Source organism: Malania oleifera, chromosome 5 (assembly GCF_029873635.1).
Source record: "Malania oleifera isolate guangnan ecotype guangnan chromosome 5, ASM2987363v1, whole genome shotgun sequence".
Classification (NCBI taxonomy): domain Eukaryota; kingdom Viridiplantae; phylum Streptophyta; class Magnoliopsida; order Santalales; family Ximeniaceae; genus Malania; species Malania oleifera.
Genome location: NC_080421.1, coordinates 6,657,818 through 6,729,906, shown reverse-complemented (window position 1 = coordinate 6,729,906; position 72,089 = coordinate 6,657,818). Strand labels below are relative to the sequence as shown.

The following is a 72,089-nucleotide window of genomic DNA, read 5'->3' as shown; positions in this document are numbered from 1 at the left end:
GAAAGTTCTCCCTAAGTCTGCCGGAGCAGATTATCGGTGGGATGAAGTTGGATTTCATCCCAGATTTAGGGTAAGGTCTTTTATTCGAAATTAGTCTTTTCGGCGGTTGTAGGAAGTGTAGAAGACGTAGAAATAATGATGTTTTGTTCTAAGATTTATGGTTTTCAGGTGTTGAGTGGAGAACCCTGCGAGTGTAGGACCCGCTACAGTAGGAGGATTTTAGCAAAATCAAGTAAGGGAAATATGCTATGCTAGGTAATACTAGTATGATTTTAGTATGAATTATATGTTTTTATTAGATTATTATTTCACAGCAGGAATTTATATAGTGTATCAAATACGTTTAAAATGTTTTAAATTACTATATGGCATGAGAATATGGATATAGTATAAAAATATGTTTTTACAGTATTTTCAGGATTTTGTTTTACAGATTATACAGACAAGGAATATGTTTTATAGTATTTTTAGAAAACTATGATTATACAGTTTTCAGTTTCATGATATATAGTTTTACAGTTTATTTCAGAAATACAATTGATTACAGATATAGTTTATCACAGCGTCATGGTTAATATAGATATTACAGAATCATGGTAAAACAGATAGATTGTATATAGTAATGTATTATTTAGTATCAGAACCTGATGGATCAGATTCAGCAGAGCACAGTACCATTACTATATACAGATATTCAGTATAGAGTGCAACCACCTATTCAGATAATACGTGGTATGTAGGTCCATCAAATGCCCAGGAGCGGACAAGCTTTCCATCAGATATGGGTTGAGGAGGGCTGATCAGACTAATGGAGTATAGTGGTTTATTCGTGGTCGACCAGCCAGGGTAGATCCCACCTTCAAGCCGCACAACCCTATCATGAGGGGTTAAATCATGACATACAGCCATCCAGGGAAGTTTTCAGCTATTATATGTATATACAGTTTTTACAGTAACAGAGGGCGTACTTATGTATAATAGAAGTATTATGCATGAAAACCTAAAAATACAGTTATGTTAAGCAACATGGGATGATGGTTTGTTATATTATTTGCACTATATTTTCAGATTCAGTTATATGTGTTTATATAGAAACAGATCTTCTCAGTATTGTAACTCATTTGCCACACACTAGCAATAGTATATTTCGTTTATTGAGCGTTGGCTCATCCCATTACTTTAATATTTTTCAGGTGATCCAGGTAGGCGAGCAGATCGGGCTCACAGATAGAGGGGCCTCAGTACTGTACTATCAGTAGAGTGAGTATTTTTTAGAGTATTAATGTATAACCCTAGCCCAGTTGAGGGTATTTTGGGAAATAGTCCTATATATATATATATATATATATATATATATATATGTATATTTTGGGGACACATTTTAGCACTCTGGTATTATATATTTTCTTGATGATGTTTATATGGATTCCGCTTCTCGTTACTTAGGTTGATGGTTTGGTTTTTTTAGTAGGTATCATAACATTATAAATCTTACAATATAAAAAAAAAAAATCAGAACTGGAAAATAAATAGCAGGTCATTACAATCTGTCTATAAAATATATCTGTCTATATATACACTATAATTCATAATTTTGTAAAATCTAGTAAAACATATTTCTATGCAAAAACACTATAAATCATGATATTCTGAAAAACTGTATAAATCCTGAACTATTCTATTATTAACTCATGTACCCACATGATTAAATAAACAAAAACCCTGTAATAAAATCTGTATTTTCTGATAATAAAAATAATTTAAAAGTTAGGATGTTTGAAAGAGGACTAATGCAGGGGATACGCGCTCCGGTGGTGGCATTGTTGACTCAGAGTTTCTTTGAGTTGGTAGACAGGGCCATGACAGTTGAGGCCAGCATATAGGAAAGTGAGGCAGAAGTGAATCAGAAAAAGAAGAGATTCATACCTTCCAGCTCACATACTGATATCCGACAAGATTCTTGGAGGGGAGATCGAGATGCTGGGTGTCAGAGGTGTAGTGATCCCGAAAAAATAACGATAATAATAAAAATAAAAATAAAAAAATAACAATAAATAATAAATAAATAAAATTAAAAATTTAAATTTAAATTTAAAAAATAAATTAATTAGATTATTATTAATAATTAAATAATATAATATAATAATATATTATATTATAATATAAGATTATTGTTGGCCTTACAAGGCTTAATATTCCTTAATATCCTGTTTTGATGCTAACAAACAAGTATAACTTAACATGTTTTGTTTAAGTGATGTGTTTTCAGGACTCAATGATGAATGCAAGGTTAGAGAATTCATGAAAGCTTGAACTTCAAATAAGGATGATTATATCAAACTTGAGGCATGGATTAAAACTTAAAGATCATGAGAGCATTGACATTAAAGAAAAAACTTCAAGTATAAAAGCTCAAGTGATTAACATGGAAAGCTCAAAGTTCAATGAAGCTCAAAGTCTGAATTAGTGATGAAAGATCAAGAGAGATAAAGAATTGAAAGCTCACATCAAATTCAAGATCCTTGAAGCTCAGCAATAAAGAGAACTCAAAGTAAAGAAGAGTCAAATGAGTCTTTAGGACAAGCTTTGTAAGTACTTCAAGAATGGTTCAAATATGATTTTTTCATTTTAAAGCTCATTAGGCAAAGAGACTTAAAGACCTTAGTTTAAGTCTTGGAACATATTTTTCAAAGTTAAACAAGTCAATATTCCAAGATAAATTAAGAAATGAAGAGAGAGATCAAAAATGTTTTAAACTAAGAAAAACTACTTGGCAGACGACTATCTTTCTATGGATAGATGGCTGACATATTGAAGGAACTTAAAAAAGTAGGCAAAAACATGACAGACGACTGTTAAGTACTTGACAGATGACTTCCAGTGACAACTGAGACGACTGGGTATGTTTTGTCAGACGACTGCCACCCTTCTGAATGTTTTAAAAAACTGAGTTGTTCAATGACAGACGACTGCCACCCTGATGACAGGCAATTGCCACCTTACTGCTTGAGAAATTTATATTTGAAATACTTGGACAGTCGACTGCCAGAGACCATACAGTCGTCTGGCTCGCGGAAAATTTTAAAATACTCAACAGATATATTTTTGAAATTTCAATTACTTGAGGCCCAAATTAATATAAAACTTGGACCCTACTCCAAGTAAACTTGGGGAACAAGCTAGATACCTTTCAACATCTATAAATACCCTCAAGTTACATTGATTTGATAACCAAGAGAAAATCAAAAAATTCAATTCAATAATCAAATTTCTCTCAAGCATTCTAAAATTGCAAAAGCTCTCTATTGCTTACATCTTGCACGAAGTTACTGAAGTCTTGCTAATTTTCTCACTAATATTGTGCTTCAACTTTCAATTCTTTCATTCATAGAAAGAATCATACGGTGAAAAATTTCTAGAGCTTCAATCTAAATTTCATATTGTGAATTTTATTGAAGTTTGAGAAGCGAATTCTTTGTACACAAATATTTGATTTGTATTTTGTAGATTGACGATTCTAAGGATTGTTTGGATCATTGACTAAGCAAGGGGATATTGCTTAGAGAGGCGGCTCTAGCCTAATTGAAGGAGTGACCGAACGAGGGTACATCGTTTGGAGAAGTGGGCTCTAGTCTAATTAAGGAGTGATCAAACGAGGGTACATCGTTTGGAGAGGCGGGCTCTAGCCTATTGAAGGAGTGTGTAAAGGTTTGTTCCGCCTAGTAAAGGAACAGGTTTAGTGAATCCTTTAGTGGTTTGCCAAAGGCGAGGACGTAGGCTAGGTATAAGCCAAACCTCATAAAAATCTCAATCTCACTCTTTCTTCCCTACTCTTTATTTTTCAGCAAAGTTTATGAATTGCGTGGATGCTTTATAAAACTCTAAATTTTGATTGTTTGGTTGTTAAATAGACCGGAAGATAATTTGTTTTGATTTGATCAGTATTGATTACGGAAACCGAAAGGAACTATGCTGGTTGATCATCCTTTACTTATTAAACTGAAAGTTTATTTAAAAGTTTAACATTGAGAAGAAGTGTGTTATCAAAGGGATTGCATTAACAACAAGGCTGCACACAAGCTGAGAATTTTTATTAAGTAGCAACGTATATCTTGATTGAATGTTTTATGATTGTTCGGTTTAAATATTGTGCTTGATTGATTGGTTTGGTTGAATAATTGATTACTTGTTTGGTTAAGAAATAGTGTTGTTGATTGTATAAAAGAAATTAAGTTCTTGTGTGATTGACAAATAAAACAAACAAGTCAAGAATTTTTTTAAAGAAATAAAAGAAGTTTAAGGATTCTTAAAAGGAATTAAAATAAAATTTTAAAATCCAATTCACCCCTCCCCCTCTTGGGACTACACCCTTCTTTTCAATTTTATATATATAGATAAGATTACTTCCTGAAGTAGAGCTTCAGGAAGATTGGAAATTAAAAACGTTCATCTCTCTCTCTCTCTCTCTCTCTCTCTCTCTCTCTCTCTCTCTCTCTCTCTCTCTATCTATCTCTACGTCTCCATCACTCTCTCCATCTCCGTCTCTCTCTCTCTCTCAATTTCTTAACGGATTTGCGGTTGATCAGGAAATAGAAAGTGTCATTGGGTTCCTAGCTCGGCCACTGACATTTCAGCTAGAGCAGATTTGTTGTGGAAGCGGCGTAGGCGCCATTCTTGGGGTAAGGCAACCTTTCCATAATTTCTCAATTTCTCGTTAAATATGTCGTTAAATCGATGATCAGGTACCACCACAGGGTCCTAGTTGTGATCATCATCATTTTGGTGTAAGTAAATTTTCAATTGGGGTTTTCTAGGCCTCACTCCAAAGTGAGAGTGAGATTTGGAAATTTTGGTAAATTGGCTATATTTAAGGGTATAATTATTTATTTAGAATTTATGAGCCTAGAAAATATTAAAATAATATTTTATTTAGGGTTGATTTAATGGAACTAGGATTTTTATTTCAGATTCCAAGTGAGCGCCGCAGGTATTTTTTCGGGGTCCCTATAGGTGTAGTTCAGGAAATCAGTTAAGAGGAAAAATATATATTAAACCAAAATTTTTATGAATTTAATGGAAAATGAATTATGTTATATATACATGTATATGTTTTGGTATGGGTTTAAAATGCCAACCATTTAAATTATGTTTTTTCGAGTTTAGGGTTGTTTATTAGATACATATTTGCGAAAATGAACTAATGAAAGTGGAAAATATTTTCAAGATAATTATGTAAGAAATGAAATGTATTTTCAGTATATAAACATTAAGTGTTGGTTGGCTTATTTTACAAGCAGTGTATAAATTTTATTACTAAATTGTGTGGCATGAGTAAATGTAAGTTCTGTACAAATATATGTTAAATGTATGAGATGCAGGTTAAGTAAGTAATGCATTGAGAATGAAATATGATATGAACTATGTTACTTGTGTGTGTTAATGCAACCATGTAAAAAGTTGAAAGATGTTGGGTAAAACAGTTGAAAGATGCTAAGGAAAACAGATGAAAGTTGCTGGGTAAAACAGCTGAAAGATGCTGGGTAAAATAGCTGAAAAATGCTAGGTAAAACAGCTGAAAGATGTTAGGTAAAACAGCTAAAAGATGCTGGGTATGTAATGAAATGAAATGAAAATGGAAATGATTGAAATGAAAATGAAGTGTGAAATGTGAACAATGTAACATGGGAAAGAGTCACTTAAAGTGAAATGAAATGAAATATTAAAGTTATGAACATGAACATATGTGAATGGTTAAACAATGACAGAAAGAACAATGTATTATCATACTAGAAGTATCTATGCTTGTAGAACAGGGCTTACTGAGAAAGGCGAGTGCGCTAATAACTTTAGATGTGACAGTAGCTGCATAACGTATTAGGGCAAAGGGAACCTACTTGTATGGGTGGGTAGATTTTCCTATCCTTGGGGCCTTCGCTGGTAAACCTTTGTTTGAACTGTGTGAATACGAGATCAATCTAACACTTGAGGGCTTACTGAGTAAGGTGAGTGCCCTGGTATGCTTCTGCGGCAACCCTAGGGTTGCCTAAGTATCAGAACAAAGGGGTGCTACTTGTATGGGCGAGTAATCACCCCTATCATTGGGTAATCTAGTGGGTTAAATCTTTTGCATGTATTTGGTTAGGCTCAGAGAATGATTTCAGAAATTATGTTAACGATTTTTAAATGTTAAATAATACGTTGTTATATAAACTCATGTTAGTCACACACTGTTTTAATATATTGTTTCTTCCCTTACTAAAATGTGTCTTACCCAAATATGAATTTATCTTTTTAGGATTTTCTCGATATCAAGCTTAGAGAGTTCGAGGTTTATAACATTTTTGGGAAATAGAAAGAGAAAAAGGTATTTTTTATGTTAATTTTGAGATGTATAAATTTATGTTTTATGTTCTATGTTTTAAGTTTTCTAAGATATAGATGGTTGTGAATACTGGAAGTGTAGGTTATGTTTTGGAGACATGTACATATGTGATTATAGGTGGTAAATAGTTAATTTGGATTATGGATAGGAAGAGTAAACTCTGGTATTATATTTGTGGAGATTATATTTATATTTTTCGCTGCGTACATGATATTAATATGTGGATTATTAGGTAAATGAATGGATTAGTAGCATTCCGGACCCATGTAGAGGGTCGGGGCGTTACAGATGGTATTAGAGTCATATCAAGCGAAAGTGTGATTAAATTCACATCGCCTGGATATAGAAATGTCAGAGTATTAGGTTAGGAATGATTTATACCAAAGTATAGGATTGAGTTGCGATAAGGATAGGGATGGGTAAATTTAGATACCGTTAGGAATTTTGAATTGTGTTTCATAAGCTTGGGGGCAAAAATCTCTTGATGGTCTTCTGTGTTTTTTCTGAAGAAGTATCCAGTTTCAAAAAATCATGGTAAATCCATCGGTGGTAATGTTTCTGAGCAGAGAAATTAGAACTTGGGATTTGAACTCGATGGTTAGGTTAGTTGATTTAGGGAGAAAAATCTTTGAAGAAGAATAATTTAGGTGTTGTGGTTTAACTGTTTGTGGTCAAGTTGGGTGTTTGATATTTAAATTGGAGGATATGGAAATATATGATATGAGGTTGGTTAGTTGATTTCAGAGGCTATGGTATCGGGGGAAACCAGTAGGTACCTCTAGGTAGAGGTGGATCAGCACGAGTGTACTCGTTGATCCTGACTGAGCCAGATACTGCCGGGGGGGCAAGTATGTGTTTATGATTAAGATAATTATGATTTGATTTAGCTATGGATGATTGGGAAGTTTATATGATGATTTTATTTCATTATGGATAATGTTGGAATTCTTTTGATATAAATATTGAGATATAGTGAGTTATTGATGTCTGAAATGAGGAAATGATTGATTAGTAAAGAAATTTCGAGGACAAAATTCTTTTTAGGATGGGAGAATGTAATGATCCCGAAAAAAAATAAATAATAAATGTAATAACCCTAAAAAGGGCTATAGAAGATTAGTAGGGTGATTCCAAAAAAATAATTAATTAATTAATTAGATTTAAAAATAATAATTAATTTTTTTTATTTTCATTAATAAAATATATTATTATTAACATTAATTAAATATATTATTATTATTATTATTATTATTATTATTATTATTATTATTATTATCCTGAAGCTTCTAGCTTCAAGAGATTCATTTTTACTTTTTGGTTTTCTTTTTTTGTTATTTCTTCTTCTTCTTCTTCTTCTTCTTTTCTCTTCTGTTTCCTGCGCACACAGACTCTCTCTCTCTCCTCTCATTCTCTCTCCCTCTCTCCTCGATTTCGTGGTGGATTTTCGCCCGATCGAAAATCGGAAGATACTGCTGAACTCCATTCTCCGCTGTCGTCATTTATACCGGGAGCGGATCGGTGGTAGGAGCGGTGTAAACATATCTCCTGGGGTAAGTCAATTTCCCCTTTTTCTTTAATTTCTTGCAAATTATAAGACTGATTGACGAACGGACACCACCACGAGAATCTAGGGATGATTCTCTGTGAGTCTAGTAAGACAGAATTCTCGTGGGGTCGTCGTGGGCAAAACCCCAAATTTGGGGTACGGGAGTTATTAAGGAGTTTATTTTTAATTAATTAAGATTAATTTAAAAATACTAAAATGTTGAGCATCTGGGGTTAAAGTAGGATTTCTGAAATTTAGGGTCTGGGTGAACGCCGAGGGTGTAATTTTGGGACCCGCAGGTAAATTTTAAAAAATTAAGTGGGGGTGTTAAATAATAGTTTAAATATTAATTTGAGGTATATGGAACCTAGGGAAGGTTAGATGGGTATTATTTTGGAGAAATAGATTGATTAATCTAGGGAATATGCAAATTGTAGAAGTTGAATTTCGGGCGCCAAAGGCGTAGGATTTGGGGCTCTAGCGAGACTCTTAGTAGGCCAGGTAAGGGGAATAAATTATAACAGTATTTTTTGAATTACTGTTTAAATTAATATTTGAAAATGAGCATATGGTATTTTCCCTGAAAATGATTATGATATAAATATTAGATAAATTATGTAGCATGTGAGTAATATTAAATTGTGAATATTAAATGAAAACTGTGTGGTATGTGACTTATATTGAAAAATGTGAAATATAACGATGTGTATTTTCTGAGAAAATATTGAAACGAGAATGATTGATGTGATTAGTGAAAAATAATGAAATGTGTTATTTATGCGTGAGTAGAGATTATTTTCATGAAAAATAAGTTTGTACAAATTACTGATATGAGTATTTTGGAAAATGTGGAAATACATGAAATATGATATATATTATTATGAGATGATGAAATGTGTACAGAAAATGATGAGAATATTTATATTGAACTGAATTGTGATTTACTGAAACATGATTGATGATATGCCAATACCACACAATAATTGCATGTGTGTGTGAAGTTCCTACTGATGTCATTAGGGAAGTATGCTCAGTATGGAGATTGTGTGTGTGTGTGTGTGTGTGTGTGTGTGAAGTTTCTATTGATGCCGTTGGGGAGGTATGCTCAGTATGGAGACAGTGTGTGTGTGTGTGTGTGTGTGTGTGTGTGTGTGTGTGAAGTTCCTATTGATGTCGTTGGGGAGGTATGCTCAGTATGGAGACCGTGTGTGTGTGTGAAGTTCCTACTGATGTCGTTGGGGAGGTATGCTCAGTATGGAGACTGGATGTGTGTGTGACGTTCTTACTGATGTCGTTGGGGAGGTATGCTCAATAGAAAGATTGTGTGTATGAAGTTTCTACTGATGTCGTTGGGGAGGTATGCTCAGTATGGAAATTGTATTATGAAGTTCCTACTGATGTCGTTAGGGAGGTATGCTCAATATGAAAATTGTGTTGTGAGATTCCTACTGATGTCGTTGGGGAGGTATGCTCAGTATGGAAATCGTGAATGTATTGAGAATTGGAATTATGTGATCTAATGTATTATGTAAAGTACATAAATGTGAATTTATGTATACATAAATATGTAATGAGTTAAAATGGGAAATGATTATAATAAATGAAAGAGTGTGTGTTTTATAAAATAAATAATTGAGGCGAAGTGAAACTCTCCGCCTAAGGGTGAGTAAGGTGAATGCTCTGATAGGTATCAAATGTGGCCATACCATACTGCATAACGTGTTAGGGCAGAGGGAAGCTACCTATATGGGTAGGTAATCTTCCCTATTCTCAGGAACTTCGCAGATAATTATGTGTTGGAAATCATTGAATTTGAGAAATGGTTTTAAAGTTTATAAAAGCTTGTGTTGTATATCTATATGATTATAAGAATGTGAATATCAGTGTATTTTCTCATATGAAATGTTGTTTTGAAAAGTAAAGTATGTTATAACTGAACTCATATGGCCACACACTGTAAATAATTTATTCCTTCTTACTGAGATGTATCTCACCAAATTTATCTAAATTTTTCAGGGAACAGAGACCGACCGGGTGATAGAGCTCCATGATAGTAAGGAGCGGAACCTTGATATACAGGGTGAGTTTGGACTAGGGAGGTGTGATTCCCTAGGGTTGTATCGTTTTTGGGTATGAGATAGTATTGTGTAAATATGTATGTTAGTACTCTGGATATTATATTTTGGATGATATGAATATACTATCTTCCGCTGTTAGGTTTTATAGATAAAATAACTTTTTACCCAGTACCCAGTGTGGGTCGGGTCATATGAATGGTAGTAGGGTTGTTGACGTGGCCAATTTATGAATGTTATAGATGAAGAGTGAACATAAATTAATTCATTTAATATTGGGAAAAAAATTTGTACGAAAAATCGGGGTGTTACAATAAATAAATAAAATAAATAAATAAAATTAAAATTAAAAATGTTTTTAAAAAAGTTAAATTAATTAAATTATTATTATTATTATAAATTAAATGATAAAATATAATATAATAATATTATATATTATATTTTAATATAAGATTTTATATATAAATATATATATATATATATATATATATATATATATATATATATATATAGATAGATAAGATTACTTCCTGAAGCAGAGCTTCAGGAAGATTGGAAATTAAAAGCGTTCATCTCTCTGTTCTCTCTTTGCGTCAACGTCACTCCTTCCATCTCCATCTCTCTCACTTTCTTGAGGGATTTGCGGCTGATCGGGAAACAAAAGGTGTCGTTGGGTTCTTAACTTTGGCACCGACATTTCTACTGGAGCGAATTTGTCGTGAGAGCAACGTAGGCACCATTCCTGTGGTAAGGCAACATTTTTTCTAATTTCTCAATTTTTCGTTAAATCTGCCGTTAAATCGACGATCATGCACCACCATGGGGTCCTAATCGTGATCGTCGTCATTTTGGCATAAGTAAATTTTCAATTGGGGTTTTCTAGACCCCACTCCAAAGCGAGAGTGGGATTTAAAAATTTTGGTAAATTGGCTGTATTTAAGGGTATAATTATTTATTTAGGGTTGATTTAATGGAATTAGGATTTTTATTTCAGGGTCCGGGTGAGCACCGCAGGTATCTTTTTGGGGTCCCTGTAAGTGTAGTTCAAGAAACCAAGTAAGGGAAAAAATATATATTAAACCAGAATTTTTATGAATTTAATGAAAAAAATTTATGTTATATATACGTGTATATGTTTCGGTATGGGTTTAAAATGTCAACCATTTAAATTATATTTTTCGAGTTTAGGGCTTATTAGATACGTATATACGAAAATGAACTAATGAAAGTGGAAAATATTTTCAGGATAATTATGTAAGAAATGAAAGGTATTTTCAGTATATAAACATTAAATGTTGGTTGACTTATTTTATAGGCAATGTGAATTTTATTGCTAAATTGTGTGACATGAGTAAATGTAAGTTATGTGCAAATATATATTAAATGTATGAGATGCAAGTTAAGTAAGTAATGCATTAAGAATGAAATATGATATGAACTATGCTACTTGTGTGTGTTAATGCAACCATGTAAACAGCTAAAAGATGTTGGGTAAAACAGCTGAAAGATGTAGGGTAAAATAACTGAAAGGTACTAAGTAAAACAGTTGAAAGATACTAGGTAAAACAGCTGAAAGATGCTAGGTAAAACAGCTGAAATATGTTTGGTATGTAATGAAATGAAATGAAAATAGAAATGAATGAAACGAAAATGAATTGTGAAATGTGAACAATGTAAAATGGGAAAAAGTCACTTAAAGTGAAATGAAATGAAATGTTAAAGTTATGAACATGAACATATGTGAATGGTTAAATAATGACAGAAAAAACAATATATTATGATGCTAGAAGTATCTATGCTTGTAGAGCATGTTACGATTGGGCGGGGCATACTCCTCGCCTGAGGGCTTACTGAGAAAGGCGAGTGTACTAGTAACTTCAGATGTGGCAGTAGCTGCATAACGTACTAAGGCAAAAGGAACCTACTTGTATGAGCGGGTAGATTTCCCTATCCTTAGGGCCTTCGCTGGTAAACCTTTGTTTGAACTGTGTGAGTACGAGATCAATCTAACACTTGAGGGCTTACTGAGTAAGGTGAGTACCCTGGTATGCTTCAACAGCGACCCTAGGGTTGCCTAAGTATCAGAGCAAAGGGGTGCTACTTGTATGGGAGGGTAATCACTTATATCCTTGGGTAATCTTGTGGGTCAAATCTTTTGCATGTGTTTGGTTAGGCTCAGAGAATGATTTCAAAAATTATGTTAATGATTTTTAAAAGTTAAATAATATGTTGTTATATAAACTCATGTTAGCCACGCATTGTTTTAATATATTATTTCTTCTCTTACTGAGATGTGTCTCACCCGAATATGAATTTATCTTTTCAGGATTTCCTTGAGATCGAACTTAGAGAGCTCGAGGTTTTATAAGATTTTTGGAAAATAGAAAGAGAAAAGGGTTTTTTTTTTATGTTAATTTTGAGATGTATAAATTTATGTTTTATGTTCTATGTTTTAAGTTTTCTGAGATATAGATGGTTGTGAATACTAGAAGTGTAGGTTATGTTTTGGAGACATGTACACATGTGATTACAGGTGGTGCATAGTTAATTTGGATTAATGATAGGAATAGTAAACTCTGGTGTAACGACCCGGTCCTTTATACGGACCCAGGTGTCACTCTTTCATTACATAATATCTATATCTATTCAAGATATGGAAACAACCCGCCCTAAATAGGGACATACGGGTGTAAATAATACATAATCATGATGTAAATGTCGTGAAAAAACATAAACATCCATTGGGATTACTACTAGCCTTATACCAGAGTTCACTAATACATCCATAATTTACATACATTCGAACTTAGAGTAATCGTCATATTACAGCCCTCCAAAATGGACTTTCATCAAGTTTAGTACAAAATTTAGATGCTTACGTAAGCTAACCAAAATAACCACCCCAGTCCCTTTATCTACTAGGACCGACGCACGGACGGACCTGAAAACAAAGGTTGTAAGATAGGGTGAGACACCTCTCAGTAAGGAAGAAGGAGTTACAACAGTGTGTGACTGCATACATGCATATTTTCATTCAACATCTGGAATATAAATCAAATATTTTCAATACAGTAATGCATAAGGTATATCATCATTCATATTACAAAATTCCCACATCTGTCTTTCGACCATTTAATGATCTATCAGATAACCAACAGCAAAATATCCCTATAACCAGTTTTACCTCGTGGCTCGGGTTGTGCACTGGTACTCGTCCAATGCCCTGTTCGTGCAGACACTTCCGAGTACCTACATACGATCCGACTGCCTCCATTGGCCCAATATCAGCCAATGGTTTCACCCTACTAGCCGACCATCTTGGTACCCACATCGTTTAGTACGTGTGGTTGCACGTGTACATCTAGCTACGATATCATGCCGTATCATATAACAGTGGTTTCATTTCACCCTGCAAAGAAAGTATTTTTCAACCCTCCCGAGACTCTCAAGCTGTGGTTCTGTGTAGCATAAATTCAATTTATACAAATATGATTTTATCTCCCATAATCTATATCAATAGTATAGAAATAATTCCAGCGGGTTCAAACCGGCGTCTTTCCACCTGGTTTACCCCTCTTTGTTTACTAATGCGGCTCAATGTATCACCAGCCTCTGTTTATCACATTGTCAGTATTACAAATTGGAATTTCATTCCCACATTCTATATCGGTAGTATAGAAAATACATTCATTTTCATTTCAACATATATCACACAAGTTTAATACAAAAACCCGCTAAATGATAGAAATTCAATATACATAGTTTAACTAAATAAATAAAGGAATCGAGTCTCTCTTACTATAGTATAAACACAAATAAAGATGTTTGTAAAATTTGGAGATCATACGTTGAAATCCTCGTTTTTACCAAAAATCGTAAAATCGTCAAACCGGCATCTCTGTTCGGTAGAATTTCACAAATAAGCAGTTAAATCATAAATAATAACATAAACTAGCTTTTTAGCGGTTTAGTTTTCCAAATATGCTGTTGTAATCAAATTCCCCTTACCTTATATTCAAAATGAAACTTCGTACGAAAACAGTCCAAAACGACAACCCGAAATCTCAAAAACCTAAAACCACAGAACAGAACCTTACTATGTTTTCTACTGCTATCCAAATATCCAATCAAAATTAAGATCAGATTCCTACCTCGATTCTTGGGAAAACCTGAAACTCTCCGAAACGACGATCTGATCCACTAAAAGTGTAGAGTTTCCTCTTCTGATCCACGCAGTACCCTCCGTTTTTAGAAACGGACGACAAACGGCGAAGGGTCTTAGAGAGAGAGAGAGAAAATGAGAGAATGAGAGAGAATAAGAGAATTTATAGAATAAATCCTAACTTAACCCTTAAGTAATCTAAATAAATATCTCCTCCAAGATATTTATATATAAATATCTCAAAATATCTCTTTTCAAAATATCTTCTCCAAATTTATTTTTTTTTTTTCGGGGTCGGGTTACTACAATCTCCCCTCCTTATAAGAATTTCGTCCTCGAAATTCACCAACTGATACCAAACATACTCTACCTTATGTCGGAGACCTACAGAAGAGTCGACAGCCACCCTCAAAGCAGCTCCGACGCGAAGTTATTATCTACCCTTGCTTATGGCAGAGGAATATCGTACTTACAATGTGATGCTTCGGAAGATTACACACACAAAACTCTCCTGAAGACCATACCACCTATATTACTATACATAATTACGTACCATCCGAAAATAACTGTGGGTACTTCTAGCGTATTTCTGACTCTAACTCCCATGAAGCTTCCTCCACTGTATGGTTACGCCATAATACATTCACTAGCGGTATTTTCCTAGTCCGTAACTGCTGAACTTTCTGATCTAATATCAGTACTCATATGATAAAGTCTCACTGATCTCTAGAGGTTCGTAACTCAGTACATGCGATGGATCTGGTATGTACTTCCTCAATACAGACACGTGAAATACATCATGAACTCGAGATAATGCTGGAGGTAAAGCCACTCGATAAGCAACCGAACCTATCCTTTCAAGGATTTCAAAAGGCCCGACATACCGAGGACTTAGCTTCCCCTTCTTCTCGAATCTCATCATCCCTTTCATCGGAGTGATTCTCAAGAATACCATATCTCCTACTTCAAATTCCAACTCTCGCCGACGAGTATCAGCATAACTCTTTTGTCGACTCTGAGCTGCTTTAATTCTTTCCCTGATCAATGCGACCTTTGCAGAGGTCTGCTAAATCAGTTCTGGACCTAGTATCTGCCGCTCACCTACTTGATCCCAGTACAACAGAAATCGACACCAACGACCGTACAAAGCCTCATAAGGTGCCATCTCTATGCTCACCTGGTAACTGTTGTTATATGCAAATTCAACAAGCGGTAGATATCGTATCCAAATATTACCAAAATCTAGTATGCAAGCCCGCAACATATCTTCTAACGTCTGAATAGTTCTCTCTGACTGTCCATCCGTTTGTGGGTGAAAAGATGTACTGAACATCAATCGCGATCCCAAGGCATCCTGTAAACTTTTCTAGAAACGAGATGTAAAACGCGGATCTCAATCTGAAACAATAGATATAGGAACACCACGGAGTCATACCACCTCCTGCACATAAAGTTCTGTCAGCCTATTTAGAGAGTAGCTGACTCTGATTGGAATGAAGTGTGCAGTCTTCGTCAACCGATCTACTATAACCCATATGGCATTCTGCTCATGCATCACCGCACGTAAACCTGTCACAAAATCCATCGAGACATTTTCCCACTTCCACTCAGGGACGTCGAGTGGTTGAAGTGGTCCTGCCGGCTTCTGATGTTCTGCTTTAATCTGCTGACATGTTAGGCACTGTTCTACAAATCGGGCGATCTCTCTTTTCATATTAGACCACCAGAAAGATTCCCTCAAATCCCGGTACATTTTCGTACTACCAGGATGTACAATGTAGAGCGAACGGTGTGCCTCCTCTAGAATAACCCGTTTAATCACGGCATCATTCGGAACGCAAACCCTGCTGCGGAATCTCAGTATCCCATCACCAGAAATACTGAAGTCTAGCTTTAAACCATTCTGAACTCCTTCTATAACCTCAACTAACTCTGGATCCCCTTTTTGCGCTACACGGATCCTCTCTTGTAAGGTCGGTTGCACCACCAAGCTGGCAAGGACAGCCTGATAATTTCCTTCTACCACTTCCAAGTCCAACCTTTCCAAGTCCATACAAATTTAGTGCTGAACTCTAATCGCTGAAACAGACGCATCAACAGACTTCCGACTCAGAGCATCAGCTACCACATTAGCCTTTTCTGGGTGATAGCTAATAACACAGTCGTAGTCTTTAATCAACTATAGCCACCTGCGTTGTCTCATGTTCAGCTCCTTCTGGGTGAAAAAGTACTTAAGACTTTTATGGTCAGTAAAAATCTCGCACTTTTCACCATACAAGTAATGCCTCCAAATTTTTAATGCAAATACTACCGCTGCTAATTCCATATCATGTGTCGGGTAGTTCTTCTCGTACTCTTTAAGTTTCCAAGAAGCGTAAGCAATTACTCTGCTCTGCTGCATTAGAACACAACCAAGACCCTTCTTATAGGTGTCACTATAAATAAGGAATCTACCATCCCCTGAAGGAATGGTCAGGATTGGAGCAGTAACCAGTCGCCGTTTCAGCTCCTGGAAACTCAACTCACACTCCTCAGTCCAAATGTACCTCACGTTCTTCCTCGTGAGTCACGTCAAAGGACCTGCTAAACTGGAGAACCCTTCCACAAAACGACGGTAGTAACCTGTAAGACCTAAAAAGTTTCTGACTTCCTGAACATTCTTTGGTCTCGCCCAGTCCACTACTGCTTCAATCTTACTCGGGTCCACGGATACACCTTCCTTGGACACGACGTGACCAAGAAACGCAATCTGTTCTAGCCAGAACTCACACTTCTTCAATTTAGCATACAATTTCTTATTCCTAAGCATTTGCAAGACAAGCCCCCTCATGCTCTACAGCGCTCCTAGAATACACTAGGATGTCATCGATAAATACCACGACGAACCGATCAAAATATTCGTGAAAGACCCTGTTCATCAAATCCATAAACGCTGCAGGTGCATTAGTCAAACCAAAAGGCATAACTATAAATTCATAATGGCCATATTGAGTTCGAAATGCCGTCTTAGGAATGTCTTCCACTTTCACCTTCAGCTGGTGATACCCAGATAGTAGATCAATCTTAGAGTAGATTTGCGTGCCCTGAAGCTGGTCAAACAGATCATCGATTCGAGGTAGCGGATATTTATTCTTTACTGTCACCTTGTTCAGTTCTCTGTAGTCGATACACATCCTCATCGACCCATCCTTCTTCTTAACAAACAAAACGGGCGCTCCCCAAGGAGAAACACTAGGACGAATGTACCCCTTGTCTAGGAGCTCCTGAAGTTGTTCCTTCAGTTCTTTCAATTCAGCTGGAGCCATACGATACGAGACTTTTGATATCGGTGCCGTACTTGGAACTAGCTCTATCGCGAATTCCACTTCCCTGTCCGGAGGTAACCCTGGCAAGTCCTCTGGAAACACGTCAAGGAACTCGCACACTACAGCAATTGTTTCCAACTTATTTTCTTCAACCGGCGTATCTTTCACAAACGCCAGATACCCTTGGCAGCCATCTAAGAGTAGCCTCCTAGCTTGCAAAGCTGAAAGGATTCGTGGTGTAGAACACACACACACGACCCCTGGAATTTGAATTCCTGCTCCCCTGGTGGTTTAAACAACACCTCTCGCCTGCAGTAATCAATACTAGCATAATTGGCCGACAACCAGTCCATCCCAAGGATGATATCAAAACCATGCATGTCATAGACCACCAGGTTAACTGGTAGTATTCTTCCCTGAATTTCCATAGGGAAGTTACGGACTAACTTACTACACCCGACTGCAGACCCAGACGGCGTAGTCACTACCAGTTCATAATCCAACAGTTGCACCTCCAAACCACATAGTTTAACAAAATTACGGGAAATAAAAGAATGCGTAGCTCCAGAATCAAAAAGTACTACAGCTTCATGAAAAAACACATAAATAGTACCTGTGACCACGTCACCAGCGTTCTCAGCATCACCAGGAGTCAGAGAATATACCCTAACCTAGGCAGTACCCCCCTACTGACCGCCACGTTGTGTCGGAGCATTCCCTCGGTATTGCTGCTATGTGACTCCATCATTCCTCTGCCTCGGACAGTCTCTCATCTGATGTCCTTGTCTACCACACCGCATACAGGCTCTCGTAGACAACCAACACTGCCCCTGGTGTTTCTTACCACATAAAGAGCAACGTGGAACACTTGCGGCATTCTGGGACATGCCACCACTATTTTTCTTCCACTTACTCTGTCTTGTCCCAGATGAATAATTAGGAGGCGCTGGTCTCTTCTTCGTAACCTGAACTTCTGCATCCTCTAGTAAACACTCCTCTGCTACCGTGGCTTTGTCAACCAACGTAGCAAAATCCTACAACTGCAGAATCGCCGTCTGCTTACGGATCTCGTTCCTCAGACCCCTCTGAAACTTCCAAGCCTTCTTTGCTTCATCAGGAATCATGAATGGAGCAAATCGAGACAGCTCCTGGAACTTGGCAGCGTACTGCTGCACTGTCAGTGAACCCTGCGTCAAATTCATAAATTCCTCCATTTTCGCGTTTCTAATAGTAGCTGGAAAATAACGTTCAAAGAAGAGCTCTTTGAATCGGGCCCATGTCAACACTATCGGTATCGGTCGGTGCACCTCCATCTGCTTTACCGACCCCCACCATCTCTCAGCCTCCCCTGCCAACTTGAACGTGGCAAAGGTGACTTTCTGCTTTTCAGTGCAGTTTAACACACCTAAGATCTTCTCGATCTCCTGGATCCAATTCTCAGCACAAACTGGATCTGTACCGCCCACAAAAGCAGAGGGCTTCATTCTGGTGAACTGCTCAATGGAGCAACCCAACTCAATCATAGGACGATCCTGCCCTCTATTTGTACGCACTACCTCAACCATAAGCTGCTATGCGAATTCACGTAACACACTAGTAGAGTCGTTACCAGCCTCGGGGCCGGCACCCTCACTACTACTGCCACCTATATTGGCAGTGATATCCCTGGATTCCATCCTAAAAACATTTACAAGAATCCATTAGAATGTAATAGCCTAAGCATCAACTAACACTATCATACTATAGACTCAGTTCCTTAAATCCACATCCTGAATACCGATGTACTCCATTAATTTAACATCATCATTCTAACTCAAGTTCTGCCCTTCCACTTGGAAACAACACCATCAATAGATTGCCATGATTTTCTGAACCCTTCAAATGAACGAGAAAAACACAGAAGTCTGCCAATTGTTTTCGTCTCTAGGTATACAAAACAAAACTCAAGGTCATATCCATGTCCTATACTCTGGTATATTCTAGACTGTAACAACTAGCAACTTCTTAGTTTAGCACATATCCCGAACCAGGCAGCATGAATCAAATCATACTTCCGACTGGCTATGGGCTCTCATACCAAATGTAACGACCCGGTCCTTTATACAGACCCAGGTGTCACTCTTTCATTACATAATATCTATATCTATTCAAGATATGGAAACAACCCGCCCTAAACAAGGACATACGGGTGTAAATAATACATAATCATGATGTAAATGTCGCGGAAAAACATAAACATCCATTGGGATTACTACTAGCCTTATACCAGAATTCACTAATACATCCATAATTTACATACATTCGAACTTAGAGTAATCGTCATATTATAGCCCTCCAAAAAGGACTTTCATCAAGTTTAGTACAAAATTTAGATGCTTACGTAAGCTAACCAAAATAACCACCCCAGTCCCTTTATCTACTAGGACCGACGCACGGACGGACCTGAAAACAAAGGTTGTAAGATAGGGTGAGACACCTCTCAGTAAGGAAGAAGGAGTTACAACAGTGTGTGACTGCATACATGCATATTTTCATTCAACATCTAGAATATAAATCAAATATTTTCAATACAGTAATGCATAAGGTATATCATCATTCATATTACAAAATTCCCACATCTGTCTTTCGACCATTTAATGATTTATCAGATGACCAACAGCAAAATATCCCTATAACCAGTTTTACCCCGTGGCTCGGGTTGTGCACTGGTACTCGTCCAATGCCCTGTTCGTGCAGACACTTCCGAGTACCTACATACGATCCGACTGCCTCCATTGGCCCAATATCAGCCAATGGTTTCACCCTACTAGCGAGTACGTGTGGTTGCACGTGTACATCTAGCTACGATATCGTGCCGTATCATATAACAGTGGTTTCATTTCACCCTGCAAAGAAAGTATTTTTCAACCCTCCCAGGACTCTCAAGTTGTGGTTCTGTGTATCATAAATTTAATTTATACAAATATGATTTTATCTCCCATAATCTATATCAATAGTATAGAAATAATTCCAGCGGGTTCAAACCGGCGTCTTTCCACCTGGTTTACCCCTCTTTGTTTACTGATGCAGCTCGGTGTATCACCAGCCTCTGTTTATCACATTGTCAGTATAACAAATTGGAATTTCATTCCCACATTCTATATCGGTAGTATAGAAAATACATTCATTTTCATTTCAACATATATCACACAAGTTTAATACAAAAACCTGCTAAATGATAGAAATTCAATATACATAGTTTAACTAAATAAATAAAGTCATCGAGTCTCTCCTACTATAGTATAAACACAAATAAAGATGTTTGTAAAATTTGGAGATCATACGTCGAAATCCTCGTTTTACCAAAAACCATAAAATCGTCAAACCGGCATCTCTGTTCGGTAGAATTTCACAAATAAGCAGTTAAATCATAAATAATAACATAAACTAGCTTTTTAGCGGTTTAGTTTTCTAAATATGCTGTTGTAATCAAATTCCCCTTACCTTATATTCGAAATGAAACTTCGTACGAAAACGATCCAAAACGACAACCCAAGATCCCGAAAACCTAAAATCACAGAACATAACCTTACTATGTTTTCTACTGCTATCCAAATATCCAATCAAAATTAGGATCGGATTCCTACCTCGATTCTTGGGAAAACTCGAAACTCTCCGAAACGACGATCCGATCCACTAAAAGTGTAGAGTTTCCTCTTCTGATCCACACAGTACCCTCCGTTTTTGGAAATGGATGACGAACGGCGAAGGATCTTAGAGAGAGAGAGAGAGAGAGAGAGAGAGAGAGAGAAAGAGAGAGAGAATGAGAGAATGAGAGAGAATAAGAGAATTTATAGAATAAATCCTAACTTAGCCCTTAAGTAATCTAAATAAATATCTCCTCCAAGATATTTATATATAAATATCTCAAAATATCTCTTTTCAAAATATCTTCTCCAAAATTTTTTTTTTTTTTTTCGGGGTCAGGTTACTACACTGGTATTGTATTTGTTGAGATTATATTTATGTTTTTCGCTACGTACATGATATTAGTATGTGAATTATCAAGTAAATGAATGGATTAATAATACTCTGAACCCATGTTGAGGGTTGGGACGTTACAAGAGGTTAGATAGGGTCGATCAAGACTACCGAGAAAATTCATTCTGTAACCGGAGGCTTTAAGGGGAATGCTGGGGTAGCAATACCATGTGCTATAGGTGTGGCAGCCATGGCCACATAACTCGTGATTGTCGTGCTCCACCGAACAATGCACCCGCTCCTGATCAGAATAGGAGAAACAACCCGGCACCTTGTGGCAGCGGCCCGGCGCATGTTTATATGCTTGGTACAACTGAGGGGGACAATGTTAGAGGTGTAGGTAATATGTTTATGTTTGAATAAGCGATAATTTTGTTTGATTTTAAGTGATTCGATGATTTGGGTGTTAGAATTGATTGAACATTGTGAATGTAGTTAGTTAGTTTTTAAGTTGTGAAAAAATGATGGATTAACAAATTTTGAGGACGAAATTCTATAAGGGGGGGAAATGTAGTAACCCGAAACTGAAAAATAAAATATAAAAAAAATGAATAAATGAAAAATAGAGAATAAAATAAAGGGAAAAGAAAAATTGAAAAGGGCATCAAGAAGGGACTCGTCAACGAAGTAGTTCTACTCATCGACGAACGTCCTTCTGGTTCCCATCGACGAGTATGCGTGTCTCGTTGACGAAGAATTACCGAGAGAGGTTTCAGATATTTTTGAATTTTTTTGACGAACTCTCGACTTCATTAACGAATGGTCTTCTTGGGCTCGTCAACGAATCCACGTGTCTCGTCGACAAAGCCCTACTTATAAAAAGGCTTGCTTTCATTCTAAGCGATATTTTCTCTCTCCTCACAATTTTCTTTCTCTACCCTACGATTTCATCACCTTCTTTCTTCGATTTTGGACCCAATTCAACCCTGTATCTACGAGCTAGATTTTCGTCCACGAGCGTTGTTCTTGGGCTCGTCGATGAGTCCAAACGTCTCATCCACGAGGCCACGTTGCAGGTTGCTTATAAATAGGCAAAAATCATATTTCAATAGTGGAATTTTATTTTCTTTTGTTTCTCTCTCTAAACCACGGCTTCTCTGCCTTCTCTCTTCGATTCCGAGCTGGATTTGACCCGATTTGACGATCCGGTACCACCACGAGCTTCGTAGGATCGTTCTCTGCAAAATTGCAGGAGTTGATCGTTGATTTGAGGTTTTAGGAAAACATCCCAAAATCAGGATAAGTGAGTTATTTTAGAGTTTTCTTAACAAATATTGGTATTTGGAGCCTAGGAAGTATTAAATGGGTATTTTTCTGAGATTTGAGAATGTTGGGATTTTTGGAATACAGAGTCTCGTTTTATTTGGTTTAGGCAGGAATCTCGAGGAGCAGGTAAATACTTTATAATAGCTTTTTAATAATTTTTAAAACAGTTAGAGTTGGATATAAAATTATATATATTTTGGTATAAATATCTGAACAATGCAGGAAATGAAAATGTTGTTTTTGATTATATATTATATTGGGGAAAACGTGTGGTTTGAAACCATTTTTGTTAATTAAATGATTGTGAGTACTGTGGAATGTCGAATCATTGTGATTGCAAATATTGTTGGGTTGCGAATTCTGCTTGGTTGAAAATACTGCTTGGTTGAAAATATTGGTTGCTTGTGTAAACCGTGATAATTGTGTGGATATGTTGAATGATTGGATTTGCTATTGGTGGTGTGTGGTTCATGTAAATTGTGATATAGCATTGGCAGTGGTATGAGGAGGTCATTACATCATACCTGATATAACCGTCATATAACGTTGGCAGTGGTATGAGGAGGTCGTTATATGGGCATTTATATTAAGAGGTAAACATTGGCAGTGGCATGAGGAGGTTGTTTACTTATTTACCATGAACAGGGTGGTTTGTGGTGTCTTGTGTGGACCAGTCCTATGTGGACATGTATATTTTATGAGTCCTGTGTGGACGTGTATGATAGGTGTACTAGAGTCCTGTGTGGACGATTATATTTTGTGTGGATATTGACCCTGTGTGGATATGATTGAAGACTATGTGGATAGTCCTATGTGGATTGTTTGTGATATGTGTTTACATGTGGAACTTGTGAAATGATTAATATTGATTGCGGGTGATTTTAAGAGTCGTATAAACCAGATGGTTCTGAACGACGAGAGGATATTGGAGGGTGCGGAAGCAATTCACAATGAAGCAGCTGTTTTTTTCCATAATTTTCTTTCAGAGTCTTTAGAGGTTGAACCGTGTGATCTTTCCAAGTTAATTCAAAGGCAAATTTCATATGTTGATAATAATTTCCTTTATGCCGAACCGACAGAAGAAGAGGTTAAAAGAGCAGTGTTCTCTATTCCTAAAGAAAGCAGCCCAAGACCGGATAGATTTGGTTCTGAATTTTATAAATCTTGCTGGAACATTGTAAAAAAAGATCTCTTGGATGCAGCTATGAATTTTTTTCAAGGCACTTCTCTTTCCAAGTTTTTTTCCTCTTCGTTTATTATTTTAATTCCGAATATGAATAATCCTTCTAGCTTTGATAAATTTTGGCCTATTAGTTTATGCTAAGTGGCTTATAAGATTCTTTCCAAGATTATTCTTCTTAGACTAATCGAGGTTGTTGATAAATTGGTCTCGCATGAACAAGGCATCTTTATTCTTGGGTGTAGTATTTTTGAAAATATTACACTTGCTCAAGAAATGGTGCAGTCTTTGCACAAAAAAAATAGCTGGCGGCAATGTGATTGTAAAACTCAATATGGCTAAGGCTTATGACATAATGAATTGGAATTTTCTTCTTGAGGTTTTTAAGGCTTTTGGTTTCTTTGAGAGGTTTTGCAAGCTCATAAAAAATTGTGTGGAGTCCCCATGGTTTTCTGTTTTGATGAACGGAACCTTTAAAGGGTTTTTTCAATCTATGGGAGGCTTGCGGCAAGGGGATCCACTCTCTCCTTATTTATTCATCATAATGGAGGAGGTTTTGACAAGGTTGCTTAGGAAAAACAATGAGACTGGCCGGATTGGTCAATTTAATCATCCGATTGGGGCCTCATTAGTTTCGCATTTGTTATATGCGGATGATATTATTCTTTTTGCCAATGGTGGGAAGAGGTCTGTTAGAAATTTAGTTTACGCTCTGGAAATGTATGAGAAGTGGTCAAGTCAAAAAATCAGTAAGACGAAGTCAGCATTATTCCTTTCAAAATACATCACTCCTACTTGGAAGCGTGGTTTATTGAGAATCACAGGTTTCATGGAAGGTAAATTTCTAGTTACATATTTGGGTGCGCCTTTGATGTCTGGAAAATTGTCTTCCAGGACATTGGAGCCTCTTGTGGAGAAGATTAGAAAGAAAACTGCAGGGTGGAAATCTAAGTTGCTCTAGCAAGGTGGAAGATTGATTTTATTAAGACATGTGTTGTCTAGCATGCCTATTCATTTGATGTTTGTTACTAAGGTTTCGCACGTCACATATTCTCGCATTAACTCTCTCCTTTCTAATTTTTTATGGGGAGAGATGAAAGATAAAAGGAATATTTTTTGTTGCTCTTGGGGGAAAATTTGTAAACCTACCTCGGAAGGGGGTCTGGGCCTGAGAGATCTTAAGGAAGTTCAGAAATCTCTTCTCATGAAATTTGCCTTCAGATTGCTCACCTCTAACAATCTGTGGGCAGATTTTTTTCAAGACTAAATATTGCAGAAATGATTATTTATTAATAAGGAAGGGGAGATCAAATGACTCTCAGTTCTGGAAATCAATTATGGCCACAATTCCAGAAGTTATGGATAATGTTAAGATTTTGGTGAGAGGTGGGAACTCTTCTTTTTGTTTCGACAGGTGGCTGTCTTCAGGCCCGTTATCTGTGAGCACTGAGGATGTTTTGAACAAGAAACTGTGTATTAAAGATTGCTGGCTGAATAATAATTGGAACTCTAATTTAGTTATGGATTTGATTGGTGTCGATAAAACAATGGAAATTTTGCACCAGGTGCTGGCGAGTAAAAGTGGGTAGGATATTTTTGTATGGAAGCCTGCTCTTGACGGTAATTTTCTACAAAAACGGCTTGGGAGGCAGTGAAGATCAGAAGTGATAATTTTGTGTGGAATGACTAGTTTTGGCATTCTTTATTGCCCAGAAGAATCTCAACGTGTTTATGGAGAGCCTGGTTTAGATGCTTGGCTGCAGATGATAGAATTCAGACCAAAGGAATATCAATGGTTTCGACTTGTGATTGTTGTATTCGAGATGCTAGGAAAATATTGATCATATTCTTTCTTTAGGTGAGGTGGCTTTAGAGGTCTGGCGTCGGGCTAGTGTGGTGTTGGGGATTCCTTCGAACGATCCCTTCCCTAGAAACATAAAATGGCAAACTGGTTCCACTATGCTCAAAAGTCGTCTATTAAAGGTATTTTAATTGGACTGATTCTGTGTTTGATTACGTGGTGCCTCTGGAATCAAAGATGTAAAGTGAGAATGGAAGGAGTTTACCAAAGTGCAGATGAGATGTGGAGAAGTGTTCGATTTTGGGTTAGTTTTATTGTTGAGAGTACCAATTCTTTTCAAAAATTGAAGAAGTTGGACATTAAGATTTTGAATGAGTTTCAAATTAAGCATCAGAGAGGTTGCGATAGGCCTAGAAAAATTATTTCGTGGCTTAAACCTCCAGTAGGGTGGATAAAACTTAATTATGATGGGAGCTGTAGGGGCAATCTAAGTACTTCAGGAGGTGGAGGAATTATTCGGGATTGTCATGGCATAGTAAAAGCAGCTTTTTCAAGTTATTTTGGTAATGGTACGAATAATAGTGCAGAATTAAAAGCAATCAGGAAAGGAATTCGTTTGTACAAATGTTTGCATTATTTTAATGTGATTATTGAAAGTGACTCACGAATTGTAGTTAATTGGTTGCGGAAAGGTAGATGAATTTTGTGGTATCTTTGGGAATTTTGGGAGGAGCTTGTGGTAGAGTTAGAAGGAGTGAACGTCATGGTGATGCATCAATATAGGGAAGGCAATAGTGTAGTAACCCGAAGAATAATAGTATTTAAATAATAAAGAGGGAGGGAAATGGAAACAGTAACAGAAGGAGGCAGCCGACTTCGTCTTCTAAGAAAATTTTTCAGGCTTTGTCGATGAACACAGGGATTTCATCGATGAGGGTACTTCAAGATCTCGTCGACGAGGTCCCATCTCATCGACGAGAAGATACCAAGAGGGATTTTTTAGAAGTCTGAAATTTGTCGACGAAGGTGTAGGTTCGTCGACGAACTTTCTACAAGACTCGTCGACGAGGTGACTTGGCTCGTCGACGAATCCTGTAGTATAAATAGTGCTTAAACTCAATTTTTACGCAGAATTTCAGCGCAGACTCACTCTCTTTTCTCTCCTACGGCCTCTCCCTCTTCTCTCTTCAATTCCAGCCCTGTCGTTCACCGAATCGACGATCTAAGGCCACCACGATGATCCTGACGGAGTTCTCTTCAAGTTTGCTGGGACGGATCGTCGGTGGGATCGAGTCGAATGTCTTCCTAGAATCAGGGTAAGGCCTTTTAGTCAAATTTTGGCCTTCTGTCAATTGTAGGAAATGATGTAGGTAAAGAAATATTGATATTCTGTTCTAACGAATGTTATTTTCAGGGTGTTGAGTGGAGAACCCTGCGCGTGTAGGACCCGCTATAGTTGGGGGATTTTAGTAGAAATCAGGTAAGGGAAATATGTTATGCTAGGTTATTCGAGTATGATTTCAGTATAAAATTTTATATATTCTATCAAAGTATTATTCACAGCAGAGAATTATACAGTTTATCAAGTATGATTAATATGTTTTAAAATTATTGTATGGCTTGAGAATATAGATATAGTATAGAAACATGTTTTACAGTATTTTTTAGAGATGTGTTTTACAGAATATACAGACAGTGAATGTATTTTACAGCAATTACAGAAATACCATAATTATATAGTTTTACAGTATCATGACATACAGATTTACAGTTAATTACAGAAATACAGTTGATATAGATACAGTTTTCTACAGCGTCATGGTTTATACAGTTATTACAAAATCATGGTAAAACATATAGTTGTATATAGAGATGTATTATATAGTATCAGACCCTGTTGGACCATATAGTTACAGAACACGGTACCGTAGCTACATACAGTATATAGAGTGAAACCACCTATTCAGATAATACGTGGTATAAAGGTCGATCGCATAGAGCCCACGAGTGGACAGGCTCCCTATTAGATATAGGTAGAGGAGGGCTGATCAGACCTATGGAGTATAGTGATCTATTCTTGGTTGGCCAGCCAGGGTAGATCCCACCTACGGACCGCACAACCCTGTCATGAGGGGTTAAATCATGACACACAGTTATCCACAGGGAAGATTTCAGTTACTACTATGTTTATATAGATTTACAAAGACATAAAATATATATATTTATTAGAAGTATTTTGAGTAGAAACCTAAAGTATAGAAATGTTGAGCAACAAATAAAAGATGATGATTTATATTACTGGTATTATACTTTACATATTCAGTGATACATGATTATATAGTAGTGGATTTTCACAGTATTGTAACTCATTTGCTACACACTAACAATAGCATATTTCGTCTTACTGAGCGTTGGCTCATCCCAATTAATTTAACATTTTTCAAGTGATCCAGGTAGGCAAGCATATCAAGCTCGCAGGTAGAGGAGCTTCAGTACTGCCTTGTCAGTAGAGAGTGAGTAATTGTTTTAGAGTATTTTTGTATAGCCCTAGCCAGTCGTGGGTATTTTGGGGAACAGTCATATATGTATATATTGGGAAACATTTTAGCACTCTGGTATTGTATATAATTACATATGGTTACGTTTATTTGATTTCTGCTTCTCGTTGCTTAGGTTGATGATTGGGTTTAATCCAGTGTGGTATCAGAGCATTTTAAATGTTATAGTGTAAAATAAAATATATAAAAAAGTAAAAAAAATAATTAAAAAAAAAACCTCAGTTAAATAGCAAGTCGTTACAAATAGTGCATCGGATTTTCTTGCTAAAGAATGAGAAATGGGAAATAATGTAATTTACGAAAAACAACAGCTTCTACCACGTTATCTGAAAGGTATTCTTCTAATTGATAGGTAGGGTCTCGTTTCTGTTCGTCGTTAGCTCAACTCTAGAGTTTCGTCGAGTATATTTTGATTTGATTTTGGTTGTGTTTATATTTTTGTCTTCTTTGTTAGTTATGTTTAGTTTTTGTTGCCCTAGTTTGGTTTGTTTGCTGGTGTTGGTTTTTTTTTTAGAGGGTTTCTCTATACTCTCCCTTTTGTTTTATCTTATAACCACAGTATTCCTCCACCATAAGTGAGGGTATATTAATAAATAAATGGAGGTGCCGCCCTCTTTTTAAAAAAAAAAAAAGTATTTATGGTAAAGTAGATCATTCCACCCGATGGCTTGTTGAGGAAGGCGAGTACTCTAATAATTATTTGTAGATACCAGAGTAGAGGGAAACCACTTGTATGGGCGGGTAACCTTCCCTATTCTCGGAGACTTTACCTGAGTACATAACCCGAGGGCTTGCTGAGAAAGGTGAGTGTCCTAGTATTAGCACTAGAGTAGATGGAATCTACTTGTATGGGCGGGTAGACTTCCTTATTCTCGGGAATTATCGGTAAAAATAATCACATATGTGGGCATGTGGTTGGGTGACAGAAAAGTTGACATTGGTGTGACTATGAACGTGTTATCTTGGCTGCTATGGGAATATGAATGTGTTTATATGGATATTTTAATTATGTATTAAACACTTCAGTCACACACTATTATAAATTATTTCTACCTTACTGAGAGGTGTCTCACTTCGTTGAATTATTAATCTTTTCAGGTTTTCCTGGTGATCGAGCTTAATTAGATAGCCCCAAGGTGGGGTTAGTTTCTTTATGAGTGGACATTAAAATGGATATGTATTTAGTTTCATGTTTTATATATATTATTCAGGTTTTGTAATATGGAGAATGTGGTTATATTTTATAAAGTTGTGGATGTGAATATAGAACTCTGGTATTATGTCTTAGGTTATTTAAATTATTTCCAATGTATTAATGGCATCAGAGGCACGTGTTGGTCTGCTAGCTCTCCGGGCCCCATGTGGCGAGTACGGGCGTTACATAAATCCAAGGGCTTTTCATAAGTTTCATTGGTTTAGGTCCTATTCCCTTTTATCTAACCTCAGATTGGGAAGAATTCCATTGTATCCTCTCTGACCTCCCCTTTCTCTTTTGCAGGTTGGAAGGCTTGGGCTCATTTTCTGCTTTTGTTTTGCAACTCTCCTTAAGGCTTTTTGGGGCTTTGATTTAGTGCAGATGATGGCACTTGGCAGGCAGGAGATGGTAAGGCCATTTGAGTTTGGGTTGTTTGGTTGGCTCTATTGGGATGCAGAATCAATTCTTGAGAGGTTCTGTCTTCCTCAACAGATAAATCCTGGGGCTTTTCAGAAGTTTCTGATGGAAAATGGGCAGGTTGCTCTTGCAATAAGTAGTAGCAAGCTCTGCTGTCTCCCGTTTGGCCAGGAATGATGCTGGGTGTTTCTGTTGGAGTAAGCGTCAATGCTCAATTGTCGGAGGAAGTAGCAACTGTAGGCTGAAGACAACATCTGCAGTAGGTGGAGGAAGTTTGGCATCAGCTCATTCTCGAACAGCATCAAGTTCTCAGTGGTCGTCATCAGCTGCTTTGGCAGTTTCTTGTGTTGGTGTTTCCTTCAGCTCTCTGATGTTTTGTTGGTCGCTCTCTGTTTTTTGCCTAGATGTGCAGTTTGTTCCCTCAAGTCTCTTGTTTGTGGTTGTCCCACTCCCAAGGGATTTTCCAAGTTTTTGGTTTTGGCTTCCGGGAGCAACTGGAGGCTGAAGTTGGCATTTTCTATTGGAAGAGCTGGCATGCTGCTTGTGCAAATAGGAGAGGTAGGCCCTGAAGGTGAGGCTGAAGTCATCGGCATAGTTCAGGTGCTGGAGAAAGAAGCTATTTCAGGTTGAATATGTTTGCTAGCTACAGCTGGTAGAGGAAGTTAGACACCAAATGCTTTTGATTAGCTTCAAATTCTCAAAGGCTGCTTTCTTGTTTTGGCAGCTCAAGTGCCCCTCAATTCTCTAATCTTACTTTAGCAGCCCTTAGTTTTAAACTTTTAGCGTTAATTGGTCTTGATTTACCTTTTTTTTTTCTTTAATTAATTTACCAAGGACAGTTTGGATCAAAGATTTTATTTAAAAAAATGAAATAAAAGAAAAAAAGAAAAAAAACTCATTTTTTATTCTATTTTTTTGTATATGAAATAATATTAAAAATAAAATTTTATTTTAATACGATTAAAAATTAAGAAAATTCAAATACTAATGACTTGTAAGAGGGAAATACTGTCATGAATATATTTGGGGAAGGAATGTATTATTTGGGGGAAATACTGTCATTTCCTTTAATAAAGTTTAGTTTGGATCAAAAAATTTTATTTGGGGAAGGAATGTATTAAGGAAATGAGGGAAATTATTTTTCTTTTCTTTTTAAATACTTCAATCACATGTGAATAAATAACATACAATTTCTTTCACCATTATAACAATTTAAGACGTAGAATTTGGTAAGGGGCCGCGCGGACGCAGGCCCCCACTATCACAAATTATGACGTACACTCTCCCACTTGGGGAGATGTTAGGCGAGCACCCCTCCCGAGTGCAATGGAGGACACCCGCCTAGGCCATGAACCTTCATGATCGTTCATAGACCCCGTCCAGGTAAGTATGGTGTCTTTGTATCTCTCCTTTCGCTTTATACTCCAATCCCTTTTCTCTTCTCTTCTGCTCTTTCGATGTGGGACAACTGTACCTCTCAACGTCATGTTTCTCTCATCTCACCTCCCCTGTCCCTTCGATAATCCAAACCAACCCGGCAAGAGAACTCTCTCTCTCTCTCTATTATCCGTTGATCGTGTTTTATGTGAACGTTAGCGGTGCTGTGTGATGGTTAAGCGAGACACTCTGGGAGGTAGGTGCAGTCGATCTGGATTCGCGATCCCCTGGCTGAGATTTTTCTTTTCGTTGTTTAAGTTCTGGGCAGCTTTGCATATGCATTTGTATTTTTAATTGAATCCTTTATGTGTTAAAGGGTTTCGTTTTTTGTCACCAGTTTTTGTCATTGCAGTTGTTGTCTCTTTCCATTAAGCTACCTGAATGCTTGTGCCAGGAGTTGATTGAAGTGTCCTTTTTCCTGTTTGCAATTATATGTTGCTATTTGCCTTAAATATCCATTGAAGAGTGTGTACGCGCGTGCGTGTGTGTAGAGAGAAAGAGAGAGAGAGAGAGTAAGTGAGAGAGAGCACGCGTCCACGTAAGGCACACCAAATGTTCGAGGCAATGCCTCTTTGGTAATCCTGCTCTAGCAGTAGCCAGAAGCCATGTATGATCACTACTAGTTTGTTGTAATGTTGAGGATATGGCTCCCTTACTTGAGGTAATTAAGAGCTCCTCAAGGAAATTTATCTCCCAATCTACTATCTGTGGGGCATATTGTAGACTACCCAGATGCTTTTTTTTTGGAAGGCAATGGGCCTTTAAAAGAGACCCATTATTTTAGTTTTGGAGTATTGTTGTAGCTTGTTGCTTGCAAAAGTGGGGAATTGGTGTTCCCCTGTGGGGCGTGGGCACTGTCTTTAATTACTTCAGGCTTTCTGCTATGGACAAAGTGACAAACCTACGATCTTAATTGGATTCTTTGTTGTCTTTGTTGAACCTTAGCTCTCATGTGCATTGAGCAAAATTAATGTGTTTCTAATGCAGTAAAGAAGAGAGAAACCAGGAAACTCATGATAGGTGAGACATAAGAAAGGGAACCTACGAAATGGGTTCAGAAGTCCCCAAAAGTAACTAAGGTTTATTGGCAAGGTGGACAACAGAGGCATTTCAAAGATTTTTTATAATTCAAAAATTCCAGAAAAACTGCGAACCATTGGACTTGTCATCTGGACAACAGGAACTGAAGCTTGCTCTTGATTACACTTTTCTTCTTAACAGTGTGCACCATTAGAGCTCTTTCTTCTTAAATAAAGATTCCAATGCATATATAAATTGATATTTTGTATGTTTGAAGAAACCTATCTCTGTGCATTATGAAAAGCATTTAGATCTTCTACAATAAAGATTGCAGTGCGTATATATGTTGTCTACAGCATCTTGGATCATTGATGTGTATCAAATTACAAATTGTTTGAGAAAAAATGCATTTCAACTCTGATAATACAAAGTACTTGACTATATTTATACAAGGCAAGAAAGCTTAACTAACTATAACTATAATAACTAACTTGTCTTCTCCTCTTCCAGTTTAACATGTTAACTCCATTTGTTCAATGTGTGAGGCAATATTCCAACACCCCCCCCTCAAGATGAACATGGATATTGAGAATGTTCATCTTGCAGAGATTATGATGAAACTGAAGAGAGCCGAGAGGCTTTGTGAAAATATCTATCAATTGTAATCGTGAAGGAACATGGAAGAACTTGATGATGTGTTGTTGCAGCTTTTCTCTGATAAGATGACAGTCTATCTATATGTGTTTTGTTCTCTCGTGTTGAACTAGATTGGTTACAATAGACAAGGCTGATTTATTGTCTGTGTAAACTAAAGCTGGTTGCTGATGATTGATGTTGAGGTCCTATAATGCATAAAGGAGCTATTGAATTTCACAAGCTGTTGAAGCAATGGCCCTATATTCTGCCTCAGCAGAAGATCTACTAACAGTAGCTTGCGTTTTACTCTTCCAAGAAATTAATGAATCACCCGAGAAGATGGCAAGTCCAGTTACACTCCTTCGAGTATCAATACACCCAGCCCAATCACTGTCTGAGAAATCCTTGAGCTGCAAATCTGATGAAGCTGGAAAAAATAAGCCTTGGCTAGGGGTTGCTTTTAGATACCTGAGAACTCGAATGGCTGCTTGGTAATGACTAATAGCTAGTTTGGCTAAAAACTAAGAACTTGGACTGAATAGGCAAGATCAGGTCGAGTTAATGTTAAATATAACAACCTCCCAACTAATCTTCTATAGGCCGAAGGATCTTCATACAAATCAGAAACTGAAGCAGTGAGCTTTAAATTCGAATCCATGGGAAAAGCTGCAGGTCTGGCACAAAGAACTCCAGCTTGTTCAAGTATGTCTAGAACAAACTTCGGCTGACAAATTGATATACCAGTTTTAGATCTTGCTACCTCCAAACCGAGAAAATATTTGAGTTCCCCCAAATCTTTAATTGTAAACTTATCATGTAAAAAGGTTTTAAGCAATTGTATTTCAAGCAAGCTGTCATTGGCTAAAAGAATGTCATCTACATAGATTAATAAAGCTATGAAGGATGATTCAAATTTCTTGATAAACAAAGAACAATCGGAGCTATCTTGAGTAAAACCATAAGCAAGCAATGTTGTGGATAGTTTAGCAAACCATTGCCTAGATGCTTGTTTCAAACTATATAGACTCTTCAAAAGTTTACAAACTTTATTTTCTCTTTTGACAACCAAACCAGGGGGTAACTCCATATAAACCTCTTCATGTAATGTAAGTCACCATGTAAAAATGCATTATTGACATCCATTGGTGAAGATGCCAATTTTAATAGCAGCTACAGTAAGTAGTAGCCGAATGGAAGTAATCTTTACTACGGTAGAAAAAGTGTCAAAGAAATCCAATCCTTCTTGTTGAGTGTAGCCTTTAGCTACCAATCTAGCTTTGTATCTTTCTATAGTTCCATTTGCCTTATACTTGATTCAAAAAACCCATTTACAACCTATGGTTTGTTTATTAGGAGGAAGAGTAACAAGTTCCCAAGTCTTATTTAACTCCAAGGCATTTATTTCATTTTGCATTGTAGCTTGCCTTTCAGGAATTTTAGCAGCCAATTTGTAACTTTTGGGTTCAGTGGAAGCTAAAAGGGATACTAGAAAAGCTTTATGAGAAGTAGACAATTGATTTGCAGAAAGAAAATCAGATATGGGATATAAAATACCTTTATTAGGAGAGCAATCAGCAATAGCAGATGAGGGAGTTGCATATGGAACCTGTGAAGCAGTACCACAATAATAATCTTGCAAGTAATTTGGCATTCATTTAATTCTTGAAGATTTTCTAAGTTGTGGTGAGGCAATATTTGGAATAGGGTAAGTGTTCGAAGATGGTTGATTGTTTATGAGATTCTGATCTGAGACGATGTGCTGGTTTGATGGTGAATGTTGATCAGAAATATAATCAGAAGAATGAAAATAGAAATCTGAATTAGAATTTGTTGGAGGAAATAGGAAGGTGTGTGTTTCAGGATTGAATGGAAAAGCCTTGAAAGGAAAGACATTTTCAGAAAAGACTACATTTCTTGAGATGAATACCTTATTTGTATTAAGGTCCATTAATTTGTAGCCTTTTATGTCAGAAGGGTAACCCAAGAATAGACATTTGGTGCTCTCAGAGCAAATTTATGTCTATGATTAGTGAGTGTTGATGCAAAACAAAGACAACCAAACACTTTGAGGTGAGAAAGATTAGGTGGTTTTTCAAATAGCATTTCGAATGGTGTTTTGTTGTTGAGAAGAGGAGTAGGAATTTTGTTGATAATGTGTGCTGCAGATAACACACAATCACTCCAAAAAGTTAAAGGCAAGTTTGCTTGAAACATTAAGGCCCTGGCAGTGTTTAATAAATGTTGATGTTTCCTTTCCACAACTCCATTTTGTTGTGGAGTTTCCACACAACTTCTTTGATGTATAATGCCATTGTCATTATAGAATTGGGTCAAAAGGAATTCGGGGCCATTATATGACCTTACTGTTTTGATAGAAACATTAAACTGAGTTCCTACCATTGTGCAAAAATTTTTAAGGATAAAAGGAACTTCAGATTTCATCTTGAGCATGTATACCCAAGTACAACGTGTATAGTCATCAACTATAGTAAGGAAGTATTTGAAACCAGAATAGGAAATAACATTGAAGGGACCCCATATATCACAATGGATCAAGTCAAACTTTTTATTTGAACTGGTTTGAGATATAGGAAGTGAAATCCTTCTTTGCTTTGCTAAATGACATACATCACAAAAATTTGTAGAATTGAAAGATATAGATGACTCTAGCTGTCTAAGAAAAGGTAATCTTGAGTTAGAAACATGGCCTAATCTGTAATGCCAAGTATCTAATTGATTTTGAGTAATAGCTAAGGCCAAGGAGGAAGAATGAAACTTGGGTTGGTTGCAAGTAGCAGCTTTTGAAGTAGCTTGAGATAGGTGGTACAGTCCATGTTTCTCAAATTCAATCCCAATCTTCTTCTTTGTTCATTGTTCCTGTAAAAGGCAGTAGGAGTCAAAGAAAGAAGCACAAATATTAGACTGCTTTGTTAGTTTAGAAACAGACAGTAAATTGAATGAGAAACTAGGAACACATAACACATCATTCAAAGATAATGTGTTTAAGAGACAAATATTGCCAATATGTGAGGCAGGAACAGAGTTCCCGTTTGGCAAATTAACAGAAGTATTGATTGATTTAGGTGGAGAGGAATATAATAGTGGTGAACATATCATATGATCTATTGCACCTGTATCTAGAATCCATGAGGATATATCTTATAAAGGTGAAGAAACCGAATAACAAAGGTTTGAAGGTTTACCAGAAAATTGAGAAGTAACAATGTTTACAGCTGGTGAAGTTGTTTGGGTGGATATTGGAGATGAAGTAGAATTTGCAAGTGCTAGCAATTTATTAAATTCCTCAAGAGTAAAAGAAAACTTTTAATCCTCGTTACTGTGTTGAATGGAGACCTCAAAGGTTGACATAGCAGTAGGAGCAGTGGGTGGTTTGCATTTCCCTTTTGGTCCAGTCCAGCCAGGAGGGTAACCATGAAGGTGAAACCATTTTTCTACTGTATGTCCATTACTCCATTGTATCCACAATGAATGCAATGTAGAGAAGATCTCTTCTGTTTGTCTTTGGAAAACTTCGATGGAACAAATGGCTGAATACTCTGTTTGGCAATCAAAGCATGAGTTTGATTGCTGACAGAATTATTTAGTTGTCTTTGACTTTCCTCTTGAAGTAGTAAAGAGAATACTTTTGCCATACTTGGTAATGGTGAAACCATAAGCAATTGGCTTCGAATTGAGGCGTAGGAGTCATTTAAGCCAACCAAAAATTTCAATACATAATCAGATTGTTGTCTAACCAGCAAAAAATCAAACAGGTTACAGGAACATGTTGCCATCTTTCCACGGCTACAGGTTGGGAATGGTCTGTAATTAACGTACTCATCCCATAATGTCTTGAAAGAATTAAAATACTCAGTAACTGATAAAGAACCCTGATTAATAGAACTTAGAGATTTTTCAAGATGAAAAACTCTCGGACCATCACTTTGTAAGTATCTTGTTTGCAATTCTTTTCAAAGATCAACAGCAGATGTAACATAAAGAAGACCGTTCCTTATTTCTTTGGAAATAGAATTCATTAACCACGAGAGAACCAGATTATTGGCACGCAGCCAAGCAGTATAAAGAGTACATTGATTAACAGGAGGAGCAAGAATCGAACCATCAATGAACGCTGCTTTATTCTTGACTGTTAGTGCAATGGTGATTGATCCACTCCATGCGATATAGTTATCACTAGTAAAGATTTCAGAAACAAGTAATGCACCAGGATTGTCACTTGGATGCAAGTAGTATGAACTGGAAGAATCATCCGAAGGATTGATCATGTGATGAGAAGTATGAGAACTGCTGAAATTTTCGTCAATAGAAGTCATTTCTGGAATTTCTCCAAGAAATGCAAGAAATATGTAGAAGAAAAATACAAGAAAGATTTCAGATCAAAATCTTTCCTTACAAAAAACAAAAACAAACTCAATATACACTTGGGAACAATGCTTGCAGCTCAAGACAAGGCCAATGTCAAGCAACTGTATCTTTTCACTTGCAGAAAAAAAACTTGAACTACGAAATCATCATCATCTTCTCTGCTTTTCTTCAGATTTCTATGAGTATTTGCATCAACAGAATCTGCAGTGGGAAGAGATTCGAACCCTGTGAGAGAGGAATGGCAAGCAGAATTCTTCAAGTTTTCTTGAAACAAGAAGAGAGAGCAGAAGACAGTTGCTCTGATACCATGTCAAATAACAGATTGTTTGATAAAAAATGCATCTCAACTCTGATAATACAAAGTACTTGACTATATTTATACAAGGCAAGAAAGCTTAACTAACTATAACTATAATAACTAACTTATCTTCTCCTCTTCCAGTTTAACATGTGTGGCCTTCGATTTTAACTCCATTTTTTCAATGTGTGAGGCAATATTCCAACAATGTGAGATGTCCGTACTCCCTAGACCCCAAAATGATCCCTCAGATGTCATAGGATTGGTCATTTGGACTGTAGTTCAGCATGGATTGCCATTCAGCAATTTACTTTGCTATATGATTGTATTTTCTTTCCATACAATTTGCCATATTTTCTTTTTGAATTTGTTGAATATATCTTCTCATCTTTCTTTGTCATATTTACTATAGTATTATTTTGGCTCACTCTGGTACTTATTGGTAATCCACTGGTTATTTTTATCACTGTTGCATAGGTGTTCATTTTCATGACAGTGACGAGTTGCAAACATCAAATGTCGACCTGCAATTATTTTTTGGGATTGGACTTGATCTAAAACCATTAATATTTTTCTAGCAGGAAGGATAATTCCTTGGTTGATTCACAGCACTTTAAAGAGATGCATTAACAAACAGTTTGATACGAACACTAATTTTTTAGGATTGCTATGAGTTTATTATTATTTTTTTCTCTTTTTTTTGGGTACATAGGGCTCTTGTATCCTATATGGATACTCTTGTGTAATACCCATTTGCTCTCAAAATATATAATTTGAAATTTCTGAATGTCTATCTTGATGATATTCTGTCAAGGAAGAAAAAAAATATATTGTCTCTATTCTATTGCATCTCTCATACCAGATGTGGTTTGCAGTTGCAGCAAAAGCAACTTCTTTATCAAACTTTGATATTTTCTTGTTTTGCTTCAACATTCTTTTGTTTTATTTATTGTAGTTGGGAACTATGCTGCAGATTTGGCAATAGGTTTAATATTATATTTCAATATTACCATATTAGCCAATTCAGTCAAAGTACTTGAGGATGATGAAGTGTGTTTATGTTCTCTATTTTTTGTCTAGGCTATCTCAAATGCTTCAAGAAGAGAGCAACTAGTTTCAGGAAAAGGAATTTTGTTTTTCTCATTTCACGGGTATCTTAACCTTGGAGAGCATGTAGCCATTGTTTCACTTTGTTTGCCATCCTCCTAGTATCGCAAAGTTGTTCTTTGTTGTATATGCGGATTTTTTATAACATTCTTAGTACCTCAGTAGCTCCATATTAAATTCTAATTTAGATTTTGGATGACCCTGCTAGTGAATTGGCTTGGAATAGATTGATTCCTGTTGTCTTCTCCTAAATTTACTACTTGAAAATGATGTCTTAGTCTTCAAGGTAGTGGTGGCAATTACTACCCATACCCATTAACTCACCCATACCCATCATAAATAAAATGACTAGGGTACACCTATGTAGTAATACGGGTTATAAATGGGTAAATGGATTATAAATGATCTTACTCATTTTTTACCCCACTCATCTTAACCCATACCCACCCATTTAACATGTGTACTTTAATGCTATGTTTGGTTCGATAGAATGGAATGGAATGGAATGCCCATTCCAACATTTTATTTCCATTCCCATGTTTGATTATGTATTTCAAAGTGGGAATACTCATTCCCTTGGAATGCTCACTCTCACTAAAAGTGAGAATAAGGATTCTGTTATAAGATGGGAGAAATACTGGTTCTAACCTAAAGTAGTAATCACCCCCAACTCCCTCCCTGACTCTCCCCGATACTCCCCTCATATTCTCTCATCTCGACTCTTCTTGATACTTCCTTCTCTCTCTCTGTCTCTCTCTCTCTCTCTCAACTCTGTCTGCACTTTCTCCCATCCCTTCCTCCTCTCTTTCAGCTTCTCTTCACGGAGACGAGCTTCTAGGAAATCTGGTTGGAAGTGGTGCATTTTAGGTGCAGTGAGAAATTAGGGCTTTTCTTCGCTGTTTTGAGCTCTATTTCGCTGCATAAGTCCATCCATTTGAGTGATTTGGCCACTGATTTGTAGGGTTTTGGGACTTGAAAGTTTTGGGGCTTTGTTCCAAGAACATTCTCCTAGCGGTGGTTTCTTCAGTTCAGTGCCGTCTGGGTGCTGCAAGTCATGTATGCTGATTATCAGGTTAAGTTTGGAATTGTAGCTTAATTCTGGGAAATACTTTCATTCTGGGTATGGTTTTGAGATTTAGTTTACTTACATTTTTAAAATAGCATTTTTTTTTTCGGATGTGTTTTGGGTTCTTTAGCTTAGTAGGTTTTGATTGCAAGGTTTTTATCTTATTTATTTATCTATTTGCAATTATCTTTGTTTCTGATATTAAGCTACAAGTGTGAGCATGGGTGTGCTTCTGATATTAGCATTTACCTTTGTTTCTGACATTAAGCTACCGGTGTGTCTACTACAGTCTATCTGTTTACAAAGTGTTTAAAAACTCCTTTTAGGTCTTATAATCTAGAATTTGTTTTAATAAGTGGATCATTAACTTAGTCAGTAGTTTTTCTGTATTTATTCTTCAGCCTGTTAAAAATTTTCAAACCAAAGAAATTAAAGATTATTCATCATCATCCTTTTCTAAGTTACTTGAGATTTACCTTGCATGGATTATTCAAAGAAAATTTGCATTCATGCATGTGAAGAGCACTGTGAAAGGGCTTCACTGTCTGAACTGGAGATGGGTTTGCTGTGGTGAGTGGGGGAATTGGGAAGATGACTGAAAAAGGGCGAAGCCAATTGTATTTCTGTGTATATTAAATAGCATTAAGCCATTAAGAATGAGGTTTTGTTCAAATCTTACTGGAAAAATCCAAAGTTAGTTGGAAGACTATTGAGCCACAGTAATTAACAGTCTAAGGATAGTCAAAGAATACCTTTCTGTTTTGTCTTTCTGTCATCTTGTTTTTTTTTTTTTCTCTTCTATTTAAAATGCTCAAATTTAAGCACCATCGAAATATCTAATTTGTCCGCAAATAAGTTTCTCCTTGAACTCTTCCAGTTTAAATACTCTCTTGAGAGTTGAAAACAATCATGTCAATCCCCAACTCAATGTATGTAATATCAATTTAACGTTGAATTCTCAGTTTCTAAGCAGTTAAACTAAAAATTCAAGTCATGGATTTAGATTTGTAAAAATTTGAACAAATTTCAATATATGTATTACCATTTATTTAAATTTTGATGTGAAAGCTCCATCCTAAGCCATTCAAGGCCTGGTTAGAGCAAACTTCTTCTTTTGAATTCTCAGTTTCTAAGCCTTAGTGCAAGTGAATTTCATACAGAGAGTTCATGGCGAAAGCAGAAGCTTGGTCTGCCATTCTATTTGAGAAATAAATCTCACATAAGCATGGGGGCCCACCTTGACCGGGTTTAAATATGGGGCAAATAGTTTAGTGCTAGGTCCTTTCACGGGTGGTTCCATGAACCCGGCCCGATCCTTTGGTCCTGCTATTGTCACAGGGAATTTTAGGGATTGCTGGGTGTATTGTGTGGGGCCCCTAATGAGAGGAGGCCTTGCCGGGTTGGTGTATGAAAATTTCTGCCCCTGGCTCATGACCAATCTCCTACTGATGATGCGGCAGTCTAGGTTGATTGATTGTGTATTTATTTCTTTTCTTTTACTTTAGATTTGCTATGGTCTATGGAATGTTCCTTACATACATATATGGTTATTATGTGAAAACCCCAAAATACGTTATTTAATAATATAAAAATATTACACTTGACTCAATTAGGTTAATTACATTTGAAAATACAAAATTGAGCAATTCATTATAGGAGTTTGAGAGTATAATTACGTCGTGTTTGGGAGCATGAAGTTGGACTTTGGATTTCGTTTTGGGAAAATATGGATAAATTTTAATACATCTTTATATTTCATCTTATCTAAATCTAATACAAATTCAAGATTAAGATCTCTCCAACTATAAGGTACTGTAATTTGATCAATTAAATTTAATCTCGTGGAATGTAACTTCAAATCTAAGGTCATGTTACATAATTAATGTAATACATGACCTTTGCGATGATATATGAAGTTGAGTAGAAAACATACGAATCATAAAATGGATAATTTGAGTGTAAAAAATTTTAATGCACTGATGTGAACTTGGAAAAAATTGATGAGTTCACTTTTTTATTGCAATTAATTCAATTTTTTAAAACAATTTTCATTTTTTAATAGTTACATAAAAAAGTTACCTAATTTTTCACTTGTGCAATATTTTTATAAAAAAATATGGCACTATTTGCTTGTGGAAATATTTTTTATTTTTTATTTTATATTTTATTTTTCAAATAATTATGAAAATGCAATCTTATTTGAATATTTTTAAAATTTATATAGAAAAAAGTTTTAAAATATTTTATTATTTTCTAAATGTAGGTTTTCTTACATTGGGTTAAAGATTATGTAATTTGGATATTGGATTAGATTTCTGAAAATTTAGATAAAATCTAATAAAAAACTGTATTGAATTTCTTCTAAATTTGCACAAAATATAATCCAAGCACTAAAAAATCTATGCTCCAAAATACCACATTGCATAATTTTTGGAAATTTTTTTTAAAATGATCCCTTTTATAGTTATTTTAAAATCTATAAATAAAAAAATAAGAAAATAATATTTCACACAACTAAACAAAATCCTTTATTTAATATGAACCTTAGAAAATTAAAAAAATATGAATTTTTATAATAGTTTTAGAAAATAAAAATACAAAGTAAAAATCATTTTTCGCAACTAAAAATCATAATTAATGTAGTAATTTTCATTACTATTCTAAGATTTTTTATCTTCAAAGTGAGATCAATTAGATACTAACTACATGTTTGGTGCGTAGAAATAGAATAGAATTGCAGAAAATGGAATCAAATTTATCATTAAATTTGGTCAATGTCTCCATTCAAATTTTTATTACATTTCTTTTCTACCTTCAGTTTGCAAATCAAATATGTCATAAATACTGTCAATTCACTGGAGCAATGTTGTGCAAATTTTCATATGGGAATAATTCCTATTTTGATCCAAACGTGAAGAAGACTTCATGGTAGTCCAAAAAATAGGATGTACTTTTTGCCCATTCAACCTGATTCTCTCCTTTGGTGTTAAGATACATACGTACCATACATACATACATACATATATATATATATATATATATATATATATATTCTTGCATGGCTTATGAAGTTTGTATATTCTTGTATGTCTTGTGGGCTTTGCTTTGGTATATAAGTGCCTTGCTGTGAGGATGGAGCATGGATTCTATACTATATATATGGGTTTATTTTCTATGATCATATGCTTTGTTTATTTCTAAGAAATGGATTATCTTCCACTGCTTGAGAAAACTCTTGTACTTGGGGTTTGTTTCTCTTTGTCTACGTTGATCATTAGATACGTATGGAGTTTTTTGAATGTAAAGGAACCTCTTAGAGTGCTGGTTACTGGAGCTGTAGGTAAGCTTCTGCTAAATTTTTTACTCATTACTAGGCTTGTCGAAAATTTTTAATCACCTGGCTTTTTTGTGTTCACTTTGTTATACAGGGCACATAGGTTATGCTCTTGTTCCAATGATTGCTAGAGGACTAATGCTTGGTCCAGACCAGCCTATAATACTCCACATTCTCGATATTCAATCTGCGAGGGAGCCCTTGAATGGGGTGAAAATGGAATTGACCGATGCTGCCTTCCCACTTCTTAAAGGTTGTATGTATGCTTAACCCTTAATTTTTGCTTCATATTGCACTTGATCCGAACTCTGTTAATCATGTTAAGCATATGGTTGAATAGGCATTGTGGCAACTACTGATGTTGTCGAAGCCTGTAAAGGCGTCAACATCGCAATTATGCTTGGCGGATTTCCTCGAGAGCAAGGAATGGAAAGGAAGGATGTAATGTCTAAGAACATTTTGATTTACAAGACCCAAGCTTCAGCCTTGGAGCATGCTGCTGAAAATTGCAAGGTGAAGTTGCCCTTGCAGAGTCTTGTGAATTGCTTGAATTATACAGTACATCCTAATTTATTTCCTGTTCTCTGTAGTTTCTCATTAATATGAGAAGGGTGAAATGTCAATTACAGTATTCATTACTTGTTTCATTTTAATTCCTTCATCCTTGTTCCCTTCCATGGTATTTTTCAATCTTGATTATTTTCCCAAGAATCCATTAGATATGTTTTGCACCAATTAGCCCATATATCTCTCGTCTCCAAACATATACATCCACTACTTGTTTCATTTTAATTCCTTCATCCTTGTTTGCTTCCATGGTATTTTTCAGTCTTGATTATTTTCCCAAGAATCCACTAGATTTATTCTGCACTAGTTAGCCCATATTTGCCCTCTCCGAACATGTACATTCACTACTACTAAATTTGAAACTGTATGGAATTGGAAAATGCTTGGTACAATATTTTCTTCCCCATAGAAACTTATTTCCTTTTGTCATGTTGCTTGAGAGCACTCTACTATTTCTTTTTGTAGGTGCTAGTGGTTGCTAATCCTGCAAACACCAACGCCCTCATCTTGAAGGAATTTGCTCCTTCAATCCCAAAGAAAAACATAACTTGTCTTACGAGACTCGATCACAATAGAGCGCTTGGCCAAATTGCCCGAAGGCTAAATATTCATGTCAGTGATGTGAAAAATGTCATCATATGGGGCAATCACTCTTCAACTCAATATCCAGACGTTAACCATGCTACTGTCACAACCAGCCTTGGTCAGCAACCCGTTCGAGAACTTATCGCTGATGATAATTGGTAGCTTTTAACTCTCCAAGTTTCTTTTTTGCAACAACTACATTCTTCAATTTGTCTCACCAATGAGTTCCAATTTGCTCATGTTTCCTAGGCTAAATGGCGAGTTCATTACAACAGTACAACAAAGAGGTGCAACCATCATCAAAGCCCGAAAACGATCGAGTGCACTATCTGCTGCTAGTGCTGCTTGTGATCACATACATGATTGGGTCCTTGGCACTCCCAAGGTTGAACATCTTTGTCTAAAAGTAGTTGTCATTTTTTGTCTTTGCATGATTGGTTCCAATATCCTTCGAGGCTTTTTTGCAGGGAACATGGGTATCAATGGGAGTGTACTCTGATGGGTCTTACGGGATCGATCCTGGCCTTGTGTACTCTTTTCCTGTTACTTGTGACAAAGGAGAATGGAAAATTGTGCAGGGTAAGTTTTTTGTTTTTGTCCTATATGTTGTGAGATATGAAATTTGGGAAGGTTTATGAAATTTGGGTAGTTTTTTTGTTTTTGTCCTATATGTTGAGACTTATGAAATTGGGGAAGGTTTTATACTTTGTGATTATATAAATACATGATATATGATTCATAAATTGGTTTATTTGTATGCCAAACTTACACATTGCAATGGCAGGGCTCAAGATTGATGAGTTTTCAAGGGCAAAGATGGATGCCACCGCGAAAGAGCTCTATGAGGAAAAAGAATTGGCCTATTCATGCCTCGATCCACAACAAACTCAAGCTTTATAGACAAAATTGAAAGAAGAGATGACAAAATAAGAATATTGAATTTATAACATTTGTGAGTTTATGTTGTTGATTTGTTGTGGAGACATTTTATCAATATTATTGAAAAAATAAAGTAGTGATTTGGGAACTATGAGAAGTTGACTTACAATATTCATCATCCAGAACTTACAAAATTACATAGAACACCAAACTAGCTGAAAATATACAATCTCCACTAGTTAATATTGAAAAATTACAAAACTAATCAAACCAGTAATTGAAAAGCTACCTTTTAATATATTTTTTTCCAAAAAGTACAATAGAAATGTTCCCAATGTTCCACAAATACAAATAAAAATGCATCGAGTTCACGTCCAATAACCAAAATTACAAGAAATCCAATCCTAAGAAATGAAAATACACCTACTAATTTATCATTATTACTTGAAATCCATGTGCTGAGAACTCGTCATCAAAACTTAATGAGTTTTGCTAGAATGCTAGTGGTCTTTACTAAGTACATTATTCAAAAATATAATATTAAACGACATTAACATAGACAACATAACTTATACCCATGATTAAAATAAAATAAAATAAAGAATGGCCACTTGAATCCACACAAAAAATTGGCATAATTTGAAAAATTAGATGGATAATGATGTTGGTGGTACAGGGTTTGAATTGGGTTCTTATTTAGTAATAGGGAATTAATAGAATTCTTCTTCGCCCTACGGATTAATAATGGAAGGGTTAGAATAGCATGCTTCAGAAAAATATTAATACTCATTTTTATCTTGACTAAGAAATACGTCATAATACAGTATACCAACTAAAATTAACATTCTATTATTTAATTCTGATAAAAGTATACGAGGATAGAAATTAAATTTATGTCAAAAGAAAATGTTCAACCTACTAAAAGCATACTACTGCCGAAAAAATCGTGCACAAGCTAGAGTATTGTAATCATTCAAAATAAATGACAAAATTATAGATCAAGAACCATTCAATTGTTAGGTTGAATTCAAATTTCATCAAGTTTAAGTCTTAAGATAAATAAACTGGGTACAGGAAAAATGTGTATGGGATGAGTGATTTTGTTATATAGCCTAGGCTAATTAACCAAAAAAAAAAAATCATTCAATTGTACAATCCAATACCAATTCAGAATAAAATAAATTTACATAAAATTCAATTTTTGTTGAATTATATTTCAACCAGTGTAAATATCTTATTTTGACAAGCTAGTTTAAGGTACGTCACACCTTTGGTCTTGCTTGAGCTAGTTTACTCGGACAATTGAATTGATTTCAACATAATTCGACAATGTAGTTGGACAAGAATAAGAACAAAATTAATAAGTTAAAAAATTCCCGATTTAGTGTCCACTCTTCAAAATCTAAAATAGTGCTATACAAATATTATTAAAAGGTAATTATAATATAATGTCAAAAAAAAATACAGACAGAGCAACTAAGAACTAACACAAAAATATGTTGCATATACCCCCAAGGTGTGGTTCAGGTGGTAGTGCGGGCTGCGAGAGTGCCTCTTACGAGGTCAGGTGTTCAAACTCTCCCGAGCTCGTTTCCGCCCCTGGACTCCTAAATTTATCCCCCCTTTAGAGTTGTGGGGTCAACTTCAAGGGGCGCATGATTAGTCACGTGGACCGTAAAACAGACACGTGGATACTCGGTGCGTATTCTAAAAAAAAATATATGTTGCATATGACTAATTCATGACTACACTTTTTTTATAAAATAAAATATTTTAATAAAATTTTAATTTTAACAAAAATCTACTTGACTCCCTGAGATTTAGCAAATTGACAGAGACTTCCCTTAAGGTTTCAAAAATATCACAAACATTTTTCTAGAGATTTCAAAAATGTTATATATCTGCCTAAGGTTTACCATAAAGACACAGACATGTTCTTAAAAAAATTATTTTTTTTTTTGCAAAATATAAAGAAGGTTTGTGTCTTTTTGACAAATCTCAGGATAAGTCCTTAGAATTTTTGAATCCTCAAAGATAGTTATTGTCTTTTTATCAAACCTTAGGAGAGATTAGTGTCTTTTGTCTTAATATAATAAAAAATATATAATATATCAAACATTGTGATTTGTTTTATGATAATAATATTATTTTTTTTGTGTAAACGACCAAATTCTTTTGTTATAATCACTTTAATCCTAGTAGTAAACATCTTGTGAGCCAAATATGATCTTAATCTTGAGCAAGAAGAAGAAGAAAAAATGCATGAATAGAATTAGCCTATTGGGGCGTACTTGATTCCTATTCTTAGCGTTTGATTTATAGAACTCTCATTTCAGTTTCCATTTGATGCAGAATGAGATTTCCTATTTAGTTCACTTTTTTATTCATGTATTTTATCTATAATCAAATTTTGATTCCTAAAAACACAACACATACTACCATATTCGTCACAATGCATTTGCAAAATATTAAGTAATAGAATACTAAGTATAATTTGTAGGATTTATATCCCAAAGGATATGTCCCACATGAATGATATGGATCCTACATGTAGGGTATGTGTCACATATGATAAGGATATGAATTAATGGTTATATGGGTTAACTAAAGGATTAGCTTATTTAATAAGAGAAATTAATGGTAGAAGTTTGAAAAGATTCCTATATATATATATATATATATTAGCTACTATTATGGGGAGTAGCTATAAGGACATGCTATACATTAAGTTAAGCTTTAAGGGTAGGAAAAAAGAGCTAAAGAAGAGAAAGGAAAAGTTAAGCTCGTAAGCTCTAAGGGATTAGCTACATGGTGATGTCAGCTGCAAAGAAAAAATAGGAAGTAAGAAATTGTTCTCTCTCTGCCTCTACTTCTCTAATCATTAGGAGATCTCATAAATCTAGTAAAGGAAGAAAAGAGAAAGAGGAAAAGTGGGAGAAATGATTTTTTCAGATTCTCTGGGTGTTCTTCTCGATAGGTTCGATATGGCCGATTCTGGTATATAAAGTTTATAAATTTTGCCACATAAAGGTTATTGATGTGAAGTTCATGATAATTGAAAATCCTTAGTTGCAGTATATTTATGAAAATTATCCTAAAAATAATAATAGCATCTGAAATTTTCCTTACATAATTAGGTTATGATTATTGATGCATTATCGATTATTTATAATCTCAAGATAGCAGAAAATATTAATTTTTAACATTATTGCTTGTAAATATATATAATAATATAATTAATAGGGATATAATATACAAATGAATATACAATTTTATTTTATACGTATCAAGAAAACATAAGATAAAATGTAATATATATTTGAAAAATAGTTAAAACAAAATATATAATATGTAAAGTATAATGTGATGGTGATATTATTATAAATATCAATTGTTACATAATTAAATATAATAAATACTATATAATAATTATAGATAAGTTAATTGGCATCATTGATAAATTGTATTCATTCTAATTCCCATGTCTTTATTACCGAATACTATTACACAATTTAAATTTCGATTCTGTGTTGAACCAAATGTGAGATGAGAATTTGACATTTAATTTTCAATTTCATTGTATTTAAACTCCGATTCTAACTCTATACCAAATACTACTTAGAGGTTAAACAGAGAGAAATCCTTAACTAATTGTTTGGTTTATAGAATTTTCTAGGATTATTGAATATAAATTGATAATCATTTACATTCATGTTGAAAATATTACTTGACGGTTGGAATCCATTACTCTCACAAAGCATTATCATCTATTTGTCGGAAATTTGATTTCCATAAAAACGACGTTATTTTCCTTAAGTATTCCTCAAACCAGACACATAGGGAGTGTCTCCTTTCAAAATGGATCATCCAAATTTTTTCGTCTCCTATTTGATCCGCACAAAATAGAGAAAAGATTAAAAAATATATTAAAGGAAGACAAAATATTTTTTTTCCTCAACATGGGATATTTTTATAAATAAATATTAAATTTTGTATTTTGATATATTTAAAATACATAGCATCATTGTTTTGGATATTGTTGATGCGGATTCAAGTCGAGCTGAATTAGTATAATAGGATATTTTAATTAGACTCAACTTGAGATTTTAAAATTTAAAACATGATTTAAAATTAATTAATTTTTTTTAATTGTTGAATTGAAATGATTCACTTTAAAGGCAAGACAAATTATTAACTTTAATGAGATATATTAATTTTTAAAATACTATTATCTTATTTAAAATTATTTAGAATAAAAGGCATTTAAGTTTTTTTTTTTTGCTTGGCAAATTGTCGCAACCGAGTCGAGTTACTGAGTTCAGGGAACGGGTTGACTCACTAACACTGAGAAGTAACAAGTAGTAACGGTAGTCGGAAAAGGGAAGTACAGCGCAGCTCCATGTTTGGTCTTCTACTCCTCCACTGAGCTCCTGCAAGTTGCCTCTCAGTGTTTTTTTCTCTCTCTCTCCTCCTCCGGCGAAGAATTTCTCAGGCGATGCGGTTTGCTTCCACTTTACCCCGTGAGTTCTCTTTTTTCCTTCTCTGAATTCTATCATCTTCTCTTCTTTCACTTTTATCGCCATCCATATCCCTCTTTTCACGCTCTCTGTTCGATCTTCCGTTTCTTTTTTATTTGATTGAGGCCTCCAACATTGTATGCTACTCCTTAGTGTTCCTTAATTTCGGTAATTACAGCTGCGAAAACCCTAGCTCCAGTGATTTTGAGCTTGTTGTCAAAAAGCTATTCTATTAATTATATGTCGGCTGTTATTTTTGGATGTGCTTCTTTAATTAGCTGAGTTATTTTGCTAATCTTTGGCTTGCTGGATCAGCGTTGCGGCCTGCATTTTGAGGTTTTTTTCGTTATGCATAGATTGAAGATTTGTTGCGTCCAATGTTTTAGTTAGATTGCGTTTTAGGCTTCGTTCTGTTGCTAAGGAAGTGTTCGAAAAGAAATGATTTTGATTTTTGCGAGGCTTTGTCTGGTTGGATCGAGAACTTTGTACGGGAAAAGGAAAGGAAAACAATTTTTTATTGCAACTTTTTCTCTACTAGACACTGAGAAGAGTGTTTTTTTCCCCCTTTACAGATGATTGTAAATTAAGAGAAGTGATAAGTTAATGGCATGAAAATAAAATTTGTATTCGTTTCCTATTCCTTTCTTATTATCTAAACTAGAAAATGTGAATTCCCTTGTAGTTTCCCTTGATTTTCTTTTATGTTTTTGTTAAAAATGAATGAAAGTATTTCAATCTTATTTCATATCTCCAGAAGATTACAAGTATATATATTTATATACAATGATTTAACAACTGAAGAAACAACCAAAGAATCAAATAACAACTTAACTAAACAACTAACTTAACTAACTACAATGCTAATCAACTAATACAACTGATTGTTGTTACACAAGAATTAACTGATTAGCTGAGTGAGAGATGATCTGTTGCTGCTTCTATATTGCAGCATTTGTCACTGCAGATTCTGATGAAGCTTGAGCTAACTAAGATCAACACTCCCCCTCAAGTCACAATCCTTGACCTCTGTGACTTGCACTGAAGAACTCATTTTGCTTTGCCTTGGAACAAAAATGTCCTTTAATCCCAGCCTTTCCGATAGCCTTGAAAAGGAAGAGAATCCTAATGCCTTGGTGAAAATATCAGCTACCTGAGAATTTGTGCAATATGAAGAGTCTTTATCATGCCTTCCATAATCTTGTCTCTCACTAAATGACAGTCCACTTCAATGTGTTTTGTCCTCTCGTGAAATACAGGATTTGCAGCTATGTATAAAGCTGCTTGATTGTCACAAAATAGCATGGCTGGCTTAGGATGTTCAATCTGTAAGTCTTTAAGTAATTGTAAAACCCATGTGATCTCACAAACTGCACTTGCCATAGCCTTGTACTCAACTTCAGCAGAGGACCTTGAAACCACTCCTTGCTTCTTTGATTTCCAAGATATCAATGATTCACCCAAGTAAACAGCATAACCAATGATCTTCTTGTATCTAGGCAACCGGCCCAGTCTGCATCACAAAAGGATTTAATATGCAGCTCTAAATTGCTTGGAAAGAAAAGTCGTTTGCCTAGTGAGCCTTTAAGATACCGAAGTATTCTATTAGCTGCAAGTTGATGAGGCTCCCTAGGTTGTGATACAAATTGGCTTAACCTATTTACATCATAGGTAATATTTGGCCTGGTTAGAGTTAAGTATAACAATCCACCAATTAACCTTCTATACTGAGTTGGATCATCAAGTGGTTTACCTTCATGCTTGGACAACCTCAAGTTTTGTTTTATAGGAAATTTAACAAGTTTATTGCCAATAAAACCTGTATCTTTCAAAATCTCTAATGCATACTTTCTCTAGTTTAAGCTGATCCCTTTATCAGTTCTAGCCACTTCAAGTCCTAAAAAATATCTTAGTGATCCCAGATCTTTCAAACCAAACTTGGCATCAAGTACTTGCTTCAAATTGTCAACGCAAGAAGGATCATTACCAGTAATCAAGATATCATCTACATAAACCAGTAGTACTGTGAAAGAACAACCTGATGTGTGAGTGAACAATGAATAGTCAGACCTTGATTGGACAAATCCCATCTGCAAAATTGTGGTAGAGAATTTTTCAAACCACTGCCTAGAGGCCTGCTTAAGTCCATAAAGACTTTTATTCAATTTACAAACAAGATGCTCCCCCTTGCTATGAAAGCCTGGTGGAAGAGACATGTACACATCCTCAACTATCTCCCCATGAAGAAAAGCATTATTAACATCAAGTTGATGTAAATACCACCATTTCACAGTAGCTAAAGCAAGCACTATCCTCACTGAAACAGACTTGGCAGCAGGTGAAAAAGTGTCTGAGTAATCTAAGCCAAGTAAGTGAAACCCTTGGCAACCAAACGAGCCTTGTACCTTTCAATGGAACCATCAGGGTGTTACTTAATATGTACACCCATTTGCAACCAATAGGAGATTTACCAGGAGGTAGTGTAATGAGAGTCCATGTGTCATTGAGTTCTAAAGCAGCAATTTCTTTGTCCATGGCTTCTCTCCACTCAGAATATTGCACTACTTGATGAAAGGAAACAGGTTCTGAGGGAACAGAAGTAACAGCCATGACAAAAGAGTAAGAGGGACCAAGGTGAGAGTAGTTTAAGCCTTCAGAAACATCATATGGCAAACCAGGGGCAGGTTTGGTACTGACAAGCTTACAAGAATAATTTGATAAGTAAGAAGGAGGATGATGAGATCGAGTAGACCTTCGTAAAGGAGGAAGAGGAATTATGGAAGGAGAGGGGACAATAGGCACTAGAGCATCTGTAGAATCAAAGTTAGAAGAATCATTTGCTGAAGAACTAGGAATTTTAGAATCATGATTAGAAGAATAATGTTCTGCAAAAGTAGGTAAAGGTGGACTAGATTGTGGAGAAGTATCAAAATGTGGAGAATGTGAAGAAAATTGAGGAGATAAAGACACAGGAACAGAGTGAAAATCAGAAGAACTAGAAGTACAATGAGGAAAATCAAAATTATCTAGATAAGAAATAGAAGGATTAACAGAATTTTCAAAAGGAAAAATGTGCTCATAGAATTGAACATCTCTGGATATGAAAATAGAATTAGTCTTAATATCCAAAAGCTTATATCCTTTAATGCCATGAGGGTAGCCTAGAAACACACATTTTCTAGCCCTAGGTGCAAACTTGTGCCTATTGTGAGGGAGAGTAGAAGCAAAGCATAAACAACCAAAACATTTTAAATGAGAATAAGAAGGAGACTTGTTAAAAAGAAGCTCAAAAGGACTCTTATTTCCTAAAGACTTGGAAGGAATCCTATTGAGTAAGTAAACAGCAGTCAATATGCAATCACCCCAGTAGTTCAATGATACCTTTAATTGAAATAATAATGCTCTTGCAATATTTAGGATGTGTTGATGCTTCCTCTCAACAATGGCATTTTGTTGAGGAGTATCAACATGGCTCAACTGATGCAAGATGCCATTATTATGGAAAAAATCTTTAAGAAAAAATTCAGTGTCATTGTCACTCCTGATGGTCTGAATCATGGCATTAAATTGAGTTTTAACTAAAGCAACAAATTGAGGAAGAAGAAACTGAGTATCAGATTTTTGTTTAACAAGGTAAACCCAAGTACATCTAGTGAAATCATCCACAATTGTTAGAAAATATCTAAAACCTTCAAGAGTACAAGTAGCAAAAGGACCCCAGAGGTCACAATGTATTAACTCAAAAGGTTTATTTGAAACATTACTACTACAAGCAAAGGGTAGTCTTTTCTGCTTAGAAAAATGACAAACATCACAACAATCTGGTTTGTTACAAGTATTTATGTCAAGAACTTCTTTAAGCAAAGAAAACTTGGAATAAGAAGGATGACCCAGCCTAGTGTGCCACAACTCTTAAGAAGAATGACCAACATGAACAGTATTGACGGCAAGAGCAGTGTGCACAGTAGAATCTTGCAGCAAATACAGTCCATTATGTTCTTTACCCAGACCAATCGTGCTCCATAGAACAAAGTCCTGAATAAAACAGCAATTACCAAGAATTATAAGGCAAAGAGAAAGATTTTTGGTAAGCTTACTAGCTGAAATTAAATTGAAACTGAAGGTAGGAACACACAAAACATCAGTGAGAGTGAGAGTAGAAGAAAGTTGCACTGTGCCTATGTGTGTGACTAAGGCCTTTTTCCCATTTGGCAAGTAGACATAAGATTGTACAATGGAAGTAATAGAAGTTAGTTGAGAGATAGAATGGACCATATGGTCAGTGGCTCTAGTATCAATGATCCAATCATTGGATTTAAAGTCATGTGTATGAACAGATTGGGCAGAAAAAATGGAATGAGATAAATTTGGCTGAAACCAAAAGGGGTTACCTGAAAAATTGGAAGAACAAGAGGGAGTAGAAGATGCAACAGGTGCCGTGACAGGTGTAGCCTGATGAGAAACTTGAGTACCAATTCCTGATCTAGATGCTAAATGATTTTTCAAAAAAGCAAGCAACTGCTCACATTGAGCCTGAGTAATTTGACATTGTGTCAAGGAAGGTTGTTGTGAAAAATTTGACTGCATAGAAGCTACTCCAAAAGAACCACCAAAATTATTTGATGCAGGCATGATCTCTGAGTGAAGACCAAGATGCGACAAAGAACCATTAATTTGAGAATTAGTGCCCTAAGAATTGGTCAAAGCAGTAGTGAGATCAAAATTCCTAAAACCACCAATCACTTGGTTAGCCATAATCTTGTTTCCTCCTTTGGGTTTTTATCGTGGAGGATAACCATGAAGCTTATAGCATTTATCAGCTATATGACCTGTTAGACCACAATAGGTACATATTGGCCTTTCTTTCTTAGAATACCCTCCTCCTTTGCCGCCATTATGATTCTGAAATTGCCCTTTGTTGTGGTTAACAAACATGGCAGCAGCTTCGAGATTATAGCCCATGGTACCATGACCAATGTTCCTTCTCTTTTCTTCTTGTAGAACCAAAAAACAAACTTTGCTTAATGAAGGAAATGGTTCTATTAATAATATTTGACCAATAAGATTGCTATAACTATCATTTAGGCCCATCAGAAACCTGAAAACATGTTCCTTGTGCTGGGCATCCAATTGAGAAGCCTTGGATCCACAGGTACAAGCACAAGAACAAACAGTAAAAGGCCAATACCTGATAAACTCATCCCATAAAGTCTTGAATTTTGTAAAATAGGAACTCACCGAGAGTGAACCTTGTGAAAGATGAGAGATTCCTTTCTCAAGTTCAAAAAATCGTGGTGTGTTACCCTGTGATAGCCTATCCATAAGGTCAATCCACAAATCCTTTGCATTATTGTTGTACATCACACTAGCTTTCAATTCCATACTCAAAGAATTGGTTAGCCAAGAAAATATTGTAGTATTGCATCGATTCCAGGAATTGAATAATGGAGAAGAAGAATCTGGTTCTGTGATTGAGCCATTTACAAATCCAAACATGTTTCTGGAACTCAAAGCCAAGAACACTGATCTAGCCCAACTCATGTAATTTTCTGGACGTGTGAGAGGTTGAGAAGTAAGAACAAAACCTGGATTTTCATTCGCAGGAAGAAAATAAGGATTGTTAGCATATTCGTCTGCCATTGCTGTGCTTGAATTGGACACAACTTGCGAAGAACTGGAAGTAGATGTTGTTTGCAATGAACCAGCAGCGGAAGCCATTGAGATATTCGAAGAAAAAAAAACTTGAAATCAAGAATTCAAAAATTGAAAACAGAGAGTAAAATGCTCTGATACCATGTTAAAAATGAATGAAAGTATTTCAATCTTATTCCAGATCTCCAGAAGATTACGAGGATATATATTTATATACAATGATTTAACAACTGAAGAAACAACCAAAGAATCAAATAACAACTTAACTAAACAACTAACTTAACTAACTACAATGCTAATCAGCTAATAGAACTGATTGCTGTTACACAAGAATTAACTGATTAGCTGAGTGATAGATGATCTGCTGCTGCTTCTGTATTGCAGCATTTGTTACTGCAGATTTTGATGAAGCTTGAGCTTACTGAGATCAACAGTTTTTCAAGTTTGAAAGGAAGCACTAGCCTTCTACACTTCTCATTTTAATAAATTTATTTATGGATAAGAAAAGAGACTTTTTTCATTTTCTGAAAACGTCGCGGATAGGGGTAGTTGTGAATTTTTAGTTAATTTGTGTTTACTGTTTAAGTTTTGTTCTGATGCATTGTGAGGACCAATTGTGATTTCTTCCCCCCCCCCCCCCCCAGGCGGGGTAAAGCATGGTTGAGTTGAGTTGTCAATCTATGCATAAAGCCAAAAGCGACATGATATTCAAAACTCAAAACTGTATTGTAATATCTATTCCTTTCTTTTCTTTTCTTTTCTTTTTTCCCTGCAGGAATTAAATGGATACCTAGTCTGATTTTCAAGTTTTGATTGATTATTTTTACATTGGCCGGTGACTTGCTGTTAATTTAACCGCTCAGCAGTAAGTAGGAGTTGCTTTGGAATTTACAAATGTATGTGATGCATATTAAAAAAAAGAACAACCAGCTAGCTTCAGCCTCTTACATGCTTGCCTGCATAACACACTACACAGATAAGGAAAAATTAGCATACACAAATGCACCTGCACACAAAGAGGAGATGTGGGTGTTTTTAGAGCATACAGAGGGATCTTTACGACAGAGGAAGATGTGGAGCTAAGTCGGAAAAAAAAAATTTATTAAACAATTTTTTTAATGCTTAGACAGAATTTGTTTATTTATTTATTTATTTGACTTTTTTTAAAACATTTTTTTAGTGTTTATGATGCTTGGTGTTGGTTGAGTGTTGGGATTTCTACTCAGCGAAACTCTACTAGTGTAATCTGAGTCAGTGGCCCAACCTAGAAGAAACTCATAGCATGGGAGGAAGGGGGAGCGAGGTCGCATTTTTCTAAAACAAGGAATTCATATTTCCTGTACAGATGATTCAGCATTAAAAATTGTAAACACTGATATAGGAACTAAAATGATAATGCTAGAAAGAAAGGGGGAGCAAGGTCGCATTTTTCTAAAACAAGGAATTCATATTTCCTGTACAGATGATTCAGCATTAAAATTTGTAAACACTGATATAGAAAGTAACTCAACTAAGTGTTTGAATTTGAAGTTCGAATAATTATATCTAACAAAATCCTTTTATTTGTGATTATAGGCAAGTACGAGAGAGAATTAGATGTGCATTGGGGGGGGGGGGGGGTTTCCATTTCATATTGTTTTGCACACTTGCACTTTCAAGCACTTGGATCACTCACTAAGTATTTGAGGTGGCATTAGGAAAGATTGCATTAAATGAATATAGTAAACTTGCCTGCTTTCCCGGTTTCTTTTCTAGATCGCATACCATTGTGATCAAAACCCCTAAACCCTAAAGTTGGCATATGGATCTCAAAAATATGCCCTTGACTAGGTTAGGATCGTCTTATTTAGTTTTGAGTGTTTTTGAAATTCTTGAGTTGGGTTTTCTTTTGCACAATTGAATTAAAATTAAATTTACTAAGAGTTAGCTACAAGGTTGGAGTTGGATAATTGAAGTAGAGTTGTGAATCGTGATTGAGCCTATTTTGTTGTAGTCTGGCTATATTTATGGGCTGTGCATTTGGAGGGTGGGGGTGATGGAACTCAGAGAGAAAGAGTTAAAACTTTATGCACTGTGGTTGCATACCCTTGTCAAAATCAATCCCACATGGTTCATAACTTTGTATTTAATTTGCGCTCAGACCAACAATTGATCAAGATTTCCTAATTTCTGCATTGGTGCTTTAAATGTACAAAGGTAGTCATAGCAAGTGCCGAACTGAATGTTTCCTTGGATTAAGTTGCAGTGTTATAAGGATTGAAACCTTCATAGGAGCTGCTCGTAGAAAGCATGTTTTCTGAATCTAATCCTATCAGCTTCTTTGACATTGATGATAGGAGCATAAAGTGCTATGATACATGATACTATCAGGGTTTTTTATTTTGTTTTGACGTTTTAGCTATTTAGATATGTCCTCTGTATAAAAGTAATGTGATTGGGATATTGGTGTTTTTTAGATTCAAATATTGCTATATGGATTCAGCAGAAGATTTTTGTTGCAGTTTCCTCTTTAAGAATAGAAACCAATATATAGGAATTACCTCGTGGCATCTTAAAAAGGGTATGACACAAATTTTTATTTTTTATATTCAGTAAAGGAAAATTCTATGACACAACACTGTATAACCACAAAATCAGGGTGCCATTCTTTAGTTCTCTCTCTCTCTCTGCAGAAGGGAGGGGTTGCTTTGCCCCCAGCATGAGCTTTTGGGTCATGACTCTGAATTTAGAGTAAAATTTGAAGCTAAACTTGCTTGCATGATAGCATACCGAGTTTTCTGCTTATGGTGAAGTGGCATTGAGGGTATTATTTTTGGTTCTCATCTTTTGGATTCAGATTGTGGAGTCACCCTAGCCAAAATTCTAAAATGGGCATAAACTGGTCAATGTACTCCCTGAATCTTAACAGGTCATTTAGGTCACTGATGGGCTTTGACATTGCATTCAACTTGCATTTTTACATATTAGTTAGACATGGATGAAGGATTAAACTTCTGTCATACTGAAATAAAGGGAACTGTATATGTATTATGTACATGTTTCCACTCCCAAATTATTGGTCAAGGAACTTTAAAAACTTAGAAGTTATGCTTTGGAAGTTGAATCCTCTTGAATTCCCAATGCTTCATTATGTGCTTTGCTGCACTCTTAGACGTGGCATGCCTCATCATTGCAAACACTTGTATTAGTGTCTCACTGCAAGATTTTCTTTGATTACATCTTGTGAACATACCATGAAATATTCTCTTGGGCTCATAGATGTTTTCAGGCATAGAGCAGTATAGAATTTGCATTTATGTCATGTTTGAGGTGCTCATCTGCATCGTATTGTACATTTAATAATTAACAGACCAGTAGGATTTTTTAATTTAAATCCCTTATTTGCTAACTGAGTGGTTTATTCAATAGAGGAAGAATGTTAGTTGCAAAGAGCATTTTTAGCAACAACACTTTTAGCATCAAGATGACTGACTTTTGCCATTATCCATGGTAACAGCCATGATTTTAAAACCTAGACCAGACCAGCCAGTCCGACCGGCTTCAACCAGAACGGCCACCAGGCTCTCCAGTCACTGCCTAGAAACTGGATTTTTATGTGAACTGGTGTTGAGTTGGCTGACCTGGTGAGAATGTGCTGGCCTGGACTGAGGTCACTGGCAGGTCAACCCATTCCCTACACGGAAAACATATAATGTTGTACACAAGTTGCTGAGACCTCTTAAACCTTCAAGGGTTTACCTTACCGCTTGACCAACTGGTGTTCTTTGTGAAAACACAAACAAAACAAGTGATGCACCTAGACACCTACTTTTGTAAGTTTTGAGAATTATACTCTTCTCTCCATCTTCCATTAGATCCTTATTATAATAATAACAACAACAGCAACAGCTACTCCTAGGTAATGTACATGGATTAAGCATTGATTATAAAAGACTTGTAATTAGCTAGTAGGTGATTATGACCAACATCTTTGTAAAATCATCTTTGGTCAGTATAATATTGCCACTGCATGCGTGTGCGTATCATAATGAAATCAATGGTTCGACCACTTGTTTGGCTGGCCGGTCTGACGAACCTAGTAGCCTCACCCCCAGTTTTAAAACAACAGTAACTTCTATCCTTTAGGTACAGTGGACCTCTGAGTTTGTGCTTCGCCTAATTTAGGTGGTGATCCCATCTGCAGTTTTGCTGTAGGCACCTCATCCATGGCCTCACTGTTCGTTTTGCCTTCTTTGTTACCCAAGCAGCTGAAGAAGTTTCTGTTTCTTCTGAGCAAAGATTAATGCTCTTTGAAATCTTAGATATTTGATATTTCTGATAGCACAATGAAAAATCTGATTCTTCGCATCTCCTATAGCCTTGAGAACCAATGTTATTTATGGCTAACCCAGTGAGATGTTTTTACTTGGATTTTTATTCTCTCTTTGCTTGTGGCTGTGGGATGGGAAAAGAACTACTCGTACTGAAATGTGTGCAGTTATTTTTTCATTGAATTATCAAATTTGTGTTTTTCTGTGACAATGGCACTTTGATGGTGACTTTGTGGGTTTTTTCCCCTTCCAGTGGGAACCCATATGTTTGCAGTGCTTTTTGACACTGGAGTGTGCTCATCATTAAAAGCAGTGGGAAAAGCTTTGCTCTTAACAACACTACACTTAGATGCCAATTTCTGACTTCATTCTTTCATCCTTTTAATACAGAAGTCTCATGGAAGAAAACTGGTTGATGTCGCTTTTCTGAGCATTCAATAGCAGTGTGAATGTAAAATGGATGATGGCAGCCAACGTGAAAATGGGAGACATAAGCAAGATTATTACAAAGGAGCACACACTCTGGTAGTAAGAAGGCAATCAATTTCCCTAGTCCCTTACTCTCATTAGTAAAGGGGTAAAAAACAAATAGATATCATATTCTTTATGCTGAGTAGAATGCCATTCTCCTTTGATTTTGCAGTGGAATATGACGCCACAACACCAGGTAAAGGAACAAAATGCTTTGACCATGAATAAGAAGTTCATGGCAATCATTGCTGAGAGGGATGCTGCTATTCAAGAACGGAATATGGCCTTATCTGAAAAAAAGGCAGCCTTAGCTGAGCGAGATGTGGCAATCTTGCAGCGGGATGCAGCAATTGCAGAGCGGGATACCGCTATAATGGAACGAGATAATGCCATTGCTTCCCTACAATACCGCGATAATGCCATCAGTCTAGGAATTCAACGCGGATCAAAGCGCATGCACCACCCCTCAAACCGCTCATCCAATGTGGCCGATGCTCCTTTTGGTTCAAGGGATGTCCAGATAACCAATGCCTTCCCCATATCAGTCATTGCTTCAGAAGCTGTCAAGTCACATCCAAAACGAACAAAGGAAAACAAGGCTATTTCATCGAAGGCATCAAAACTAACTCATAAAGGAAAGAGAGTAGGCGAGGACTTGAACCGGCAGGTTACTTCTATCGGGACAAAGATGAAGAATGAGTGGGATCATGATCTAGGGTTGAACCAGGTCACATTTGATGAGTCCACTATGCCAATTCCCGTTTGCTCGTGCACAGGAGTGTTCAGGCAGTGCTACAAGTGGGGCAATGGTGGGTGGCAGTCTTCTTGTTGCACCACCACCTTGTCGTTATATCCACTGCCACCAATGCCTAATAAGCGTCATGCACGGATGGGTGGCCGGAAGATGAGTGGAACTGTTTTTACGAGATTGCTTAGTAAGCTTGCATCCGAAGGCCAAGATCTATCTGTGCCGCTAGATCTCAAGGACCACTGGGCCAGACACGGGACAAATCGCTACATCACCATCAAGTAACTTGCTGATGTTGTATGAGGTAATGTAGTTTTTTCTCTTTTTTGATCCTAAATCTGTCCATTCTGGTTGTTTAGCTGAATTAGATTAGAGAATCCATTGGAGCTTGTCCAATGGATTGGTTGTTTTGCATGATCAGTGTCATGAAATTAAGGCATCATCTGTTCCCATAGGGAGGGAAATTTTTTGTGGGCTGTCGGAGTTTATATGCAGTTGCAGCATAGGATCCCCATGTTCTGTAGTGTTTTTGAACCTTTTTGGTTTGGCAAGCCCTGCGGTACAAATGATATCCTTCATTGCAAAAATCAGTCTCGTGCTTCTTGTTTCTTGAGGACGCAATGGTACCAGTTCTGTTGTGTTTGCTTCCATGGCCATAGCTTAGCTGATTGAACACCTTACCCTAACCTTGAAAAAGCATAGGGCAAGCAAGACAACTTAATGCGATAAAATTCTTCTTTCTGGAAGTAAAATATGGACAGTTTAGGTTAGCTGATTGAACACCTTAACCTTGAAAAGTCATAGGACAAGCAAGACCAGTTCTGCAATAAAATTGTTCTTTTCCCTAGAAACAGGGTAGGAAAACATATTGGATTTCCTCCTCCAAATATTTGCTGCATCTGTTACTTATTTCATGATGCTCAGGACTTGCATCCTTTAAATTATGCTACAATGGAGCGTTTGGGGTCATTGGCTTACCAAAATTTTCTTTAAATGCTCTAAGGAATAAACATGGGTATAAAGCTGTGATCTCACAAACTGGGTCGACGGTATGTAAATTTGTGCAGAATATGCTGTAATAAATTATGAAAATGTTTTGCTCATCTCCGTGCACGGGTTTCGATACATTGTCATGCTGTTAACAACGTCCCCCCCTATTTGAATCAAGAATTTTTATCGGAGAAAAGAAAATAAACCTACTCAAATGATTGAAAATTAATAAAAATCAAAGGTGTTAATGGCATGTAAAATATAAAATATTATTTATTGGTTTGTTATATATTTTATTTTTTATTTCTTGATAGCCCAAAAAGAGAGGTGAGTTTTTTTCATAATTTTCTACACTTTCCCTCGTTTCACTAGTCATCGACTATAACATATTAAACAAAACAGAAAGAAAAATTTCTTTTTTTTAATAAGAAACCTCTATTCAACCAAAGCAACGTGGCTGCCATCTCCCAGCAGATTTTCACGCAGCAGATGGAGATGAAGTGGCTAGCATGTCGCAGCCAACTATGGCATCCCAAGCTGAAGAAAAAAAATTACTTTTGGGAACGAAAGTAGTATTGTATTTTCTGTTTGGACACGATTATTCTGTAGTACTCTGGGAATTCCAATTGCCTCCAATGGTTAAACGATTAAAGTCGTTCGGTGGGCTGTTAAATAAAACCCATGACAAGTCTCAATCCCATCTAAAGTTTCTATTGAGAGGGAAAATGTGAAGGAAAAGGAGAGGAGAAGAAAATGAGGAGGAAATTTATTTTCTTTTATATTTTCCTTCGCTATTAAATACTATTAAAAATTAAAATTATTTTAATATAGTTAAAAATTAAGAAAAATTAAATATTAATGATGTGTAAAATAATTTGTTTTTAAATTTGATATATTTTTTATTTTTTTTCTCATTTTCCTCGATAATCAAACAAGAAAATGAAATCTTCTTGATATTTTTCTTTTCCTAATATTTTTTGAATTTCAAATGGAGTTTATTTCTTGTATGTTCATAATTATTACTTTTAACATATAATAAGCGAGGAATAAACATTTTCATGATGAAATTTGAGAATAATTACTCATTATTAATTCTTTATTGTGGATTCATAAAATATTTGATATTGTTATTTATTTTATTGTAATAATATAATTTTTTATATAACTAATTATAACTAACTTACTAAAACTAGTCTATTCCTGAGAATAGGTAGTCTGCGAACCAAACCTAACCTTAATCTCTTTTTTTTCTTTTTCTTTTTTCCCTCTTTCCTTTGAGAATACCCCTATCCACCTAAAAGGAGATCAATCAAGAATTTTGAGGGGGGAAATAAGGAAAAGGAAAATAGATAGAAAATTTATTTTTCATTATAATTTCTCTCTTTATTAAAGAATACTAAAAATAAAAGTTTATTCTAATATAATTAAAAAATTAAGAAAAATTAAATATTAATAATGCTTAAAATTAAATTTTTATTCATTGATTTGTAGATTTTTTGATCTCTTTCTTACTTTCCTTAATAATAAAATATTAAAAGTATATTCATTCATATTCCCCTTTCCTTCTCAAATTTTTCAAGTTCCAAGCGGGGCTTTAGAGTCTGTTTGGATCAAGAATTTTACTTAGGAAAAGGAAAGGAAGGAAAATAAGAAAGAAACTGATTTTTCATTATATTTTTCTTTTATATTAAATTAGATGAAAGTTTATTATATATGATTAAAAATTAATAAAAAAAATAAACGTTAATTGTAGTAACCCGGCCTAAAAAAATGATTAATTAATTAATTAATTAATTGAACATTATTAAATTAAATTAACTAAATAACTAATATGATGGATATAAAGTATATATATATATATATATATATAATATTAATATAATATATTGAAGTAAAGATATAAATATTATTATATATTATAACATATATGTATATCGTCAGATTACATTTTGGGTTTGAACACCCCCCCAAGTGCTGATCTCTCTCTCTCTCTACTTTCTCTCTCCTCAACCTCTCTCTCTCCTCGATTTTCTCGGTCAAACGTGCGTTAATCAAAGAACGAAAAATATTCTTGGGTTCCAAATTCGACCACCAACATTTTAATCCAAGTGGATTTGTCGTAAGAGCGTCATAAGCAGCACTCCTAGGATGAGGTAAGGGGAATAAATTATGTAAAAAAATTTTATAATTTAATCAATTAAATTGTAATATGAGATTATAGGAATTATATATACGTTTTTCTGAATATTCTGGCATATGGAAACTGGATTTTAGATTATTATTATTATTATGAGTTAATTAAATTGGCATTTGTGAGTTTAGAGATTTTATAATAATTATTATTTTAAAATTGAACCGATTGAATTTAAGTATTTGATTTATGGATTATTATAATAGATTTTTTAAATGATTTGATTGGTTAAAATTATTGGTTTGATTTATTATATTTATTTTGTAAAGAATTAAAGTGAGTAGAATTGGTTATCTCTGTTTTTCCTTTAAATATATATTTTAAGTTAAATAAATGGTAGAGATAATTAAACCTACGTTTCCAGTAAAACAGATATTGGGTATAAAATGACCTATTTTCCAGTAGTTTATATAATTATGAGAAACACTTAAATCGTGTGGCATGAGAAAGAATTTTATTGTTTAATTAAAGTTATAAGTTTATGGTTTGATATAATGATATACTGGAAATGTGTTGATAAAATATATTATTTTCTGGAATGGTTGAAAAGAGTGCATATATAGTAAATAATTATGGTGGCGTATATAGCACGAGTATTGTTAAATTGCAATATATGGTTTAAGAACTCCGATGGACCATAGATCGCTCGGTACCGCAGCTATAGTAATGAAGAGCTTAGTGCAACCACACATCTCGGGGAAAGTGTTGGTATTGAATAGTTGAATGGGCCAATGAAGTGTAAAGTTTCAACCAAGAGTATAGTTGTAAAGTATTTACAGTACACAACTTATAGTTGTAAAAGTATTAACAACTTACAGTTTATAGTATTTATATAGGTGTGAGTTATAGTTTTCATGTGAAAGTTATTTATACTAATGTATTAAATGTATTTTATACGGTGGTGAACTCTCCGTCCAAGGGCTTGTTGAGTAAGGCGAATGTCCTGATAAGTATCAGATGTAGTCACGCTAAAGTTAAATGGGTAAGGTTATATAAGGTATCAGAGTAAAGGGACGCTACATGTTATGGGCTTATAATCTCCCTAATTCTTAGGAACTCTCGCTTATAATAATGGTGTATGTGTGAATATAGTTTATAAAAGTATTAACAGTTGTTTTTTATTAACAAATGGTTATTTTATATATATACTAAACTTTTTGGCCACACATTGATGATAATTTATTTCATACTTACTGAAAAGTGTCTCACCCCATCATTATCAAATATTTTTTAGATGTCATGAGAAGTATAGCAGTAATCAGAGTGCGCTGTGGAAGCATGGATAAGATAGAAGATCTTGTCTAGAATTGTTATTGTTATTATCTATTTGTGTTTTGATGAGTTTAGATCTTTATTGTTCATATTAAGATGGATATTGTAATGTATTGGGTAATTTCTTGTGACGATATTTTGCTGTTTTATATTATGGTATCAGAGATTTATTTAGAAAAATCCTTCGAACCCCACTTTCGGATTTGGGGCATTACATTAATAATGTGCAAAATCAAAATTTTGTTGAACATTTTTTTTTAATTTTTTATTTTCTTTATTATTTTCCTCGATAATCAACATAAAAACATAATTTTTAATTTTTTTTCCTCTTTATAATATTTTTTGAATGTTAAACCCATCTTAAAACTTTTTTATATTTAAAATCTCAATTCAAACATTGAGAAGAATGAAAATAGAACCAAATGAAAAAATGTACTAGGGTTCCTCAAACATATGATTCTTAAATTATTAAACTCCAAAAAAAAAATTATAATACCAACAAAACTCTGCATTCATTCTATTTCCATGTGACTTATAACTGCATGCTTATGCATCATTTTAAGGAAGTAGTTTTAGATTGGCCGCAAACGTTGACTTTAGTCCAACATGAATGGTCCCAAAACCATATAATATATATATATATATATATATATATATATATATATATATATATCACATCAACACATTAACTAATGCACACTTTGGCACAAATAATTAAATGGTCCAATCAATTTCTTATCAAGGATGTTACTTTTCTTAATTTTTTCTCATAAAAATTTTCAGAGATGTTTAAAATGGGTACCACTTTTTTAAGACCTTAGATTTAACCTTTCACTAAGAATCGAGAAATTAACTTTGCATCGTAAATAAATAAATTACCTTTATCATATAATTCCAACTTTTTTTAAAAGATCTTTCAAGAAGGATCACATTCTAAGCACGTGAAAACATCAGTATAGAAAAAATAATGTCATGTCTGTAAAAAGTGAATAGTACAATGTTTTGATGAGGATCATTACTTGAAATTCGGAAATAATTCTATAATGTATTCTTCTGTACTTTAAGAAGTATAATGTTACTTTTGATGAAATTATTAATAATTTTTGCAAAATAAATTACATTATATATATATAAGACGATCATTTGTGTAACATTATGTCAGTATAAGTAGAAAACTTTTGCACGTCATATTCAGAATGATTTGTATACAATGCATTCTTCCTTCATCTAGGTTATTATTATGCCCTAGAAACTTCTTCCTACTCTAATTTCTAGACTCTGTGCTTCAAAATTTATTAAACTAGTCTAAAGTTTATCTTCTAAAGTAAACAAAATTATCGTCACAAATAACGTTTGATAAATTAAAAAGTAGCTCGACTCCACCATCATATCATTGTATTATCATGATAATTTGTTTTCTAATACAGAATCAATTCTTAGGCTATCCATGTGCTCTTCTTTCAAATGAAAGTGATATAAAGTATCCTATATCGATAAAATTAAACTAGTTAATTATATCAAAACCTTCTCAGTGTGAAAATAAATTCATATGTTGAACCTGTTGTATTACCACTTCACCTAAAAACTTAAGCTGTTAGGTTGTGGGCCAACAATATATATCAAGTTTTGACAGAACCTTTTTTTTTTTAATCCAAAAGTACTAGTATAACGAGTTTGACTATAAAACGCATACAAACACACACTGATATTCTTAAAATTATATCCAAAAAATATTTATAAATAAATTATTAAGAATAGTTGTAATCATAACGAAAGGTTCATCTTGGTCCTCGCTTATTTTGAGATTTACATAGATTTTTTTATAAATCAAACATGAATAAAACGAAGGGACGGAATTAGTACCACCACGAATAGAACTTATTCGAACAATTTTTTAACTTTTGATAAAAAGTATAGCTCGATAGCTCGATCCTAATTTTGGTATCCTAATTAAATTCAAAGACTTTAGGGCAAAGTATTTGTACCTTCTTATCTTTTCAACAGGGTGGGGCCGAAATAGGGCCATGCAGCATCATTGTTCGTTATTGTCAATCCAAACTTCGAATGGACAAGAGAGCGATGGGCTCTAAGACGGTGTCGGTGAAACGACATCGTTTTATTGAAGCAAGCCGCCTTGACAAAATGGGCTCTATTTTTAGGCTTTAATGGAATTGGGTTGGGCCTCCTCAATGTGGGCCCGCCGCAACTTTTTTGTACCGAACTATTGACAAAAATGCCTGCAGGTAACATTTCTCCTACTCTCTCTACTAACGGCCACGTTTCGATCCTGCCGCGTCGACGCGTGTCCATTGCTCATTGGGTCAACGTGGCAACGTCATCAGCACTCTTATGGGAACACGTGTACGCTCATGCAGAATTTACGGAGAGGGATTTTGTCTATTTTTATTAAAACTTTATTGTTAAGATTTTTATTCTAGTAGTCGAGGACGAGCTTTTATTATCTTACGTAGTACGTGCGTGTTTTAAAGTATTTTTAGGAGACAACGAAAATTTTAAAACTCTATTTAAAATTTAAATTTGCTTTATTTTAAGTTTAATATTAAAATAATGAAAAGGGGACAAAAATAAAATAGGAAGTTTAAGAGATTTTTTAAATTTTAAAATAAAAATATTTTATTATTTTTTTATATATTTGTAACTAAGTAAACAATTGTGATTATAAAATACGACATAAATCGATTAAAAAGATGATTGAATTAAAAAATGGTTGATGTAAAAATTTCTAGTTTTACAAAAAAATAAGCGTTCACAGAGATTTCAAAAATCATAGGACTCTTCTTTAAAGTTTTATAAAACTTCGGGCACATTTCCTTAAATTTGTCAAAAAGACACAAATATCTTCTTATATTTTGTTATTTAAAAAAAAAAAAAAAAAACAAGTCTTTTGAGGAGAGACTTGTGTTTTTTTTTTTTAATCAAATGGTAAATGTATATTGATCAAAATGCATCAAAATGCATATTTACAAATACTCTGGGCATCCCCAGGTTGTTTGGAACATTGTTCCCCATCCAATTACATTCAAAAAAAATACATAAGAACTTGGGCATGCCCAGGTGCTATATATAGTCATTCAAACACCTATCAAATACTCCAATGATCCAGATATCATGTGATACAATATTCCGAGAGTTAATCAATGGAATACAAGTTAAATTTTTCAAAGACCCCCATGTTTGTGAATTTTTGTATTACATTAATCATATCAGGAGAGGATATGTAGTGTTCCTTAAGTCTTGCTCTATTTCTGAAGTGCCACAGAAAGTACACCGAGACAGCTAGTCCAATCCCCCTTCCTGCAGCTTGGAAAATCTTCCCTTTTCCTTCTTTGAACAGCCATTTCACTGCAGCTTTAATTGTAGACATTTCCCTTTTCAATTCCAACCATCTTTTAATTATCTTCCATACCTCAGCTGAATAATTACATTTAAAGAACAGGTGGTCAAAGCTCTTGGGTTCCACCCTACAGAATACACACATCGGATCCATGCCATCTGCCATCACATTTTCACAAGTGGGTAATTTTCCCTTCACACCCAGTCATAGACAAAAAGCATGTTTGGGGAGGATGTCTCCGGTTCAAATAACTTTAGCCCACGAGACTCTGTGTTTTTTAATCCTCCAATATTCATAACACTGATGAGAGTTCTTTTCCCACAACGTCATATTTTCTTCTACACTTTCAATACCTCCACAACTGGACACTAGTTGATCTCTAATATGTAGCAGGTTTTTGAAATTTCAGGAGACGTCAATGAGATTTTTGAAATCTCAAAGAATGTGTCCAATTTTTTATCAAACCTTAAAATAGATAAATATCTTTTATCCAAAATTTATGTTACTTTTTGATATTCAATTATATAAATAATATTTATAATCCATTTGAATCAAGAATTTTGTTTCATAAAATAAAATAAAAAAATGAGAAAAAATTGTTTATTATTATTATTATTAATTTTTTGTGATTGTAGGCACGGATTTAGGAAAATTTATAAATATTTTTTGGAGATTCAAGATTTACTGTAAAAATAATATTTTATCTAATTTTTTAAATAAATAAATAAATAATTCTCGCATTAAATGAATAAATAAAACTATAAATACTGCTTTGAATATATCATTTATTACAAGCAACATTTAATGCATACTTAAAATAAAATAATATTATTTGCCTACAATAATAAACCTTTAAATGGGAACATTTAATGCATAATACCTAAATACTGAAGAAAAAAAATATTCTTCTTTATTAATTCAAAATTTTCAACACTTTTTTTTTTTTAGAATTTAGATTTTGTAAGAATTTGTTAACTTTTTGAGTCCGATCCCTATTTTGATGTTGATAAAACACAAGTATCTTATGTGTGCATTTAGTATTTTTGAATAGGCTCATGATTCAGCACACGCATGATGTAAAGGGCATAAAAGCTTGAAGGAATATAAAGATCAGATTATTTGACATATTCAATGAAAACTGAAGAGTAAAAGACGAAAACGTTCATTTTAATTTGTATATGTATTTAATTTTTATATTTTGATCTGTAATAACTGCATACATCTTGCATGATATATTTTAAATGCTCAGATGACCATAGATTGACCATAGGGAGTCAAATGACCGTAGAGCACAGTCGACCGACGCCAAATTTTTAAGGTTAATGCTCAAAGACCATAGAGTAACTTTAGGTCCCTAAACATCACATGAAAAGATCATAATAAGTTAAAAATTATAATTATGTGATCAGGGATAACTTTAAATAAAAATTCGGACTTAAATGCACAAGTTTAGTGTGTTCGGTCGACTGAACCTGAGCACACATAAACCCTCGGTCGACTGAACCTCCCCAAGGTCAAAAGTTTGACCACTTGGTCGACCGTCCTTAAAATGAACACCAAAACCTTGGTCGACTGAACTTGAAGAAGAAAAATGGTCCGTTCGACCGAACTTGGCTTAGTCGACCGAACCTCAGAGATTTTAAAAATTGCCTTAAGACGGTCGACCAAACCTGTAGTTCAAAAGTTCCTCGATCGACCAAACTTGTCAATATGGTCGACCGAACCTCTAGGGTTGGAAACTTTTAAAGGAGTTAAAACGTCATTAACTTTTTATTAATCTTTTCCAAAATACCGAGCGTGTCCCTTAATGATTAAATTTCCTGAAAATCTATAAATACCCCCTCTATAACTCAGATTAGCAACTTTTATTAACTCTCAAATCCTTTCAAATTATTTTATTAATCAAAGTTTCCCCAAACCCATTTTTATTGCAAAAATCTTTTAAAGGATAAATCTTATACTCTCCTAACACTTTTTGTTGCTTTTTGAAAATTTTTTTAAAGAGAGTATTTATTTTGTTTAGGCTTTTCTTGTGATTGTGTTTATTGCAAAAATATTTTCTAGGCATAAATCCTACTTCTTCAAGCATCTAATATTGCAAATCCTTCTTGGAGAAAATTTTTATGGCACTTTGATTTTTGAGGTTTTTAATGCATATTTCTCACATCAAAGATCATTGTTTGCAAAATGTCTTTGAATGCACACCCTAGGTTTTCCTATACCTTTTATTGAAAAATATTTTGTTTAAGAAAATCTTATTAGGGTTTAAGTTTATTTACACCATTTCTGTCACGACCCGCTCATTTTTCACATATTTTTTTTTCTCTTTATTAATAAAAATAAACATCACACATTTCACATTCCAGTTCAGCAGGTCACAATCCACCTAGACCCATGGGTACTAGAGATACATCAGAACATACAGCAGAAGCCGACGCAGCAAAAAGTATAAAATCATATACATCTCATCATGATGTGCATAACACATACCAGAGTACTACAAACACTATCTCTCAGTATATACATCCCAAAAATGAAATCTAGGGACAATTCCCACAAAACCTCACTGTCCCTACCAAAAACTTACCCTTAAAAAGGGTAGCTAACAGCACTATATCAACAGGGCTTATCCTGCTCTCCTATCTGGGCCTCTTGAAAAATTTGTAAAATTTAGGGGTGAGACACTTCTCAATAAGGGAAATAAACTAATACTAGTGTGTGGCAATATGAATATTTTGTGTTCTACATATACCATACATAACATATTCAATATTGTTTATCAAATCTGGGAAAACATAAGTACATTAGAACATGGCAGAACATACTGCATTTCATAAACATATCTCATCTCATATCATAATAATAACATAAAACAACCCTGGTAGGTTAACTGGTTGCTGTCATGTATTACCCCCACATGATTGGATTGTGTGGCCCGAAGGCAGGACCTGACAATGGTTGGCTGACCACTGCCAAGTCGATAGTCTAGTTTATAGGTCCGATCGGTCTACCCAGACTGGTCTGTACACCAGGGGACGATAACAGCACACTTCTTGAAAATAACCACATCGACCATCCAATCTCACACCACTCCGTACAGCGGCGTTAACACAGATATCATGATCACGAAGACCATTGACACATAGCAATGGTGTCGCACAAGTGCTAACCTAGACCAAGCCAACCAGATTCTGATATCATATAATATATACTAAAACTGTGATACATAGATATCTCATATCATTTGTTCTCACATCAATCACATCATTTTACATATATACATGTATCATAAAAATCATCGGCCCGTACGCCGGTATTACACATTTTATCATAGCCCGGCCGTACGCCGGCAAATCACATAGCA

The 72,089-nt window shown here is 35.1% G+C and overlaps 2 protein-coding genes and 1 non-coding gene across 13 annotated transcripts; 2 read left to right on the top strand and 1 right to left on the bottom strand.

The window, feature by feature from the left end:
* Nucleotides 1-31,043: 31,043 nt before the first annotated feature.
* LOC131156426 (malate dehydrogenase, cytoplasmic-like) lies at nucleotides 31,044-45,373 on the top strand. Of its 8 annotated transcripts, XM_058110104.1 has the most exons (9): nucleotides 31,044-31,290; nucleotides 39,753-39,863; nucleotides 43,136-43,197; nucleotides 43,286-43,444; nucleotides 43,532-43,704; nucleotides 44,224-44,501; nucleotides 44,593-44,728; nucleotides 44,811-44,922; nucleotides 45,128-45,373. In XM_058110104.1, exons 2-9 carry the CDS (start codon nucleotides 39,850-39,852, stop codon nucleotides 45,241-45,243), a joined length of 1,050 nt encoding a protein of 349 aa, XP_057966087.1. In that variant the 5' UTR covers nucleotides 31,044-31,290; nucleotides 39,753-39,849; the 3' UTR covers nucleotides 45,244-45,373. The 8 variants fall into 8 exon arrangements, with proteins under 8 accessions (XP_057966087.1, XP_057966091.1, XP_057966093.1 ...); XM_058110108.1 differs by lacking the exon at nucleotides 39,753-39,863; XM_058110110.1 differs by lacking the exon at nucleotides 39,753-39,863 and having other exon boundaries at nucleotides 31,044-31,540; nucleotides 43,136-43,193.
* LOC131156874 (U1 spliceosomal RNA) lies at nucleotides 31,138-31,298 on the bottom strand. The gene has a single exon (XR_009137139.1). It is a non-coding gene; the product is annotated as a U1 spliceosomal RNA (small nuclear RNA).
* Nucleotides 45,374-49,600: 4,227 nt separating the features above from the next.
* LOC131156425 (protein BASIC PENTACYSTEINE4-like) lies at nucleotides 49,601-62,020 on the top strand. Of its 4 annotated transcripts, none has more exons than XM_058110101.1 (3): nucleotides 49,601-49,742; nucleotides 60,089-60,223; nucleotides 60,342-62,020. In XM_058110101.1, the coding sequence occupies exons 2-3, from the start codon at nucleotides 60,155-60,157 to the stop codon at nucleotides 61,200-61,202; spliced, it is 930 nt and encodes a 309-aa protein (XP_057966084.1). In that variant the 5' UTR covers nucleotides 49,601-49,742; nucleotides 60,089-60,154; the 3' UTR covers nucleotides 61,203-62,020. The 4 variants fall into 4 exon arrangements, with proteins under 4 accessions (XP_057966084.1, XP_057966085.1, XP_057966082.1 ...); XM_058110102.1 differs by having other exon boundaries at nucleotides 49,607-49,742; nucleotides 60,048-60,223; XM_058110099.1 differs by having other exon boundaries at nucleotides 49,614-49,742; nucleotides 60,089-60,226.
* The last annotated feature ends 10,069 nt before the right edge of the window (nucleotides 62,021-72,089 follow it).

Excerpts from the sequence above, each read along its gene's own strand:
- LOC131156426 (XM_058110104.1), top strand. Across the intron at positions 43,198-43,285 it reads GCTGGTTACTGGAGCTGTAG|GGCACATAGGTTATGCTCTT; the intron begins GTAAGCTTCTGC and ends TTTGTTATACAG. Across the intron at positions 43,705-44,223 it reads ATGCTGCTGAAAATTGCAAG|GTGCTAGTGGTTGCTAATCC; the intron begins GTGAAGTTGCCC and ends TTCTTTTTGTAG.
- LOC131156425 (XM_058110099.1), top strand. The coding sequence starts at position 60,155 with ATGGATGATGGCAGCCAACGTGAAAATGGGAGACATAAGCAAGATTAT. Across the intron at positions 60,227-60,341 it reads AAGGAGCACACACTCTGGTA|TGGAATATGACGCCACAACA; the intron begins GTAAGAAGGCAA and ends TTGATTTTGCAG.